Consider the following 68,002-nt stretch of genomic DNA (forward strand, 5'->3'; position numbering starts at 1 on the left):
AGCCCATGTACTTGCGAACCATGCTTTGCATTCGAGTGAGAGTCAAAGTTGGTTTACTATTGCTCCCCATTTTATAAGGGATGTCATTCTGAGTGATTGTAATCACTAGTTGTTTTAATGAAAAACACATTTTCAAAAAAAAAAAAAAGTTGGAGAAGAGAGAAAGAGAAACCAAGAGAGCTTTGTTACTTTTTCTGGGTTTTCAGATACTGAGTGAATGAGGTTTTGTGAAGGATTTGTACGCATGGCGTGTTTTTTCCTCTAAGACAAGGTGAATCGACTCTTTGTTTCCACCCTTAGGTTTTCTCTAGGCTTTCTGGGTATGGCTTCATTCCTTTTTGTCATGTTGTTTCGTTTTTATTCTTTGTTTTATTCTTATTGGAAGGCTTCTGACTTTTAACTCACAAGAATGAACAGGATAATCGAAATAGAAAGGGAGGGATTAAAAACAAGCTTGTTTATTGCATGTACCGTGTCGCCTTGTTCTTGATTTTCTGTTCGAGAATGATTTTCTGGTTGTATGTATGTCTAGGTTTTGTTTTTTTTTGTAGAGGGGGTGAGGGGGCTAGCTAATCGTTTTTCTGAGGGAATCATCTCCCTAACGAGTTTCCCTTCTTTACTTTTAGGGAAGAGAGCTCGGAGATGGAAGGTTCTACAGATGGAGAGAAAAGCTATAGTGAAGGAAGTGTGTCGTCTACTAGTTCAGGCAAGTCATCATCAGAGTCTTTGTCTAGTATTAAAGAGGGGAACGTATCTGCAGTGTCTTCTGATGGCTCAGGTCATCAGAGGTCTCCCTCCACTTGTTCCGAGTCTAGCAGCGGGTCTTCACTCTTGACTCTATCGGGTCCGATGGATTGAGACGCCGAGCTTTGGCGACGCCGATGCAAGGAAGAGGAAGATAGTCATCATAGGGAACCTGTGTCGAGTAGGAAAACATTGACGAAGGCTAGGAGACAATTACTAGCTTATAGGGCTACCCGTTCCCCCTGGACGGCTGATCAGGAGATGACTGCGATTAGTGTGGATGCCTTAAGTGAGTTAAGGAGAAACTTTCAAATCCCCAACTCTGTGGAGTTACGGTTGATTCAGGAGGATGAACTACCTAGCCAACCTTCGGCTGAGTTTGTTACTTTGTACCCGGCCATGTTAAAGGTGGAGGTTAATTAGGCTGCCTTTCCAACCTTCTGTGTATGCATGGTTGAGTGAGTTTAGCGTCTCTCCGGCTCAAATTAACCCTAATGGTTACATGCTAATCATCGCTTTGATTATCCTATGGAGAGAACACTATGGCTGTGACTCGCCGGTTGAAGTTTTTTGTCACCATTTGAGGCTTATGAGAAATATATCAACGACGAGGGATCCTATCAAGGGTTTTTATTGTATCCTTTCTCAACATCCTACCCTTATTACCGATATCTCCCCCCCCCGGTAGTTAAGACTTGGAGGGGCACATGGTTTTATACCAAGGGGTGGTCGCCTACCACTTCACTTCGAGTGGTAGCGTCCTTGCCTCTAGAATCACCACTCATTTTAGAGATGCAGGTTGCATGAAACATCTGAACTTCTTTCTTTATATGTTGAACTCGAATGGTCTATTGTGTTAATTTTGTTTATAGCTTCAACTTGACCGTTGGCTTGTGGGTGGTATGGTGATGCATAACACATCTTGATTCCCAACTTGGAGCAGAATTCTCTGAATGAGTCGCAGTCGAATTGCTTCCCGTTATCCATTACCAATGCATAGGGGACTTTAAAGTGACAAATAATGTTCTTCCAAATGAAGTTTTGCGTTTGGAGGGGGACTTAGCCTCTGCCCATTTGGTGTTGTAGTCCACGTATACCACCACATGGGTAGCCTTGTTGCTGTCTTTAGGCATGGACCTGATGAAATCAATGCCCCAATTTTCTTGGTTGGTGTGGGACCATTGAGTTTTTCTGACATGGACTACAAGTATGAACCATCGTCTTTGAGTCTTCTTTCAGGGTTGGCCAAAAATACCCTTGCCTGAGAGTCTTAAGAGCTAAAGATCAAGTGCCGGAGTGGTTCCTGTAGATTCCTTCATGGATGTCCGATAACACATTTATTCCTTCACTAAGGGTCACACATCGTAGGTAGGGAGCGGAGTACCCTTGCTTATAAAGAGTTCCATTAACAATTAAGTAGCGACCTGCTCGATACCTGACCTTCCTTGCCTCAAGGGGATAGGAAGTCAAAAATATGATCCATCCAGTTCGGAATGTTGTCAATCTGGAGCGTCTCTTGCTCTTCCTCGATACTTGGCTTGTTTAGGTATTTGATTGGAGTATGCTTTCCCACGTTGCGATTGATGACTGATGCTAGCCGAGCTAAAGCGTCTGCCCGTTCGTTCTGTTCTCTTGGAATCTGAACGATGTTGTATAATATGAAGTAGGGCTGGGCACGGGACGGGAATGTGTTTTAAAAATCTGTCCCTTACATCCCGATCCCGACAAATATTTTTTTTTTTTTTCTTCAAGAACAAATTAATTGATTATCAAACACCACCACAGGTAGGAAAAAACCGGGGTTTGAAGGAAAACTTACCCAAAGCTATTACAAAATAGCTCCCACCAATTAAATTTGAATTTAGGTTGTTATAGTAAATTTTCGACTATTTTTATGTTTGTTTAGGAAACAAACAATTAATAGAAAATTAATAAGGAAAAAAAATATACCAAAAACACATAAAAACAAAAAAAAAGAAACATTAGATAGAAATTAAGAAGTAACTAAAAATCAACAAGAACATAGGTGCAATAGGTAGTTTAAAATTACACTACCCTAACTTTTAAAAAGTAACCTAAAACACTACCCACAATTAAAAACTTAACCCTACAAACAACAAACTAAAAATATACCAAAATCACACAAGCAAAAAAAAAAAGAACATGAATGAAATTAAAAGTATTATTTTAGACCAAATTAAGTGTGGTTGAGTGCATTGTAACACCATGCAACCTAAAAAATCAAGTATAAAATGAATAAAATCAAGTATTCTAATATTACGGGACGGGACGGGATTTTTCGGGATAGTCCCGTCCCGTCCTGTCCCGTTATGGTAATGTTAAAACGGGATGGGACGGGACGAGATTGCTATTTTCAAAACCTATCTCGTCCCGTCCCGCTAACTTTCTGGACGGGACCGGTACGGGATCGGGATTCCGGTACTAAGTGCCCAGCCCTAATATGAAGCATGATAAGAGGGATTTCACCTTACTCAAGTTGGGAATCGCTATGCACTCGAACTTTTGTTGCTTCTAGCTCTTTTGCAATGCGGAAGCCAACGATGAGTGCCTTGTATTCTGCTTCATTGTTGGAGGCCTTGAAATTAAATCGAAGGGCGTACTCGAGCTTGTCATTTTATGGAGTTGTAAGTACTAAGCCTGCCCCACTTCCACTTGGTTGGAGGATTCGTCAATGTGCAGTGTCCAAATTGGATCCTGATCACAAATTACTATTGTACCCGTCACTTTTTTTAGCAGTTGAACCCTATCTCTTGGTGGGTGAATTATGTTTTTTGTGTTTCCTCCATTGCATGGGAAAAGTGGGTGGGTGAATTCTGAAATAAAATCGGCTATAGCTTGACCATTGTCGGCCGTGCGAGGGCTATAGTGGATATCAAATTCCCCCAATTCAACTGCCCATTTGACCAGTCTTCCCGATGTCTCGGGCTTCCACAATACTTGCTTCAATGGTTGATTGATCATTACTTTGATGGTGTGAGCTTGCAAATAGGGTTTGAGCTTTCTTGCCGAAGTTATGAGGGTGAGGGCCAATTTTTCAATTTCTGGTAGCGAAACTCTGCATTAGCGAATCCCTTGCTGACATAATAGATTGCTTCTTCATGCTTCTCCTCCTCGCGGATGAGCACTAAACTGAATGCCCTTGTTGACATTGAAAGGTAGATTAAGAGCACCTCCCCCGACTTTGGCTTGGAAAGGACCGGCGCTTTTCCCATATGCTCTTTTAGACTGATAAAAGCTTTCTCGCATTTGTTGGTCTAATCTATGCTTTTTCTAACTTTTTTCAATGCTTTGAAGAATGGCAAGCATCGGTCGATGGACCTTGAGATGAAACGATTAAGGGCCTCTACTCTTTCGGTAAGGCTCTAGACCTCCTTCTTTGTTGTTGGCGACTTCATATCGAGCAATGCTTGTATTTTTTCCGGGTTGGCTTCGATTCCTCTCTCGCTGACCATGAATCCTAGAAATTTTCCTGAGTGGACGCCGAACACACATTCATCTGGATTAAGCTTCATCCCATATTCCTTCAATACTTGGAACGCCTTTTCAAGATTTTCAGCGTGGTTGGTGGTTTGGTGCTCTTTACTAGCATGTTGTCGACGTAGACCTCTATGATATTCCCAATGACGTTCGCAAACATGCGATTCACAAGACGTTGATACGTTGCCCTAACATTCTTTAGTCCGAATGACACCCTACAATAGCAGTACAAGCCCTTGTCGGTGACGAAAGAGGTATACTCTTGATCTTCCTTATGCAATAGGATTTGATTATACCCCGAGTAGGCGTCCATAAAACTCAAGAGTTTATGCCCAGCGGTGGAATCCACAAGTTGATCGATGCTTTGGTAGTGGAAAACTGTCTTTCAAACACGCATTGTTGAGATTTGTGTAATCTACACACATTCTCCACTTCCCGTTGGATTTTTGTACCATTACAACGTTTGACACCCATTGTGGGTAATCTACCTCCCTTATCGATCCATTCTCCAATAACCGGTCTACCTCTTCTTTGATAGATGTATATCTTTTAGAGTCGAATAGCCTTCGACGTTGCTTGACGGGCTTGACACATCAGTCAACGCTCAACTTGTGTGTGATGACTTTATGTCGGATTCCGGGTATATCATTGTGAGACCATGCAAAAACATCTATATTCCTCTTCAGACATTTGATTATGTCCTCTCTTGTCTCATCATCGAGCTCGGCTTCGATTTTTACCACTTTCTCGGGAAGGTGATCTGATAACGCAATCGCAATCAATTTCTCTACTGGTTCGGGTTTTAGCTTCCTCTTTTCCTCGCTGGCTTGTTGAGAAGGGATAACCTTGCTGCTTCGTTCGGCATGCTCGGATGATATCATCAAAAGGTCCATCATTTCTAGGCCTGCATTTTGGTTGGAATCAGATGCATAACAAGCCCTTGCCAATGCTTGATCTCCTCTAACTTTTCCCACACCGCTGTTTGTGGGGAACTTCAACGTCAAATGACAATAAGAGACTCTTGCCATAAGGTCCCCGAGCGCTGGATGTCCTAGAATGACGTTGTAAGCTGATAGGCAGTCGCTTACTACGAATAGGGTCGTGCAAGTTCCTACATCTGACCATGTTCCTAACGAGAGAGTTAGCGGCATGTGACCGACGGGCTGAATTTTTGACCCTTCATAAGAGGTCAGGGACGCGGTTCCTCTTGTCAACATTCTTATTTCCACACCTAATTTGGCAAACGTCGTGGCGGAAATGATATTCACCGTGCTACCACCGTCAACAAGGACGCGAGCTACCTCACAATCAGTGATCAAGGCTTTGATAATGATCGGGTCATTGTAGGGGTAGATCAACCCTTCGCCGTCCTCGTCCATGAAGGTGATGGGTTCCAAAACTAGTCATCTCATCTTGGCGGGTCTAGAATTGATTAGAAAAATGTCTGCGCTAGCCGCTCAAGCGTATGCTTTGCGGGCCCTGTTCGAGGTCCTGGCTAGGGTTGGACCTCCAGAGATAATATTGATGACCGCCCTTGGGTTGTTAGGCCGCGTTTCCTGCCTTATGGGCCTAGCATCGCCAGTCTGAACCTCGTCCCTTTTGATGAAACATTGTATGCTCAGGGCACCTTTATCAATCAATGCTTGGTATGTGTCCGCCAAGTGTACACATTTCTCTAGGGTGTGCCCATATTCCCTATGATACCGGCAGTAATGTGATTCATTGATTCTTCCTCTAGTTAGAGGTCTAATCTTCTTGGGCTTGGGTAGGTCCCGGGACACGACAGCGAAGATCTCCGTTTTTGAGCCAGCGAGCGGAGTGTATTTCCCATATCGCGATAACGGTACTTTCGGCTTTGTTCCAGCATTCCCGGGAGTTTGGATGGCTTAGGTTTCTTGTACTCGTTGGTCGGGGCTTTCACACCGAATGAAACCTCATTAGCCCTCTTTGTCCCCACGGTAGGTAAGGTGTCTGTGCTCATGTCTTTAACATAGTTGAGGTTTTCCGCCCTTGAGTAGTTTGTTACTTCGCGCATGAGTGCTTTGAACGATCCTGGGGGATTCTCAATCATTTTGAACTAGAATGGACGGGACCTAAATCCTCCCATTAGGGCAGCATATGCTGTCTTTTCGTTTGCCCCTTCGCATCGATGATACTCTCCTTGGAAGCGAATCACATAGTCCCGTAATCCCTCTTCCGAGAGTTGACGTATCTGGGTTAGGTCATTTGGGGTGTACACCCGGTTCGAGACTATCATGAATTCATCGAGAAAGGCTCTTCGCATGTCTCCAAAACTCTTGATTATTCCGGCAGGGATGCGACAGAACCAATTGAGCGCCGAACCTTTAAGTGTTTGGGGAAATGCTTTGCATCGGTCTGCCTCAGTCGCGTCCTTTCCATCTATGGCTGACCTGAAATTATCAAGATGATCGTATAGGTCAGTGGAGCCGTCGTAAAGATCAATCTTTTGGAACTTCGTGTTCTTAGAAGTCTTGCCGTGCATTATGGACTCTGTATACGGGAGCGGGAGTTCCTCCGACCCGAGATCAAGGATGTACGGTGATTTTCTTGAATCCATTTGATCCATTCTTCTGTATACGACTCCTAGCTCCCCTACTACCGCTTGCCTGACTAAGTCTGCCATGGATGAAGTTGTCATGGGCTCTTTTGAGGTGCCTAACGACTTGGCAGTCCTTTTGTGCTATTTTCTGGAAGCAGCACGGCGCTCTCGACTTCTCGGTCCTGCACGCCTTTGATCATCGTCGTAAGATGAACTTTCATGCTCCGAGATCTTATCTTCTAATCCGCTAGGTTGCTCGTCGTCAGCCTCTGACTCCAGGAGCTCTTCCAGGCCATCATTCTCATTGATGTGACGCTCGATGCGTTGAGTCATTTCCCGCTGCGTAAGAAGTTCCTCGTTAGCTTCATCCAACTGCTTTATCAGACGTTCATTGCTGATTGTCTGACTCTCACATTTTTGATTGATCAACGTCATATGTGTTTGAATGTTGTCTAAGACACAAGAGAAGGCTCCAAGCTGCCCTTTGAGAGTCTTCGAAATATTGACCTTTCTCCTAATCTTTCGGGATTAAGGGATGACCTTCTTGTGGGGGGTTTCGGGGGCGGTGTCCTTGACGTTGTCCTCCGAATTTGCTTGTTGCTCTGAGTCTAGCTCTTGCTCGGTTCGATCTTCTTGGTCAGACTCTTGGTCTGGCTCCAAGTCATAATCCACCATTCTCGGTATGACAAGGACACCCACAAGCGTAAGCACTCAAGTAAACTTTAAAGAGATGTGAGTGAGGATTTCAACCGTGTCAAGAAAAGCAAGTGAGACCACGGTGCTAAGTGGCTAGTGTTCCCACAGACGGCACCATTTTGTTGATGCGAAATTTCGTCGTCAACAAGTCAAAGAGGAATCCGTTGAAATCCGATGTAAAGCTTGGTGGGGTTGATGCTCAAGTGTTGATCTTCATCTCTTGACCATGGGGTCTGTCTACTCTGCAGGAAGGTGAGGACATGTACAATGAGATCGACGACGTGGAGCAATAGTGCGAGAGACCTATCACAATGAACAATTGGTTGTCTTGACACTGGCGTGATGCTTGCCTATTAACCTCCAATGATAAAGTCAGAATAACATAGATAAGAGTAAGAGAAGTTTTTCTAGAGAGAGCGAGTGTAAGTGTATTTGTGTGTATAATGAATGAAAGGAGCTTCCCTTTTATAGGCCTCAAGGAGGTAGTTTTGTACTTGAGGCATGTCCATGAGTTTACTTTCTGACACGGCAATGTGCCTCTTCTGACACACACACACATACTTCAGTCTTTCCTAGATATGGGTTCGTCAGGTTTGATAACACGTGTTAAGACTTTTGCTTCCCCTCACCTCTAGTTGAGCCATTCTCGTCCCTATTCATGATGAGACCAACCACGAGATCTTGACACCAGTATTGTTAAGTGAGATACGATCTTGATAAAGGATAGACTCATGTACTTGTTGATCGTTTTCGTGTATGATCTCTTCTCCATCGTCCTTGGTTGATCCATGGATGTCTGCCAAGGCGTCGTGGTACGGTGAGTCTTGGTGGTGACTAGGCTGCACCGTTATTCCTCCATCATTGGGTACTTGACATATGAGGAACACGAGTTGGAAGTCGAGGAAGTCGTGACTGAAACTTTGATCCCTCTATGCTTTGAAACTCCTACTTTACTCTTAAATGTGCATGTATTGCTCGATGTTGGGTGTTTAGCACCGTTGACGAGTCAAAGAGTCCCTCGCAGACATTTTGACCTTTCAATGTGTCCTACGAGGTTGAAAGGTCGTAAAGTTAGTGTGTCTAAATTCCGACATGAACAACTTTGTTGGAACCAAACTAATCAGAATACAATCATCCTCATATATAGTCAGATTTACGTAATAGCTCTCTTTGAAAAGAAAGCTTTCGATGAAACAAACATATCACATCACTCGTCTATCTCACTAAACCTATTGATTATGTGATTCGTCTAAACACTAATTATGAGATGACCGGAAAATTGAAAACATGAAAAACAGTAAAAAAGAAAAAACAAGGAGAAGCAAAATATAAAGATGTTCAGCTGCGGTACCGCAGCGCACAATAAAACACTGTGTGGGGTACACCGACTCCTGTTTGATCAACATCACACGGTAGAAAGCATCTCAGGGTTTTACTATCTCTCACTCCCTCTCTTTGGGGTTTTAGACAGAAAAAGAAAACCAGATATCGGAGCCTCACCGGAGCTCAGATCGCCATGGACGTCATCAAGACGCAGCAAATTTCGGCGAGGTCGATCGAGAAGGTGATAGTTCACCCGCTGGTGCTACTCAGCATCGTCGACAACTACAACCGAGTCGCCAAGGACACTCACAAACGCGTCGTCGGAGTTCTTCTCGGAAGCACTTACAAAGGCGTCGTCGACATCTCCAACAGCTACGCAGGTACGGCAATCTCCCAATTCCGTTTGATATTTACTTTCTTGTTAGTCTTGGATCCGAAAATTTTATTGATTCAGTTAAAGCATTTGAATTTTTTGGAATTGTAGGGTTTGTTGAATCTAAAATTACTGTAATTAATTTCATGAGTCGAATTAGAGTTGTCGTTTTCCAGATGAGTGATTTGGTGGCTAGGGTTTGCACTAGTAGGGTGCAATTGTAGTTGGAAATGAGCTTGAAGTTGCTAAATTCTTAGTCTTTAGTCTTTAGATTTTTGTAAATCCTAAATACCTTGGCGTTGTTGTAATGTTCAGTGCCCTTTGAAGAAGATGACAAAGACCCTAGCATTTGGTTTCTTGACCACAACTATCATGAGGCAATGTTCTCCATGTTCAAGAGAATCAATGGTAATCACTCTTCAATATCTTGTGTAAATTTGGATGCTTTCTGTATTTGTTCAGCCCGGTACTCTGTTCTGTGAGTTGTTACTTGTTGGTAATCTTCGCATATACATGTATGTTGAATTTCAGCAAAGGAGCACGTCATAGGTTGGTACAGTACGGGGCCGAAACTGCGAGAGAATGATCTTGATGTTCACAGCTTGTTCCACAAGTAAGTTTACGGTATCTGGTATATTGTGGCATTGTGCATTGTCCTACATATTCTTTTTGTTTCTGTGAGTACTTTTTTTTTTTTGTAGAGGAATTTCTATGAGACTCGTAAGGTTTGCACAGCGTAATTTTTTTTTTGGAAAGTATGCATCACATTTTTTATACATGTAGTTATTCCCCAAATCGGTATCTCTGTGCATGTAGCTGCATTGTGCATTTGTCCAGCATCTGCATTTGTTTTCCTCTCTTTACTGATTGCATTCCTTATGTGATTCTATTCAATGCTTGGCTGGTGAGTTTTGCACATTTTTAACAATCTTTGACCATCACGGTTTGTCTTTTATACCGATTGATGAATGATATGCATATTTTTGGAAGCTTGTAATACATTATTGTGGTGTTTACTTTTTCTTAAATTGGGATCTTTATGATATGTAGCTATTGCCCAAATCCTGTGTTGGTCATTATTGATGTAAAGCCAAAGGAGCTGGGAATACCCACCAAAGCATACTATGATGTTGAAGAAGTTAAAGAGGTAACCTAAGACCGTTGGCTCACATGTTCTTCTTTGGCTACTATTCTGATTAAATGTTGAGGGAAAAAGTTATTATCACAAGTCTATTCTATAGAGCCTCCAGTTTAGCTAAGTTGAACATGATAATGATTACAGAATGCAACTCAAAAGAGCCAGAAAGTTTTTGTTCATGTGAGCTCTGAAATTGCTGCTCATGAGGTTGAGGAAATCGGTATGTGATACGATGAACTTGCAAGATGATAATAGTTTTTGCCCTTTTAAGTGTTTGTTTGAACATGAGACTACCAAGTGTGTTAACTTTATATATAATCAACAGGAGTGGAACACTTATTAAGGGATGTGAAGGATACAACCATCAGCACACTTGCAAATGAGGTAATTCTTTATGCTTTATATTTTGCCATTTGATTGTTTATTCTTTTTTTTTTTTATTTCTTTATTTCAGAGGTGGATATCAATTTAACTTTCAGAGAAAGAGAAAACTTTAGGACCGAATCTATATTGATGCTAAAAGCATATTCTGGATTTCATGAATTTGAAGAAAGCATTTACCATTGTTTTATCTGCAGGTTACTGGAAAAATTACTGCTCTGAAGGGCTTGGATGCACGGTTACGAGAAATACGCAGTTACCTAGATCTGGTGATTGATGAAAAGCTTCCACTAAATCATGAGATACTTTACCATTTGCAGGTACACTTCCTTTCATGACTTATTTGTAGGTTACCTCTCTTATTATAGCTACTGCATGTAGTTTATTGTCCTCACTAGTACTTTTGGCTATTATTTGGTTTATTCATTATAAATAATCATAAGATAGCGAATTTATGTGTCCATGGATAACCTGTGTTGCAGGACGTGTTCAATCTGCTTCCGAATCTTAATGTGGCTGAGTTAGTCAAGGGATTTGCAGGTACACAACTGAAAATATCTTGATGTAGGGGGCTCTTCGGATTAAATTTGGCTTTCTGATGCATATTCCTTTCTCTTTTGCAGTAAAAACAAATGACATGATGTTGGTTATATATCTTTCATCTCTCATTCGTAGTGTCATTGCCCTCCACAACTTGATCAATAACAAGGTAACCCTTTTTCTCCGACATACTTCAGACATGCACTGTTGGGGATCGATCACTTTATGCATGTCTGTGCCTCTTAACCTAGTAAAATTTGCCACTTCCGATTGGATTTTAAAAGGCTGTACAACAATATGTTGTATTTTAAACTCTTGTAACCCCAGATTGTAGGATTAAAGCACGAGTATTGAATGTGATACTTTAAGACTGGATTGATACTCTGGCCCTGTGGTAGATATAATGACATTTATCTATGGTTTCTGGTTTTTCAGATGCTAAACAAAGAACATGAAAAAGCTGAGGATGCGAAGCCAGCAACAGCCCCGTCTACTGCTGCAAGCTGAAAATCATGATTTAGAGGTGATTTGGGTGTCAGCTGTGATCTATTACAACAGAGATGATCCGTTACTGACAGTTTCTAGAGAAAATTTTGTATTCCCGGTATAGACAGAGCTTGCAGGTTGAAGTATTTTTGTCATCGGCAGTGTTAGCATTTAGTACCATGCTCTGTAATTCACTGCATTAAGTGTAGACTCCCATTTATCGACTGACCAATGTTTGCAACTTTGCATATATGCGTTAGTACACTGTAACCTTTTCATCTTGTTGTGGATATTCACATGGAAGTTTATGAAAATATCATCCATCACAAACAACTATCAGATACGCTTTGGCATTGGCTTTTGACAGAAGCAAGGTCTTCAATGGCCTCGAGTCCTCCATCGCTGTACATTAAACCGACTTCCATCCGGAGCTATCTTCAAACCTAAATCCTAAATAACTCAAGCGCTAGAGACCGAGGCTATGTGAATGTCCAAGTGGAAGGCGACTCGAAGCTCGTGATTGATGCCATCAATGGGAAATTATCCCCTCCATGGAGATTGCAGAAGATTGTCCAAGATATTTGGACTATTGCTACCTCTTTCTCCTCAGTTTCCTTTAACAATGTATACAGAGAGGCAAACTTTGTGACAAATGCTTTTGCAAATGAAGATCACCAACTCCCTAATGGTCGTGAGTGGCAAGATGGATACCCAACAACTGTTACTAGAGCGCTGCTATTTGTACTGTTAGCTTGTGTTTCTGAGAGATTTTTATTTGTAATGTTTTTAGTTTCGTATTAAAAAATAATAATAATAATAATAACTCAAACTAATCTTTTGATGACGTGTGAACACAAAATTTGACCGAGAATGTACTACATGCATCATAGAGCCACGCCCAAAATTGATGCTTGAGAAAAACGGCATGTCGTTCGGTTGATAAAGTTTCGAAAATGAAACGGCACACCGTTATTTTGTATATCTCCACCAGTAACCGAAGTCCGAAGCTCGTGGTGGCGGCAAGCACAAATCAGAGGGTTTAGGGTTTTCCGGCAGGGCGCGTCGGAACAAATCCTCAATCCAAAGTTGAGAAAAGGAGAAGAGATGGGGAAAGCTTCAAGGGATAAGAGGGATATCTACTACCGAAAAGCCAAAGAAGAAGGGTGGCGTGCTCGGAGTGCCTTCAAGCTTCTTCAGATTGATGAGGAGTTCAACATCTTCGACGGAGTCAAGCGCGTCGTCGATCTCTGTGCTGCTCCTGGTAGCTGGAGTCAGGTATCTTCTTCTTCCTATTCTCTTCTCCCTGTTCTCACTCTAATCCAAATTCCAAGCTCCTGACTGTGATGCCAATTGTGTAGGTTTTGAGTAGGAAATTGTATCTCCCGGCAAAGCTTTCGTCTGATTCTAAGTAAGTTAATCAACTACTTGTAGAACTCTTACTCAATGCTCTTTTAAGAACATTGAGAGTCTAACTTTGACCATCGTTATTTTTAGGAACGGCGATGTGCCTCTTATTGTAGCTATTGATTTACAGCCAATGGCTCCGATTGAAGGTGTTATTCAAGTGCAGGGTGATATAACTAATGCACGAACCGCCGAAGTAGTAAGTATCAGCTGCATTTCTACATTCTGTGTTGTAAATTGTTGTGTGTATTGCCATGAATTATTCAGCTGAGTTGGTGTTAACCCTTTTAGGTCATCAGACATTTTGATGGTTGCAAGGCGGATCTGGTTGTGTGTGATGGTGCTCCAGACGGTACGCAATACTTATGGATTTATTGTCCACCTTCCGACTTTCTTTGTGATTACTGTCTGTTTAAGGTTGCCTTGTGTTATGCTCTGACTTGCAGTTACTGGCCTTCATGACATGGATGAATTTGTGCAGTCCCAGCTGATACTAGCAGTAAGTGTCTGCAACTTTTTCAAACCCAATCTACAACCATAAGTTAGCATGATAAGTACCTGTTTAAGAGTAAGATAAAGTCACATGCTTTTTATGCTTGTTAGCCTAACATGTATTATGTGTTTGCTTCTGAACATTGCATTATATTGACAGCTGCTGGATCTTCCTTTCAGGGTTTAACAATTGTTACTCATGTACTCAAAGAAGGTGGTAAATTTATTGCAAAGATATTCCGTGGAAAAGATACAAGTCTTCTCTATTGTCAGGTACCTTGAAGCTTTTGCATGCCTATAGACTAGCTACAAAGTTATATTTCTGCATATATGATTTTAAGAACTACATATTGATGCAATTCCCTTGTTTTCTTTTCCTTTTTTTCCTCTTTCTTGGCAGCTGAAGGTATTTTTCCCGATTGTGACTTTTGCAAAACCAAAAAGCAGCCGCAATTCCAGCATAGGTAACATAATGGTCTTCAATTTTGCCCTTAGCAGTGTGCTTTCTCTTTCTTATCCATCTGTATTTGCTCCTACCTTATTGTGTTTGCCATGGAATAGAAAGAGTCTTACTCTCAACTTCTTGAGATAAACTTGTTTAAGTGAGCCAAGAATTTCACCCATGTTTTAGGGTCTTATGGACTCTCTTCTGAAGAACTGATTTTCACCTCTTTGTTTGGCTAAAATGTTTGTGGTACGACTAATTCCCAATCCCTGGTATGTGTAAACCCTTTATTTTGCTTGTATTGGAGAATAATAGAATAAATCACTGTGGTAGCCACCCAAGGACTTGTGGGAGGCTGGAGCTGAGGACACAATGTAAAAGCTGTTCATCAAAAGCTTGAAATATCTAAGCACATATCATTTATGGTAATTGAGGCAACAGTCTCAAGTGGCAGCATTCTGTCTTTCTTTTCCAACCTGCTATGCGATTCAAGAAATAAACTTCTGGCTCTAATATTAGCATACAGAAAAATAAAAAATAAAAAGGGATTGAGAGAAGTACCAGGGTTGGTTTTTTGGTTTTTGTATTATGTGAATTCAGGTGCAGTTCTGTTCTAGATATATATATGCTGCATGAAATGAATTGGGTTGATCTGCAATGCATGTGTTACAAAATCCCACTCCCTCAGGAACAAAATACTGTGTATTTTAACGATGATCTGGTGGTATCCTTCTTTTGTGTTAAAACTAACAAATGTTGTTTGTCATACAGAGGCATTTGCAGTTTGTGAGAATTATTCTCCTCCGGAGGGATTCGACCCTAAGGATCTGCATCGCCTCCTAGAAAAGGTGGGAACTCCCTCAGGAGCACATGATCTAGGTATGTTAGTTCTTCCAAAAATTGAGATATTCTGACTCGTATTCACATACAACAATCTCAATGGTCATCCTTAGAAATTTTTATGATGCTTAATGAACTCTTACAAACAGTTGAAGTTCAAATGAAAATTAACAGCTTCATCTTGCTTTGGATTTTGATGGACTTGGTTAACATGGCATCAATTAATGTTATTTCCTCCTCCAACATGGCAGATTGCAGTAGTGGGTGGTTGGAAGGACCAAATAAGGTGTATATCCCATTTTTAGCTTGTGGTGACCTCAGTGGGTATGATTCTGACCGTTCATATCCGCTGCCAAAAGATGCCAATGGAGCTTACCGGAGCTTGGATCCTGTACAGCCCCCAATTGCTCCTCCTTATAAGAGAGCTCTTGAACTGAAGAAAGCTTCCAGCCAGGGAATCACCGAGCTTGAGAACCACTCCCTGGAATCCTGACCACATTAGTCATCGTATTCTTAATACACTGCATCAAATCAATAGTTATTGTTCGAATTGCAAACGGGCTATGTCCCAATTATTTTGACAATCATTGATCTTCTTTTCCTTTTGCCGTTGTAACAATATGACTCGTGGATATAATTGATCTTTAATTATTCATTCTAATCTGGAGTATGCTCTTAACAATACCTAATCGATATTTCTTTTAGTTGTTGAATCTCTGTTTGATTGTATTTCGGAACCAACACAATCATAAGGTGGCTTTTGATTGTTGGCTTTGTGCTTCTACTGTCCCCTTGAATATGCAGGGTAACTTGAGCTGCTCTGCTTTCTTGGGTCAAAAGATTCAAACAAATTAGATATAAAAAGTCGGGATATTCACCGAGGTTGAACATCGGTGGTCCTGACATCGACTTCTGAATTCTGATAAGGCAAAGGAGGCACAGGACTCAAGGTCATAAGTTAGTATCATGTCTGGTACCAGTAAAATATTCGAAAGGTAAGTTTCAACTTGGAGAATTACCAGAGTAGTTGGTGAAAAAGAAAATTAGCAGAGTAGCTAAACATCTGCTTTTCTTCATCAACATCCATGCACAGTAATTCCACTACGTTACTTGCATTGTTAGACAATTCTAACCGGACTCATTTTCCGTATGTACTATGTAGTTTCTGTATTAGCTTCAATAGTATTAACATGGTATCTGCTTAGCATACCATGCTTCAGGATTAACACAGCATATATATAGCTAATTGCATACATAGATATATGGAATTATGGATTCAGTTTCATGAAGAAAATTCACACCAGAAGGTGTGATTTGAACTCATTATGTATCTCGCTTCCTACATGTTACAGAAGAATTGTCATGCAACAACCATGAAGGCATAAACTCTCTCTTTTTTCTTTTTCTCCTTATATAAACATAAACATCCTTTACAAAATCTAGCAACAATTTGAAGTAACTGAACTCGTTCTCTGTAGAGAGGAAGCAGAATTCAAGAACTCGATGCAATCCTCTAGCGCTTCAGCTCGATGAGACTCGATGGGATCTGACACAGACCTTGACCTTGTAAGGTTAGATGAAGACACCTTACGTGAACTCCTCTTCCTTGCTGACATAACTCTAGACACCTTAGCCCTGAGTCCACGTAGAAATCTCACCGGAGCAGAGAGTGAATTTGTATCATTGAGCTGCCTGAAAGCCCAAATTCCAGTTGCCATGTTTCTGTTTCCACCAACTCTGGTGCCACCACTCTCTTTCAGATACATGATTGGCTTATGATCATAGACATGATCATACACATCAGGACTAAAACTCACACGCCTGCTCGATTGCCTTGACATAATATTAGAGAGAGAAGAACACCAAATGATGATGGAGGAGAGGAGAGAGGTTGAGTTTTTGAGCAGAGGAGAGGCAGTTGGATTTGGTAGAGGGGAGTATTATATATATTCGTGATGGGATTGGTCTTGAGGAAATTAAAAGAAGCAAAGGAAAAGGAGGGTGAGTAAAAAAGATAAAGAGAGGAATCAATAGGATTGGTTTTCTGGCTGGAACGAAAATGATAAGTAGTGGTCTGTTTGTGTTAAAGCATTATGCTGGTATTGACTGCAAGACCAAGCAATCGTTTGGTTCAAGCAGTGACTAAAGTCGTATATATGCATGAGCCATGCACATGGCGTCTGTGATGTAAGAATCTACTTAGCTCACATTCTCTGCAGGCCTTTGGAATTGGTATAACTATTTTAAATTGGAGGGGGCACTTACTAGTTATAACCAATCTTGAATTGATTCTATGATATAGTAATAGGTAGTGTGATGTGGGGGGCCTGGTATGAACAGCAGGAAAATTGAATCATAGTAGAGTTGGGATGATGATTATGATTGAGATCAATAAAATGGGAAGTGGGGTCTGGTCAAAAGTGAAGATTAAAGTGGTGGAGCCATTGGAGGTAGAGTGAGGTTTTGGAGGGGAGCAAGAGAGACAAGCACTCGATACAGTTGTCTCCATCTCCCATTGATTCAGTTTGAATCAAATTCTGGCTAGAAATCAAGGCCTATTCTTTCATTCTTTGTGTGTGTTTACTGTGAAACTTAGTAAGAGGAAGAGAATCTGTTGAACTATGCAGGTTTGGATTTGCTTTTGTATTTTCTCTTCTTTTTAATCTCTTTGGCAGGGAAAAAGAAATTCCTGTCTCAGAATATGTTTGCTGGTGTAGTTCTTTTGACTGGGCTGATAAAAAAGGCTCTTCCCAGTTCCCAATAGATGTGTATTGCATATTCAGTCAAGAACAAAATCCATAGTTTAAAGAACAAGGGAGCAGATATTTCATTGGATTCATATGGTGAATGTGATGCCCTTTCCTCTAATGACCCTTAATCAAACCCTTAATCAATTGCTCATTACTTTGTGGCTAGTTTAGCTCCTTCATGTTTGAATTCCAAGTCCAACTCTTCTGCTTAGGTGACCCTGCAATCAGTGCATTTAGATGGAAGAAGTCAATACTAGTTTATATGGATGCTGATGCTGCAGATAATGCAGATGCTGTAGTTGACATGACCAAGATGACTTCATACATGCCTAATTTACATTGACAGAGATACCTATCTATACTGCAGGCTGCTTCCAAGTTCTAACAGAAGGTGCATGGGCCTAAAGCCAGCATTGCAGTGTAATTTAGGGCCGACTTAATTCTTGGTTTGGCTATTCTTTAACAGGCAAAACCCAGTCACATATCTAGAGGACTGGGATTTTATGGGCTCCAACGTCAACTTTTTCTTAATTAACATTGTTATATATTCTCACCATTGGTGGAATATGATTTTTGGAACGTATCTACAAATTTGACCCGTTTGTGTTTTGCAGGCTCCAACAGCTTACTCATCCTTCATGTATGGAAACCCTATTTTATTTTATGCCCAATTTTATCCCAACAGCTTCTTCCTTCTACACCCTATATGATCCTAACTCCATTTTATTATCCGATATTCGTTCTCGCCTTAGGTTCAACATCTGGATTAACGTTTTAGATTTGATTGTATGTGAAGTTTTTGTCGTTAAACGACAGTAATCAAACAAAGAATTTACGTTAAACATAGACAATTACCGTTTCTCTGTTGAGATATAACGTTCGTTCACAACTTGATCTTCATTGTAACACCCAAGTGACCGACCATCATTTCTTTAGTTCATTTCTCATTTGAGACTGATAAACATAGGATGCTACTTCCACCTGAGTGACAGACCATCATCCTTACAGATGCTACTTATTCTCTAAAGTTTGATTCATTTATTGTCTAAAATTCCAAGCAGGCCTCTTGTATCAATGTTTGTTTTCTTCACCCATGCCAAGAGGAGAGCCAAATCAGAAAAATATCTACTTTAGTGTTGCTTTCTTGTTTTTAGTCTTTTTACCAGATCTGTAAGCATATGAACCTAGTTTTACCAGATCTGTAAGCATATGAACGTAATGTAAATCTTAATTCATATACACCAGCATATGCATCACACTATAACGTTACGTAATTAAACAAGTTTGCCATATTAATAAACTCTAATGATGACTAAGCTCACTTGATTAAGATATCAAAAGCTTAATTTTACAAATAATGTAATGACCACATGATAAATGGATATTCACAGGAATATATTATGATTCTAAGGATAAGTTGACGCTTCCTGATATCAACACCATTGACCAGTGCTTCAAGAAAATGGCTCAACCATCAATTGATAGAATTCCGATCAAATAGAAAGGTTGCGTGAATGATTTCTATACTCAAAAACCATATAAACGAAGGTCGATCAAGAGGGTTACTGATAACAATTGTTTTCCTTCTGGTGTTTGTGTCTATTAAGGTATGACAACTTTAGAGCCGCTTGATTAGTTCATTGTGTTAAACATACGATAAACAATAATTAACTTAGTTGCTTCTAACTTCCGAGTTTCCATATAGCTGCAAAAAGAAAGAAAAAGTCCTCATTCCCCAACTGATTCAGATTGCTCTTTGCTGGGAAACGCTACGCTAGTTAAAACGCATCTTTTATATCCTTGAAAAGAATTATTGAATCAAATGACCATCATGAGGAAGAAGGAATGATTTAATCAAACGTCTCCATCTGGCGAAAGAACAAACAGAAGAATCAAATCACCACACACGAAAACGCCAGTAGGAGCAGAACAACGCACGTTGGATAATCTGGGGAACCAATTATATGCATGCCACTATTTCCACCAAGTACATGACAAGTGCGGATTAAGTTTTTATCTCCAATCTTTCATCTATTGGTGGGATTTTTTGTTTGATATCACTGCTGAATAAAACCAAGGATTTGAATAGGACTGCAATAGGACAGTAAATTATGTTCTAACATACATTTTTAATAGATATGTCCTAATACATTTGTTGTTGGAATATAATATTGACTTGATATTACAATGAATATGGAGTATCAGCTTGTGCAAAGTATATAGAACTGATTGAATGTAATGACCGAAATTTGTATGTCAGAGTTTATCGCTCGCTCTATGTCTTATAGAAGAATTTATCGTATAAAGTATTTCTTTGTTTTATCTTCGGATATTCCTTCAATTAAAAAATTCTTATTATTCTTTTCCTAATGAATTCAATCACGCGATACACACACAAAGTTTATGTTGTTTCTCTTGTCGAATAGCGCAAGATAGGTATGCAAGTAACCCAGCCAATCGTGTAGGAAGGAAGAAGAGAAACTGACGCCATTGAAGGAGAGAAGCATATACTAGAAGAGCTTCCATTCGATACCTCCTCTGATAGAATATCCATTGTTAAAGGTCCTTCCTGCTCCTTTTGGATTCCTCCCAATAATTCATTTGTCCAAAACCCACATGCGCTTACTTTCAAATTTTACTTAATAAAATCAGCATCAAAAATTTCAATCAAAAGCGCACCTCCAACTTACACACACACTCAATCACCATGCGCTCCTCTCCTTGTCTCTCTATAAATCCCTCTCTCTCTCCTCCCTCAACCACTTCCTCTTCTTCATCCTCTTTTCCTCATTCTTCAGTTCCCAAATTCCCAAGCAACCAATATTCCTGGCCAAAACCCATCAGCCTTTTTGCTCATAAAGCTCGATTAAGCTACTCAGAAAGTAGGAAACTTGAGGTTAGAGCAAGCAACATGACTATTACTGAAGTTGGGCAAGAAGAAGAGGAAGAGGGTCCTCCTCCTTATGTTGAATCGGAGTCCAACTCGAGGCCTCGCCGCATTGCTCTGTTTGTTGAGCCTTCCCCTTTTGCGTGAGTACCTCAGTCTTTGCTTCATTGACTATTTTTCTTTATTGTAAAGAACTGATCTTGATGAATAGTTTGACTGCTTCTTCAATTTTTTGAGATGCCCATCTTTTGCAAAATGGTTCCTTTGTTGTTTTTAGTTATGGGGTTGTAGTGTTTTAAGCTTTAGTGAGTGAAGTTTGTGACTTTAGGTTCTGCTATTGGCATTGGGTTTGGAACTTAAGGATCTAGCCGGCTTTAGATATACTTACTTGAGCTTGATGAATTGAGTATGAGGGTGTGATATTATTCATTTTCCGGTTCATTTGAGTGTATTACATCTAGAGTCATTTAGTTGTAGCCACAATTTGTTTTTTATTTTTAGTTTGATTGATATCGAATATGTCCTGATGATGTCGAATGAAACTAGGTTCAGCTGGTGTTGATTTACGGCATGTCTAATAATTTAGTGATTCATGCCTTCTGAAAGGTAACGTAGTGTGCTATGCCAGCTGCTAATTGGTTGGCTGCATTGGCGTTTGGGATTACATCTTAATGAGTAATGAGCTAAGTTGGGCACTTAGCTATTAAGAATGGAACATATTTTGCTAAATATTTGTTAATTCATGTCCGGCAATATAATGTTTAATAGTTCAATTTAAGCCATATTACAGAGTGAAGTTAAGGCAAATGTAGCTGCCTTGACTATCAATGGTGTTCTGATACTGTTCTGGTATACTTGTACTAATGTGTTGAATGTAAGGGTGTTATAACTTAGCTTTGTTGCCAATCCTCTGGCAGTTCACTATTAATAGATTGCATTAATGATCCGCCATATGATAATTATCTCTTTTCTTTCAAAGTAATGAGTTGCTGGTTCATAGGAAATTCGTAGCTTAGGAAAAGAATCTCTGTAAGGTTGATTCAACTCAAGTATTGTTTAAAAATGCAGATGTACTGTAGTTCAGTAAATCACAGCTTTGGTTGTTCTTCATTTATTGCCGAAAAGCCATAACACAGATAGAAACACATTTCTCTCTTTAGGCTGATGATTCATCATTCCTACTCTGATAAATATGCAGTTGACATGAAATACAAAGTATTAAATACATTGTGTTTCTTGCAGATATGTGTCAGGGTATAAGAATCGATTCCAGAATTTCATTAGGTACTTGCGTGAAATGGGAGATGAGGTAAATTGTTTATATCGCTTGTCTTGTATTATATCACTATGTATATCCTAAATCTTATAGACTATGAAAGTATAACCTGTACCCCTTGTAAACTTATGAAGTGTGTGCAAACTTGAGCTCAGTCTTGCATTAGTGCTTTTTGCTCATTTCCAATCCCATCATTATTATTTTAAAGGTCTTCTTGTAAAAATTGATATATGATATAGGTGATGGTTGTGACAACACATGAAGGAGTGCCCGAGGAATTTTATGGAGCAAAATGTATTGGATCACGAAGGTAGCTATCTTTGTTCCAATGGTTTAATGCATAAACTAAAAGTCTGGCTAACTTATGCAAGACTTTTATTTTGCTTTTTGCTATTCACTTTTCCATCTTTCTCTGTTTGGTATTTATTTATTTATTTTTGTTCATTTTTTCTCTCAGCTTCCCCTGCCCTTGGTATCAGAATGTGCCTCTTTCCCTTGCACTCAGTCCTAGAATAATTTCAGAGGTTGCCAATTTCAAGCCTGACATCATACATGCATCCTCACCTGGAATCATGGTGTGCTTTTGTTCTTGTTCTCTCTGTTTTTATTTATTCTTCTTGTTTTGGGTACCTTATGCTTTCTTTTTGCTGAGACATGAATATCAAAAGGTAGATGACAATTACCAAAACTGTTATGTAGGTATTCGGTGCTCTCATCATAGCTAAACTATTGTCTGTCCCCATTGTGATGTCTTACCATACTCACGTGCCGGTGTAAGTGATCTATTCCAAGTTTTCAGTATATACTATGTCAGATTAAAATAGAACATGATTGCTGAGGGCTGAACATTGTTTTATTTTGGTCTGCAGATATATTCCAAGATACACCTTCAGTTGGTTGGTGAAACCCATGTGGATGGTTATAAGTATGTAACATTACTATGCTTTTACTTCTATATGATGCCAGAGCTTATTATTAATTTGTAATTTGTTCTTCTCAGAATTCTTACACACAGCTGCTGATCTTACACTAGTACCATCAGCAGCAATAGCTAAAGATCTCCAAGTTGCTAGAGTCGCAGCAGGTGAATATGTAACCATAGTGCAATTGGACCTTTAATATTGGTTCTCTATTTCCCCGTCTCATATAGTAATCTCATTTAATGTCTTGAATCCAAGATTCCTCATCTGCTGAATGCATAGACCGGGAAAAATACATCTCTCACTACAACTATTTTTAGACTAATTTCTTTTTTTATTGCTTATTTTCAGCTAATACAATTCGTCTTTGGAATAAGGGTGTTGATTCAGAAAGCTTCCATCCTCGCTTCCGTTCTGATGAAATGCGTTCAAGACTAAGGTAGCACCTCTATTCTTCCATTCCTGTCTCTGTTTCCATGGTGTGGAAGTTATCTTAAGACATATTTGTTGTTGTGAACAGCAATGGTGAACCCGAAAAACCTTTAATAGTCCATGTTGGAAGACTTGGAGTGGAGAAGAGCTTGGATTTTCTAAAAAGGTATCATATATTCATATATCACTGTTAGAAATACTCAATGTGAGTAACTTCTTTCATTATAAAAATATAGAATTTTAAATGCTTTCACCCAACCCAAGATTAGCAAACCCCTTGGATTTGTTTTTCATTGTGGTACCTTTCTACTTATTTCCTCTCTGTTTTCATGTGTTGACAGTGTTGTATATAGTATTCTGAACTGACTGGATAACTCATTGAATCTTAATTCAGTTTATATACCAATTAGACTGTTGACATATTTGTCTTGCCATGTGTTGCAACTTGAATGTTATGAGATATCATAGCATTCTCGTCTGTAACAAGTATGAAAATTTATTGCTTTTCCGAGTAACTTATCTGGGATAAACCATTTGTCTGTTAACAGTGTCATGGATAGGCTTCCAGAAGCACGAATTGCTTTTATTGGAGATGGACCATACAGGTATTGTTCTCTTGCTGTTCTGGCAGATACCAAACTTCTGTAGTTCTTAACCAGTCGGTACACACGAACAAAAGAACTGATACAAAATCACAGAGCATGTTATTGGAATTAGAAGCTTGTGGGATATAAACATGGAAAACATGGAAACTACCTGCACTCGTTTGTTAATTGTCTGGCCTGTACTTTGGCAGGGCGGAGCTGGAAGAATTATTCTCTGGCATGCCTGCAGTATTTACAGGAATGTTAGGAGGTGAGGAGCTCTCTCAGGCATATGCTAGTGGTGATGTCTTCTTGATGCCCTCGGAATCTGAGACACTTGGACTTGTGGTATTGGAGGCTATGGCTTCAGGCATTCCTGTAGTAGCAGCTCGCGCAGGTGGAATCCCAGATATTATTCCGGACGATCAGGAGGGGAAAACGGGATTTCTCTATAATTACAATGATCTGGATGACTGCTTAAGCAAATTGCAGCCTCTGTTGGAGAACAAGGAATTAAGGGAAACAATTGGCAAAGCAGCACGCAAAGAGACAGAGAAGTTTGACTGGAAAGCAGCCACTCGAGTGATACGAAACGAACAATACAATGCTGCCATATGGTTCTGGAGGAGGAGAAGAGCACAATTCTTGAGACCTCTGCAATGGCTGATGAAACGTATCTTCCCACAAACCCCACCGGAAATCAAGTACAGATGATTCAGATCCTACTAGTACTGGTTGCTCGTAGACTAGCTTGAAAGGTCTTGTGGATTGTACTTTGCAATAGTCATTTGAATTTGTATATATTGTGGAATTGGACCCTGTATTTTTAGCCAGTTGTTCTATTTCTTGTGGAGCAACAAACCCTTGCACACATGTACATGTAAAACACACAGAAAACTGCATACTATGGTTGTCACCTCAACAAGTGTTTACAATATCCATGGCCAACAACAGAATATTTAAAAGCAAAGAAGTATGATATAAAATGTATATAAATTATATGTAAAATGGAAATGGAGGGAAAAAAATTATATTAAACCAGTTTGTGATGTGCTTCAGCTGCCAGGAGTCGAATCCAGAGAAGTACATTGAACCAGTGTATGATGTGCTACAGCGGATTTGTTGATAGAAATATGATATAAAATGTATATAAACTATATGTAAAATGGAGGAAAAAAAATTTCCGCTGCCGGGAGTCGAACCCAAAGAAGTATATTGAACCAGTCTGTGATGTGCTACAACAGATTTGTTGATAAAAGTATGATATAAAATGTATATAAACTATATGTAAAATGGAAATGGAGGAAAAAAAAAATTATTCCGCTGCCGGGAGTCGAACCCGGAAAAGTACATTGAACCAGTTTGTGATGTGCTACAGCAGATTTGTTGATAAAAGTATGATATAAAATGTATATAAACTATATGTAAAATGGAAATGGAGGAAAAAAAATTAATTCCGCTGCCGGGAGTCAAACCCAGAAAAGTACATTGAACCAGTTTGTGATGTGCTACAGCGGATTTGTTGATAAAAATATGATATAAAATGTATATCATCTATATTTCCGTTTTTTCGTATAACTTTTATGTTTTTTCACAATCCTAGCCTCCTGTGTTGTGTAGTTCATTACCATTCTCTAAAGTATGATTCTGGGTTCCAAACATCCAATCCCGGCACCGTATACTTTTTTCTGTATGCAATCCTCTTTCGTTTTATTATTTGCCAAACAAATTGCCACAATCAATTGTACGTTTACAATCGTGAGTTTGTGACCCAGGATGTGAACAAAGATTGCAGTAGAGTTTCCCAACAATCTGGTGTAGTTAGCTCATCATAAATCTCAAGGCAGTTTTGGTATTAGCTTCCAGTTCAGGTCCAACTCTTGGAACCGGAATATTAATTTTAGTAGTATTAGCTTCCAGTTCAGTTCTCTCTTGGAGACTAACAGATCCTCATTGCTTTTTATCATCGATCTAATTCAGCAGCTAGCTCCTGTAGTACGTATGAATAGCTGCACCACCAATTGGTGTCATGTCTGTGTTCACATGTTTATTTGAGAAAGGTGAAGTACCAAGTGCCATGGACCACGCTATCCCAGACTCATCAGTGCACTCCCTTGCACCAATAATTCATATGACAATGAATTTGGATGATTCAGGTCCTTCTCACTAGCTAGGTCGACATTGCATTTGCTAATTGCCAAGATCTTAATTTTCGATTCAGCTGGTTTCTGGCATTCCATCTGTGGATTTAGCTCTAAAGAATTAGGATCGCATCAAGGAAAGGGTTGGTATTCTCTTTCAAAATCCACCAGAGTATGCATAGAATAGGACTATGAAGATCACTCGATAGATCAGCAATAATTTTCATCACTAAAATGGCAGAAACTACTTAAAATCAACCCTTTTATTGTGTATATCGTATATAGTTAATCCTTAACTTTGAACCATCATTCGTGAAAGAAAGAAGACGGTAAAAAATGAACTTGTCAAAGGTACAAGATGATGAAACACGAACTTGAAAGGTGAGGAGTATTTCTGAAACATGTACAACTGAGTCGTGAATCTCCTCTTCTCAAAGCTATTAGAAGAGTGCTATGTGCAATGCATTGCTGACACGGTACTCACGCACAGTCAATCACTAGTGAGTACTCGATCACATGAGAAAGTTTTGGCATTTGGGATTGAATGGTTGAGGTTGAGATCATATTGATTCACGGAGATATGCGGGGGCCATTGTGAGATAAGATGATGTTTCTGCATCACTAGCTCTTGTTCTACCCAGTATTGCAGATCGATCAAATCGATCAGTGAAATTAAAGTCGGTGGCATGAGTCAAGACCCTTGCACTTCCACAATTGTGAGAATACAATTACTTCTTGTCCTGTTTATTGAAAGTAAGGCATCGCTGCACGCATTTTACGAGTTTGGTTCAATTCCTCCCACTTAAATCGTTTCAAAAAAAAGTCACGATTCTTGAGTTTGTATCAGGCATTTGCACGGTGGTAAAATACTAGGTAAACCCTAAGTAAAAAAATAACTAACGGATCAGCTACACAATGCCGATGAGAGATTACTGACCTTATTACTCCATGAAGTACTCAATCACAACGAAATGATGTTCAGGCATACACTTAATTTCGACCGGAGCAATGCATTGTTCATACTTTTGCAACCCTTAAACTTGATCTCAAAGCTTGACAAACTTCGGAACACATATATGTTGTGGACGACATTTACATTAATTTTACACTCCACAGTGCATCGTTGCCGGGAAGTAATCACATACCAACAGAATGTATTAGTGTATGATAATATTATCATAGTTATTCCATGCCATGATGCATGAAGTAATAACAACTCAACTAGTAGTTTACCAACATCATTGCTCTTAATATTTTCATAATGGTGTAATCATTATACACGAAGTACTTTGTTAGAGGCTACGTTTGTTAGGTATTTATTCTAGTTGTCTTTCTCTCCATTCCATTTTTAATGATTTATTGCTACCAGTGAAGCGACTTAACTCAAAAATTTTATAAAAAACGCGATATTCTAACTTTACAATACTCGATCCGATTCACGTATCTTCAAATCTAACTATTAAAAAATTTAAAAAACATACATATTCCGAAACCTGAAAAACACTTGCATGATTAATCAATTACTAATACAAATTAGGAAGACTCTCAAGGAATCCCCAGAGACAGCTAATGATCGATCAGTCCATTTCGTTCCTACTCCCTACTACAGTGGTAGCTGAACCACATATTTGGTACAAACACATAATTAGACACAGAAATTAGGAATCCATAAGTACATTGGATTCTTCGCAAATTTCATCACGTGGAAACTTAAACTAGATTAACACCAGGGATTAATTATACATAAACCTAATTATATATAGTACACATCACCACCCTACTTGCTAAAACGTCGCTGTCTGGCGGCTCATCACAACCGTCCAATGCCATCAACCAGTTTTGACCTCATTTCAACTCCCAAACACTAACGGTAATTTGAACATTAACAACCTCCGCCGCCCCAACTAAACCACCGTCACGTACTGCATGAACTCCTCATCCAACTCCAGCCCCGCCATCGTCTCCGGCGCCAAAACCACCTCCAGATCAACGCTTCCATTCCCCTCACGTCCCGGAAAGGCTGATATCTTACCGTCGAACTTATTAGCCCTACCGCTCCTTACAGCTAACGGCAGCCCCCAGCCGAAGTCATTGTTATACATCGGAAATCTCGGCGAGCTTCCCATCGTCATTGAAGCGCCGTCAAAGTTCCCAAGAGGGAAAAGCCTCGGCGCGCTCTCCCAATCCTCTACGCCGCGGCGCACGGTGTCGCTGTCGTGCGCCACCACGTTGTTATGCAGCAGATCAGCCCCCCAGCGCAGGTCATGGGAGAGAAGATCGCCGACTGTGGCGATCGTCGGGATGCTTTGGATCGCGTTCCCGAAGTAGTGTGAGTCCAGCTTCGGCTCCAGCCTGTGACGGCAGTTCACGGCCATTCGTAACGTCGTTGGTTTGGACGGGTCTAAGTTCCTGACACGTGTCACCGAGCGCCAGAGTTGCGCGCTCAGCGACTGGAAGGAGGAGATTTCAAATCGTGATCGGGGAGTAAGGTTCCGATTGTCGTTGAGTGACTTCCCGTAAATCTCAGCGATTTGGGAGAAGGAGCTGTTGTTGTTGGCTCTGGATTTCAGCTTCAGAATTGATTCTCTAGTGAAGTGGAAGATTCTCTCTCGTAACGGCTCGTTGCCGGAGAAAGTGATCTTAGGGCCGCCTTCGGGAACTTTAAGCACCGCCGAGGAGTTGAAGACGGTGTCGCGGGAGAAGTCCGGGGATTTGGTGATTTTCATGGCGCCTTTGTTTATCTCGGCAAAGGTGTTGAAGAAATGCCACAAGGAGGTCCCGTCGGTGACGGCGTGGTTGACAGTGCAGCCGATGAAGACTCCGTCAGCGAGCTCCGTGACCTGTACGGCCGCCAAGGGCTTGTCATGTCCGGAATAGCTGATGGTTTGATCAAAGGTGAAGAACTCTTTGAAGCAATGAGGGACATCGCAATTGGGAGGCAGGACGCCGTCGACGCTTAGGTGTTTAGCCTTGGCCTGGATGAAATCAGCACCGGCGTCGTTGCAAACGATGTGGACGTACCCGTCGGAGTCAGTCTCGAAACGGCCGGCGAGAGCCGGGAAGTGAGTCAAGGCAACCGAGAGTGACTGCTTGAGAGAATTGACAAGGTCGTTGATAGAATAAGGTGGGGAATTGAAGAGAACTCCCTTCTGAATGTAGTGGCAGGAGAGCATGGGAAGATCGGAGACCGAAAGCTTGAGGGATTTGATCGTGGACTTCTGGTTTGGATAGACTGTGCATTTTGAAGTCACAGTCACAGATGATGAAGAAGGCATTTTGGATTAGTTGTGTATGATTGGGATTGAGATTTTGTGTGAGTGTGACTGAGCTGGTTGAGTAGCGAGGGCTTTATATAGGAGAGGATATGGGGTTGGATTCATGCACTTGCTTTCTACCTTCGTTTTTTTTTTTTGGTATCTTCTCGTTTACTCTATAATTCAATTACGAATAGTATGGATGATGAGTTTTACAGTATTCTACTACAAACAATGTATGCGACAGGATAATCATGACGTGCCAAGAAAGTATGCAAAGCTACTGTTACAGAAGGACACGGGGATGATGGAGTAGGGGTTTAGTCACACAAAAATCAACATAGGAGTTTGGGGTGCTCCATAATTTTGTAGGCATGGCCGCATGGTTATACTGCATATCTGAAAAAGATCAATTTTGTAGGTATTGGATCACATATTTAGTGACTAGCTGCATGGGGTTTTCTGTTTTCATATCGTAATCTTCAGTGACTCATGTCTCATGTGAAGGCCAAGATCTTTGGGAATTGGGATTTGTACCTAGATTTATATTTATCAAATATACCGGTGTGCATTCTCATGCAGCTCTCTCCTACTTCATTGGGAAGAAAGAAAAGTTATGTACCTCAATTATTGGTATCTCTCTTGAGATATCACTGCAAGCCAATCTAAATTCTAAACACGAGTTTAAGTCCGTCGTATGTTCTGTTCGTACGTAACCGCTTCTTAAGAATAGGAACTATAGGGTCGTGCTTGTTCTCACAATTAACAACTACCTTGCCCTCTCTATGGTTTGAAAACTCATTAGGTGTTGTCAGGGCAAAAGGCAACTAATTTGAGCACTTAAGACATCATTTAAGCGGGTTGAACGGACTTGTTATATAACTTTGCATATAGTCAAAGTTTGAAAACTTACTAGACGCTACTAGGGTTGGGGTGATAACCTGTATCGCCTAAAAGCTGTCTAGACGGCACGGATTGGGCGGCCTTGTTTTAGAACACTGGCATTGACTAACAAACTCATCTATGTCATTAGTGGCTTATATACGCATGTTAATTGTGTGAAGATCGAGCTTAGATTTTTTTCACATAGGACATCACAAATGGAACAAAGTACACGTGCTACAAATGTTCACTTCGCTTTTCTCATTGCCATTGATATCGCAACATTCAATACTGCGCCCTATCCCTTTGACCCCAGATGATGAAGGTAACCATGCACCGTGTTAAACGTGGAGATAGTGTTTGGTTAAGTTTGCTTAATTTGCCATTTGTTTCACGTATTTCAACAATCTCTTTTGTTCTGTTTTGGAAAGTTAACAAACTTCTAACCCTAATAAACAGAAAGTGGATCGAACAAAACAAAGTACCAAGAACAGGTCTCTCTTAAGTAATTAACTATCAGGAAATATTCCTTGCACCAATACGAACATGTGGATATACATAACTAAGAGCTAGCTAAGTTGAAAATTTGTAATACATCTCTTCAATAATAATATGTTTTCGTTCTGTTTTGGAAAGTCATCAAGCATGTATCTAACCCCTAAATAGAAAGTGAGAAAGTAGCAATGTACACATAGTCTTAAGTAACTATCGGAAAAGATATCTTGAGCTACATTAGTTGAAATTTGAAAACGATTCCTCATATATATATTAAGCTTGTTTTCGAAATGAAAATACATCGGTGTGGTCTCGGTCAAAAACTCGATCTATAGCTTATGGTTGTCTGTGTAGGTATCTCTCTTATCAAATTGATAGAGGGAACACTAAAATACCCCGCATGTCCTAAGAAAAAAAACAGGTTTTACTTTAGTTTTCGAATTCCTTATATCCAAAACAAATTACTTCTTTCAAGATCGAGCTTGAAACTTATAGCTTGAGTTTGGTGAGCGACGTCGCGAGTGTGGCTATTGGGACCTCCAAATTTGCTTAATATATATCTCATTCTCTCTACACCTCCCTTTTACTTTTCAATATAATTAAGCATTTTCTCACTATACCTCATTTCAAATTCCTAACATAACCTTAGTTATTTATTAACATATATTTCAATTAGTTACTTACTTTAACTCTTATTCACTCAATAGACCTTTCATTCATTTTTTTTATTTTTTTTACCTTTTTGTTTTTGAACATCCATTATCCCTACCTTCATTTTTGATTTTTTTTTTCATGCAAGAAAATGTTTTATATATCATGAACTATCCTATATATCTTTTTTAACTTTTGTTTTTCTCTTTTGTATGTGTTATGTTTTCTCTATTTTTTTTTTATTTTGAATAATTTGATCTCTATTTTATACCTCATAATAAATTATTTTAATAAATATATATTTTCTATAAGCAATAGATATATATATATATATATTATTATTTTTTTGCAAAAATATTTATGCACATTGCAAGTATATGTGTTTAACATGTATGATAATACACAATTTTATGTCACATGATCGATATTTGATCATTGTTTTAGCTCTTATGAACTATATATATATGTATATACAGTCCGTCTCAGTTGCGGACGTCCGCACCAATGGTTTTGGTGCAGATTTTCATTTTTGCACCACTTTTCGATCTAATTTCCTCATCTCCACCGTCTAGTATCTAGATAATATTTTGTAAATCATCTTTGCAAAATTTTAGCTAATTTGGTAATCGTTAAGGCCCTCAAAATTGTGTTTTTCTGGTATAAACATGAATCGGACAATTCAGTCCGTCCATTTGTTTTTCGAGTTTGAGGGCCTTAACGATTACCAAATTGGCTGAAATTTTGCAGAGATTATCTACACAATATTATCTAGATACTATATGGTGGAGATGAGGAAATTCGATCGAAAAGTGGTGAAAAAATGAAAATCCGCACCAAACCATTGGTGTGAACGTCCGTAGCTGAGAAAAATCCTATGTATATTTATATAAATATTATATATATGCTTTAATAAAGAGAAATTAGAAAACAAAAATATATAAAGAAAATAATAAAGAATGTAATCAATTATTATTTAATTGAAAAGTCTAGAGAGAATAAATATAATATTTCTTTTTATATAATTATTGTCTTTAATAGTCATTATGTATGATGATATATATGTCATTTAATAATTCACAATAAAATGAGGTTTAGTGAGCAAATTTGGAAGTCTTAATAGCTGCACTCCGAAACAAAAGGTGATTATTTTTTAGAAAGCGATGTAAAGACTAATGCGGACATATCATTTTATCGATATTGATACAAGTTATATGATATATTGGAGTTTGAAATTTTGATATATTAAAATATCGGAAACAAATATCTAGGGTTCTACTTAAGATAAACATTGTTACTTGTCAAAAAGGGAACTTCTGGACGGTTACCTCATGGGTATATTTATGGTCCAGGTGCGTGGTTGATTATCAACATAGATTGTTCAATGAATGTTTTTAAGTAAGAAGATGATGTTTATCCTTCCAAAATGACAAATTACTGATAATGATGGTCCAAATGATTTTAATTATTTGCAGTGCACCTGACCATATCTAAGCAAAATCTAAATGAACTGACAAAACATGTCTACTTCGATGATTAAGACCTGTGGATGTACCAAAAACTGATCCAGTATGTAAAAGCTGCTACCAATTGATCTGGTTCAACTATATAACTTTTGTTTGATTAAGAAATAGGACGAACCTTTTTTCCACCATTGATGGGAAATCTCGAAGCAGGTTTCAGTGGCCAGCCAAATAATAGTACTTGAAATTACAGGACAAAGTCGCAAGGACATGGCCAAGTGCAATTTTTATATTTTTAGAGCTGGGATCAGACTTCAGTGACAGAAGTCAAGTATGGAGTCAAAACCACCTCCTAAAACCCTAATAAGACACCTGGGCATGATGTAAGTAACAGTTAATCAATATTTTTAGCTGATATTGGTCGTGAATTTGGGAGGTAGATTGTGTTTTTAACCTCACTTGAATAAACTAAAACCACTTAGATACGAGTTGATCTTAATTTTAGGACATATCACATATATGATCGTGTACTAAAGATTCTCTGCATATATAATCAGTAAATCCGATACATATAAAATAGACAACGTATGAATATGATGATGATCGATAGAGAAGAGTGTTGTATTCTGTGAATCAAGTTCTTTTCACAGCGCGCTCTATCTCTCATAAACGTGAGGCGGAGAGGAGAAGGATCTAAACCTTGTGCATCTTACTAGCTAGGAGAGGAGATAGAAGACGACAACAGCCAAAGAAAAAAGTTCATCCACTTTTTTCCACAAAAGAAATGAATAATGAAGTTTTGATATTGTCTGATTAAGCTTTTGACAAGATGCTAATCCCCCACTAAGCGTGGTCTTAATTTGGTGCTTACCACATACTTTGGTATATTCATTATAATTTACAAGATCGTCAATGATTAGTTGTACAATATCGGTGCATGAATGTAATGATAAGTACTGAGAATCATGGCATCTGGAGCTGTAGCAATCATACTAGCTAATTGAGGCTAGGGGTGCCTGATTAGTATTATCAGGGGAAAGTTCTATAGCACATGTTTTTGTCCTCAGTTAATCGTATAATTAACTGATCAAATTCATCATGTATGACCCCCCAAATGTACTTAGTAGCCGAGATACTCTTTAGTGCACTACTTGTAAATACACGATAATAAAAATGATTAAGATCTATGATTTAAGTAGAAATACATAATATGGTTTCAACACATGAATGACGGTTGAGATTGCATCGTCTACTTGCACAAATTGTGTCAGTATATACAAGAATTTCTTTTTCTTTTTAGTGTTCCACGGCTTGACGTATTTTGCCTACTTTTCGTTGTTCTTGAAGTGTGTGGATGTATGATGATTCATATACAATGGCCAAAGCCTAAAAGGTGACTTTGACAAGAACAGGGGCAGTTAAATGGAGTTGCATGTGATCGATGGAACACAAATAAGTCGATTGGAAAAAATGAAAATTGGACGTGTATACATTTCGATGTTACTTTTATGTTATTTTCAGAAGTCAAAAATTCATGAATCCGACACCTAATCCATTAAATAAAAGAAAGGTTGGAGGCATTTAGTGATATTCTTAAGTCTTAACACTAACAAAGAAAGAAAAAAAATCATTGGTTTTTAGTCACTGCCAAACTGACCAACCTTCCTAATTTCCACTTAGGTGAGCGACAAGCTGGCACAGCCAATCCAGTTCATGTTTTCTGATCTTTCTCCCCATCTCTAGCTCAGTGTGATCTTTGCGGTACTGCTATACATGACTCCAAAGTAGATATATATTTTAGAAATGTCGATCAGATGCAATGTTTCGGTTCATCAGAATGGGGACAACATATCACAGTTCATGAACAACCTACAGCCACAGTAGTTGGCATGGCAAAGCATTGCAAAGTTTAAGCACTACAATCCTTTGTGCCGCATCATCGATATATTGTTGGCAAAACGAAGTGAGAGCTACCAGTTATGTTTTGCCCTAAACGAACAGCAAAGGCCCCGAGCAAGTCTGGCACTTGTTTTGGCTTCGAACTACCAACAAGTTCATGTGGGGAGTTGTTGTTTCCCACTTGGCCAGTGGAGTCAATTAGTGAAGGCCAACTGTAGGAGAGAATAATCTCATGCCATGGCCATTATCCAGAAGCAAAAATCTCATGCCATATATGACCATTATCCATGCTCGAGAAGAAGACTTTCGGTACGGAATAGTGTTTGTTTGGAATTGTATTGGAGAGACTTTTCGTACTACTCCACTAGCTAGCTAGGAACATATGAGTTGAATAAGCTCTTGCAATGTCGTTTCGGATTTCGTTTCAAATTATTAAGCTAGAGTTGGAGAAGGTGACAAATTAAGGTACGGGTTCTCTTTCTGCTGCATGTTTTTGTTGCATATGTAATGTGGAGTAAGCAATTAGCTAGGAAATGAGTTAATTAGTGTCCTTAATAACAAAACTGAGTAGCAAATCGAAGCTTGAACTTCTACTTAAATACAACAGTGGAGAACAGCCTAATGGTTTGGATCTTGTCACCAAAACTACCCCAACTGACATGATTCCGGGTCAATCTCAAACGCTTGAGACTTAAAATGACAAACCAACAACTAGGAACTGGGAGGGTGACAGATGAAGGTGCGGGTTCTCTTGCTGGATGTTTCTTTTGAAGAAGTAATGTGGAACAGTACTGGAAGCACTGAGGAAATGAGATCATTAGGGATCGATCGAGTGGTCAATAAAGCAACGAGGAATTAAGGAGCTAAGTGCCACCATGCACATCTCTTTGGCTTTGACTAGTCGCTAATATATATTTGACTCACTATTCATGAACAAGATCAAAACTCTGAAACATCTTTCTATCCTCACAAAAACTATCTACTAACTTCCTAATACGAACTAGGTGGTTTAAAATCTTGAAACTATTCCATTCTTTTCCTTTTGGATTCTTGAAAATCAAGTAACCCATGCAAGCAAAATCTTGATGAGCTCTTCATTTTAGAGTCTTAAGTGATCTCAAAACTATGGGCTAGACTTGGAAGATGGGTCATATGTTCTGCTTTTAGACACAACTCAAGGCCCAACTAACATTTACAAGGAATAAGTGATTCTTTTTGTAGTTTGTTAAGGCACATTATTAGTCCAGTTAATGCCAAGTCTAATTAACATGGAGTCTCTAACTCTAAGATAATGAACATACTAGCATTCCTGCACTCGCGCGTGCGTTTACTTGTTTTTTAGAAAGTACATTGGTTTTTTTTTTTTTTTTGTCGATTTGTAGCGTCTGTATTGTTCAGTTCAAATACTCAGCACAACAAAACTACTAAAAAAAAAAAATGAAAGAATAAGAACTCTATTAGTTTAGAAGACGAATCAATAAAACATGTAAAGTCTACATAGAGTACAGGTACATATCATCAAATAAAATAAATAAATCTAAAATGATAAAGAACCCCTAAATAGAATTGGATTTGCACCCGCATGTAAAAGTCTAAAGCTAGTGTTGATGTAAACAACCTGAAAAGAACAATAAATATGATCAGCCATTTACAGCTATAAATATCTGCAAAAAACAATTGGTATTAACTAAACAGTGCCAAAAGATCAGTATGTATGCCAAAGTAATCAATTTTTCAAATAGCAACAAAGTTTTAATATTAGTTAAAGATGTGAAAATAAAGGCAAAAACAAAATATTGAAAATGATAGGAATAGTAGATTGAATCACCTGACTGATGAAACAATAATACGTCTTGTTCCCAGCTATAGTTGATAGAAGTCATAATCAGCAGCCTATACAGACTAACTATTTTACCGACCTTTATATAATGGCGTATTTTGGGAGACTAATTTAGAAGAGTACTGTACAAGTATTATGAAGTGTTGTCTCATGTTAATTTTCTCTTGATTAATTAGCAGTTTAGCATCATTAGCATAAGAATCCATGGGAAAGACAAAGAAACATGTCAAAAAAACAATAATATTAGAAGAAAAATAAGTTAATCATTTCATAATTTATCAATTTGTGTAATTCACAGAATACTAGTTTACTTCCTCAATGGCTGATTAGCGAATTCAAATTGTTTACTTTTATCTTTGAGTTATTTTTTTTTTTTGAGTTATTTTACTTTTATCTTTGAGTTATTAGTATGAGTTACATTCAACATATACACTAAAAATGACAAATATTCAAGCTATATTAATTAGCTAGCCAACGACCAAAAAAAATAGCTATGTTGCTAGCTTACCATGTTCATAGCTACATAATGTGATTATTCCATTACTAGTGGGTGGTCTCGATATGAAGCACTACTAGTGGGTGGTTAAAAGCATATACTAACCAACAAAGCATTTCTGTATCCAAAAGCTCATACAGAAATCTCTAAACCAGTTTAAGAATTTGGCCGCTCAAATAATTGAGTTGCGTCCTGCTCCCCTCTACAAGTGCCCGTATATACTTTCTTCACAGTTTCATGCAGTTGAAGCTAGCCTACATGCACTTCACAAAGAGGAGCCATCAAGGAGTTTGGTTTTGGGATTGAGGAACAAACAAGCTCCACAACCAGATCACCTCCACTGTAACCATCATCTCCACCACCATTCCAGCTTTCGAACCCCGCTAACTCGTGTGAAAGGCGAAGGCCTTAATCACAAAGCTGACGGAAAATGGAGTGGTCAAGGAGCTGCTTAATTGGTTTGCATGAAGAAATAGAAACCATGACAAGGAATTGCACCTACGCATGAGCTGAACCAGTAACCAGCTCATACTAACACTTCTGAGTTGTGGCTTTCTGTATTGCTATTTCCCAACAACCACTTTATTCCCAATAGAATGCAACAAGCCACTGTTTTAAGTTGTAATAATATATATTCTGATTCATTAGTGATTACCAAGTATATAAAAACATCTTTCCTTTGTTTGAATGCAGACGATAGCTACATTCATTTGTTCATTGGGTTTAAATAAACAAGAAATCTTGTCCTCTTTCTTCCTACTTATAATTCTTTACTGTTCTAAACTAGTGATATGAACATTTTGAAGGATTATATATTCTCAAACATCTGTGGACCCAACCACACACTGAATATCGCACCATCAAGTTTAAACTAAGAATTGCACTGAGCTTTCTTTCCTTTTCAATGCAGCCAGCGGCAGTGGTTTAGAAACTGTGACCGAATTTTAGTTCCAACTCTTTAACTATAATGTATGGGGAAAAAAAAATAAAAAAATCTCTTTAACTATTAATTATTAGGTGTCCACTTAAACTCTCGATCTCATGAGTTAAACATCTCCACAATGAACCCGAGATAGAGATAATCACTTGTGAATCGCATGTATGAGATGAAATCCAGTAATTTAATGATAATCGTTTTACAAAAAAAAAAAGCTTAAACTTCTGCTATGGTTGGTAAAGTTAGTAATTAGAAAATGTCGAAAAAAAGCTACTAACGAAGAATTCGTGTGGCCAGCGTGTGGAAGCCGTGGTTAACAAAATCTTATTTGCACATGACTAGGCATGGGCACTTGAAAGTATGAATGCCACTACTAGAGAAAAGAATCAGAACATTTTTTTTTATAACGAGACATTGAAGGAACACAAGAAAGCCAAAAAGGTGATGTGGGTTTGTGAAAAGACTAGCTATGTGGCCATAAATCAACATAAAAGTTAACAAATGAAAATTAGAATAAAGTGGCCAGAGTGCTTGCCTTAGGCAATTGGCAGGAAAGTTGCTTCTTCTCTTTTTTTAAAAAGGAAAAAAAAAATAAGTGGGCAGTTTTGTCTAATTGATCAAATAATTGTTTTATTCTGTTACAAAAAGTTTGAGTGATAGTTTCTTAAGCTACACCACCGTTGTTATTAGAGCAAATATGTAACATTATTAACCCCGAAGGATTTAGGGTGGACACATATATACTTGTCACAACCGACACCAGCCTCTAAGTATGGATTTTCATAAAAAAATTTATACATTTAAACGAGATGTGTTGTCAATAGGGATCACACTTAAATGAAGTCTCCACCACAAATTCGTCTTTAGCAATTGAGCCAAACCTCGTGGGCAATTGATTAAATTATTTTTGTTGGGATGCTTTACAATTATATTGGCTCCATATATGTTTGGTACCTCCAAGTATTTGTTTAGTGGTTAGTAGGACCAAAATAATGTGTGCGAGCAATATGGTGGGCACTGAGCTTTTCATGATCAATGAAAGGTTCGCTAAAAGCAACAAATAATAATGCTAGTGCCAGCAATATTTACATTCAGCAAACAATCGAGCCGACATGGAAGATGGTAATTGGGGTAGGGCGTACGTGACCCTTCTCCATTGTTAATAGCTAAAAATGATTAATCTAGGTAAACTTTGCCTCCAATTAGACAATGATACGTGTAGAAGATCATGATAATAGAAAAACAAAAAAAACAAAAAAGAGTTAGTTACTTGATCGATCTTAGATTCCTAGTCAGGATCCAAGTTTGGTGACAAGTCTCTACTTCCATGATGAGATCTTCGGCAATCATACCAAACTCAAATGAGTTACTAATAAAGTTTTCAGATCAGCGCAACCTCCGCTTGTATGTTATTTGTTTTCTATTTGAAATGTTAATCGAAACTGTATTATGACATTCAAGGTTGATTGCGGTCTTTTGGTTCGGTGAAATATTTCCTTACACCACAAATTACATTTCTCATTCTCAATGCTTAATTAGTTTACATCCCAAATTGATTCCTTTGATAGTATTGCATGCATCTAATAATGTCATTATAGTGTTCTTTCCATTGCAATGTTGTAGCTCGCAGTTTTGTTTCAAATGACTAGCTATTTGTTCAGGGATGGAATTAGGATTGAGAAATAAGGTAAGCTAAATTTCTTAGTGTTCTATTTATCGGCCTTTTTTTTTTGAGGTCTCCATAAATCATTAGAGGAATCCCTCCATATCCCACCAATCAATCTGTTGCCAATCATTTTGGTTCTCCATGAGGCATGTCAGAAAGGAGAATAGTTCTTCTAACTAGGATATAGTGAATGGCTAAATGAAAGTAGAATAAGAAAAATAAACCAAGCTTGTTGTCTTTCAAACACTTAACTATACTCATGGGATAGCTGTCGTGGGTTTCTCGAAAGCTTGAATGAAAATTGTTACAGTGTAACCTCTCTGCTCCGAACTCTATATCACTTCTCCGGTTGTTATCAAAGAAAGATTGCCAAACATCAATACAACCTTGAAACTCCACATATGTATAATAATTTTTTTGTCCCTAAAAACATGAGGTGCGCTGCAACACAGCCTAGCCCACCTTTAGGTCTGTGCCTATATTTGTTTTGCTAAATAAAAATAAGTAGTTAGAGAAATTCGATATATGATATGTTTACTATGTTAGTGGCTGATGTTTTAAGTTTTTTTTTTTAAATAAAAAAAGTGAGATTCGATATATGTATAGCTAGGTTTGCAATTGGATCATTCCATCCGCGGAGTGCATTTCACCGTGGCAACGAGATGCTTTTTGTCATGAAAATGCTTCAATATTACTTCGAAGAACCAAAAATATATAATGCCCTTGCCATAAAAGAGTGATTAGTAATTGACCATTATCCAAGTGATTACTTACTAGCATTTGACATATAAAATCATACATATACCGAATAAAAGTTAGATATCCCATAAAATTCCAGATTTCTTTAATTAGTAGATATTGGGGGTTAATTAATGGAACACCATAATAGCCTTTATCTAATTTGGTACAGTACTTAAGAATCATTAATCCATGATTATTCCTTTGGTGATTACAGTTAGTGTACGTAGTCAAAGCAAATCCAAGTCGATCTATGATTCCGCTGACAATTTTGGCTTTCCTCTTTCTTTGGGGTGGTGTGGTTGTACGGCTCTCTAAGCTCTTTAATCAGTTTTTATTGATAAAAAGTATTGAGTAATTACTGTTAATAATCCAAGATTATACATGATCAGCTAGGATCTTCTTCCACGTACCCTGAATAATATATAGAGAGTAGAGTCATCCTCATGAGGAAGAAGAGGGTAGAGAATGAAGAGAATCAAGAAATATAACAAAGAGGGTAGAGAATGAAGCATGAGATGCTTGAATCAGTGGCCTTTGGTCTTAGCTTTGAGTCAAGATTCGATTGTCAAAATTGTAATCCAATTATGTTAGAGATGCTTGATTATATATAATTATTAAACCCTGTTTTTCTCCTAATTCTGTACAGCATTTGTTTGTTAATTTATTTGAATGGTACAGTACTATTATTCTGCACTGAATCTTCACACTGTACACTGAAAACCTTGAAGTCAGATATTTCAGAACCTGCATGGAGAGTTGTCATTATTTTTGTGTACCTTCAAAGTTACTTCCTGCAGGAAACTACTATAAATAGCAATATTTGCAATCAAATCTATGCAAAACTCAATCTGAACCATCTTCTTACTATTCTCAACAATCCCATCTGAAACACATATTAAGCATACAACCAGAACATCACAAGTGATAGAAAGCTCAAGCTTTAGATACACAGCCTCAACACCTCAGAATTTGATTTATCTCAAATCACAAGAAGAAGTAATTAAGCGCTCTCTCTGTACTGTCTAACACTACGGACTAGCTCAATCAAAGTCCATAAGACAAAATGTAGCTGCGTAGATTGATCGACCAATCTGAAATCTCACTCAACCAAGACTGTGGCAATATGATACCCTCTAGCACTCCAACCTCCAATCTATGGATACATATTGGTGATATAGCTAGCTTCACTGATATTGCATCTCGAAACGCGCATTGTGATGATCAAACTGAGATCCATGAAAGGTACTGCCACTGAAGAAATCTTGCTCCTCAAGCTTAGGTACAGGTGAAGAAATGCCGATGAAAGGTCCAATGATCGCATTCCCATTCATCGAATTGAAGACCATCTGCGGTCCCTCATTCGACACTTTCCAGTCAAATTGCTGCTTATTACTCATCTTTGGATGTTGCTGTGACTGAACCACAACTGCAGACTCATGATCTTGTGACGTTGAGCTTCTAGTAGTACTCTGGCTACTCCCTACTGATCCAGATTTGGTATCTGACACATTAACGGTTGTGATGTCGTGGATGCTAGACCTTCTCTTGTCTTTGCCTCCTGTGAGTTGCCTGATATAGTACTTTTGAGCATGACTGGCTACTTGAGTTGGTGTCCTAGTGGTCACAAAATTTCTTGAGATATTTCTCCAGTCACCTTTACCATACTTTTTAAGTCCCATCAGAAATTGCCTGCAATACAGTTTGCCATATAACACACTACATTAAAAGCTGCAGAATGATCCCCTATTCCACTAGGACACAAAGCCAAAAAAGGCTTCATGGTAAATAACCCATTTCTAAACAATATAGTACTGTTCATCTGCTTATTAAATTGCAAGAACTAATTAGACCTAATTTGCTATCTAACAAGCCTTTTTAACTCTCTCAGTACCATTTCGGTTTGTTCAACATTGATTATACTCTAAGCTATATATATGAACAAACTAGAATAGAAGTTTGACACAATTTCAGTTCTAAGCGAACCTCAAAGCTCCAAGCCTTGAAGGGTTTCAACTTTCAAGTACTTTGCTTTCAAACATTTCGATCAAGTACTAAATTTGCTTTCAAACATTTGAAAAATGACCAACACAAACAAAGTTGATGCTCAAAGAAAGATATTCAGGTAAGTTACCTGTGCTCTTCTTCAGTCCATGGCACACCTTTCTTTCTTTCCTGCTCAGACGGCCGAGTCGACGAGCCTCTCTTGCCACCATTCCCACCAACACTATAATATTGCTTCAATCCATCGAAGCCTTGATCATCAACCCACTCCAATGTGAAAGAATTATTATTAGAATACCCAGGAATTGGGATAAGACCAGCCTCAATATCACTCACATCTTCCTCCAACTCCTTGTACTGCTTGATCACATCGCCAACGGTCTTTCCAGGGATCAAATAAGCCACCTTTTGCCATCGATCAGGGGTGTCCTTATCATAAAGAGCAAGAGCATTCTCAAATCGCTTGTTCTCCTCTGCGGTCCACTCGGCTCCTTTGCTTTCTTGGAATAACCAATTTGAGTTTTGAATATAAGAGGCTGGAGATAGAACTTCAATTCCCCTATACATGTTGGCTCTTACAGTAGTGTTGGATTGAAAAGCATAGGAAAGGAAAGTAATGGAGTAGCTTTGGTCTCTCTCTTTTCTCTTTGATAAGTAGCTCAAACAGAGAGAGAACCCAGATAGGAAATGCAGAGAAGTGGAGGTTTTTAATGAATTAATCAAGGAGTAGCATTTGAAAGGGAGAATCTCAGTGTGCTTTAAGTTGAGGAATCCAAAAAAGAGGAAAACTTTCCAAAACAAGAGGGAAGTGGAATAAGCAATTTGAAAAGATTAGATCTTGGATTGTCAAGCATAAACCCTAGAACCCCATATCAGATTCAAAGCCACAAAGATCACACAGAAAGGAAAAAGAAAAACCCAGATCAAGTTTCAGGAAAGTGAGATTTTTTTACACAGAAAAAATGAAAGTTGATGCAAAACCCAATACCCAATAGAGGAAACCAGATAAAAGCGGCGTTGCAGAGCTGAAGAAGATGAAAGAAAAGAAGAGGTGAGAGCGTGAAAGGAGTGAAGAGCAGAGGGTAGCTGTTTCTCTTTGTAGTGATTGAGTTGAAGGACAGGGATCTATGGAACAGGAACAAGTAGAGGGAAGAGAGTGAAAAGGAGAGGTCAAAGTTGTTGAGTTGTGATTGGTGGGTATGGTGTTTGGGGTTGGCGAGAGAGAAGAGAAAGAGAAAGAGAAATGCCCAACCAAAACCGAGTGTGGGACTTGAAATCGACAGCCTGGGATTCGCTGATTGGAGACCCTGTGTCGATGAAGTGGGGGTGTTTTTGTAAAATATAAAAGTTCAGTAGGGCTGGTTTCTACTTGAGGGATGGCCGACTACATTGGGCCTCGGTTGAAACCGAATCTAACCCATTAGCATAGCCCAATTCGGCAACTATGGGAATGATCGGTTAGTGGTCATTATACCACGACACACATTCATACAAATAATCATAGTTATGAGTCTCTCATCAGAACAACCATAAGTCAAAATGGCCTAATCTCTAACTAAAATTTACTCTCGAAATGAGCTGCCAGATCATGAGAGTATTGATACAACTGTTGGAACTTGTGTGGGATTTATCCCACATGGAAGAAGAACCAAAGGTGGTGGTCCTTATAAGGTACTTTCCTTGAAACTAAGTAGTTGATGTAAAACCTTGATTGGGCTTGGTGGGTTTATATAGTCAAAAGATGGGCCTTAAGCCTTGGGGCTCTTGGGCCCTAGTTGGTTAAAATCTGTTTTTAATTTCTGGAATATTTTTGGAAGTTAAAAATCGGATAAGACCAACATAACTATTGGAGAACAGTTACAATTGCATGGACAAATGCAACTGTTCGATTTTGGCTTTATATATAGAACGACATTGTTGTCGTTGTTCCCATCGGAAAAATACATCGCTTTTCTTCTTCCTCCCCTATTCTTATTTCAGAAAGCATACTGTAAATTCGCCAGGGACAAGTTCTTGTGCAAGAACTTGTACCAGATAGTTGTATCCTCAGGATAGTCGTCCGGAACTGCAGCACAAGTGAGGGCGAATTTTTGTCTTAGGTCACTGCATTGCAGGCCTCTATCTAATCAAGTTAGTGAATTTCAATTGTGTTTATTGTTGCTTGTACGTTCAATTTGATTATTGTGATATATATATATATATATATATATATTGTTTGGAATTGAAGATATTGGATTGGAATAACAACAACATTGCCACCAACAATAAACCGAGCTAAATACCTTTATTCAACACCATGTCCAAACCAGATCACATGCAAAAGCAATTCACCCTCATGTTGATAACTAGACAATACTGAAATGGAAACACATAATCCCCAGGAGTGACACCATATAAATAGCATACCGACCAGAACAAGACACCCAAACTCTCACTCGATAGAGGAGAGACTTATTAGACCTAACCATAAAAACCTACAAATGAAAATAAATTTCAAGTCATGTTGAAAAGGAGGACACAAACCCAAAGGAGAACAAAGCCCGCTAGGAAACTCATGATTGGGTCCAAAATCACCCTAGCCTACCTTGGCAGTTTGCTTATAGAGCCGCCTCATGTTCTTTGTCGGACCGCCGTCACCAATCGTCCAACTTCTAATCATTCTCTTCCCCAAATTGTACCCTTGCAAAGCAACCATATCAGGATCGACTTGAGCATAACAAAGCCACCACGATCTCTCTATCTCTGGTCCACTCCCATCCATATGCTACCACTCCATGTCGTCGTTGCCTAAGCAAAGATGGTATAGCCGCATCTTCAATCTGATTTACACTCAAAATCGATCAGCAGGTATTCGATCTCTGAACCCCCCACAGTCATGATCTCTACATCAATCTCATGAAACTTCCAACCGCACCGTACCATCAATCCTAACCAATACTAGAGAATCCATCTGATGACGGCGTCACAGGTTGCACAATCGAACGGAGAAGAAAACCTTAGTTTTGTCCAAGTTTTATGGAGTGACTTTTGACTCGGATGTGTTGAGATCTGAATCCTATATGGGAAATATATATGCTCCTTGCCTGTGGGTTTATAAGGGTTTGGATCTTTTCATCCATTGCCAATTAGTTTTGGGTGTGAACCCTATACTACTTCATCACGGTATCATAGTGGGTTACCAAGTCCACGTGTAAGGTGTAACAGTCACACTGACTCCACGTCACCCAAATGTTCTCCACGTGTATGGCTTAAAAAGTTGCCACACTTGTGGAGGCATGTTAAGATATGAATCCCACATGAGAAATATGAGACATTACATATGAGTTTATAAGGGTTTTCACATTTCTAACCATTATCAATTGATTTTGGATGTGAACCGCAGACTGCTTCATCATGATGATCACATGGTTAAAAATGCTCCCAATAGAATCTAAAAGCTTTTTAAAATACCAATATGTAGTAAGACGCAAGTCATGATCGAAATAAAAAAAAATCCTTTTTGCAAATATAATTGTATTTCCAAATGCATGTCTCGATCTTCTAAACAGAATCTCATTATTGTATTCGAGTAATGCTAGGTGTACCAGCTGCATTCTGCCTTATGTGATGACAACTAATGTTGCAGAAAGTCCAACCGATCATACAATTTCATCAAATAATGCACTACTACTACAAAACAAATAAAAAATTCTATGACAACTACTTTATGACGTTTGCCCAAAAATGTCATTGTAAACTTTTTCTATGACGTTTTTGGAAGTAAACGTCATGTATCTAAACGTCATAGAGTTTTTTTTGTAGTGTTAGTTTCAAATGGGATACCTGAAGCTTGCCACCACTGTTGCCAAAGCTCATTTGTGCATCGATAACCTTCTCCAATCTTTAAATCCTGAATAATTTTGGTAACCAAGGCGGGCACTTAAGAGCAAGTCCAGCCCAAAAGGTTTTAAAGGCCTAGGCCTTTCGCCACTTAGGATTAAAGACTCAACTTCAAAATACCAACTTCCACCCACAAAAAAAGTTTAACCCAATGATCATTAGGCCTTCGCCTGGGTCAGACCCATGACCCAGGTCACCACTTTTGATCACCCGGGCCTTCCCAAGCTAGCTCAGCTCAATCCCAGGTCCACAACGACGTCAGCCACGTTACAGAGACAGATGCCATCTGCAAGACGCGAAAAGTATATGCGTCCACTACACGGACCAATGGAAGACGTCCAGGTGCCATGTACATGCAAGATTTTGTCTCGTTGTGGAAGCCAAGAGTGGGTCTTGAGCAGGTTGTTTGATCTGGACCGTTTGTCTTAATTATTAAAGTGAATCAATGGCCATCAATTATACACTGGGTTACAATTGTATAATTCAACGGCTTGAATTTTTTATATATATTACAACGGTAACTTGAGTTACCCTGGGCTTGAAAAATTCTTATAAATACCAAACATTTTTTTTTCTAGGCTTAGCCTGTCAATTTAAGTCATGTAATAAATAAATAAATAATTTTTTTTAAAAATTATTTATTACCTTTTGTATAATTTCAATACGTTATTTATAATTTTATTAACACATAAAATCATTATTCACATTCAAAATACCTAATATAAAATTCAATAAACAATCAATGCCACGTGACGACCCAGAAACAAAAATCGTGGGTGAAAACTTGAGTTAAATTTCACTGCCACGTGACGACCCAGGTCACACCCGTGACCTAGGCCTTCCCAAACAAAGACCTATGGGTGGACTTGCATGCTCTAAGGGAGGTGGTTCCTCGGCCTTGCCATTCATGCAATGTGATAGCGGCTTCAGGAGCGTCACTTGTACGAGCTTCTTTTGGACTAGAAAATGAATTTTGGAGGGTTTTGGGTTTGGAGTCCATTCATTTTTTTGAAGAAAAAAAATGCAAGAGAGGGTGAGCATTTGAATGCGATGGCCTTAGAGGGGGAGGCCAAGGCGAATTGTTGCATGTGCCTAGTATCCAAACAGGAGATAAAATCATGTTGTGCAGGTTGAAGTGATTTTAGATCTGCTTCATGTCCTAGACCTAAAACATCCCCCTCAATCGAAGCAAAAGAGAAAGGAGGAGGGCGGAAATTGGCATCGAGAGGCGGAACCGGAGAAAGGAAAAGGCGCGGTTGGGGTCGGAGAGGACGTTAGGGTCGGTGTCCGGTAGAGGCCGAGATAGTTAGGGTTAGGGTCGGGCTGGTCGAGAATGAAAATTTGGGGTTTGAGGCTCTAAGCTTAATTTGGGTTCGGGGAAGTTGTGTGAGATTTTGTGGAAATGTTTCTAGCATTAGGTCAAAAGTGGAAAAATGAACGTCATAACGAAAGTTTTATGACATTTCCGAACGTCATGGTCTATTCTATGTTTATCAAACGTCATTAAAATAAATCTTTTATGACATTTTCTAATAGTCACGGCTAAATAATCATTGATGACATTAATTTACCGAACGTTATAAAGATATTTTTCTTGACATCTAAAAATTATCATAAGAATGATGGCAGTGATTAAACATCATTAGAAAGATCATTTAATGACATTTTCGGCCTAACATCATAAAATTACTGTCCTTAAAAGACAATATTAGTAGTATAGTGTGTAGGTATACGTGCATCCTACTTTAGTAACAATCATCGAAAGAGAGGTTAGACAAAGAAACTTGAAATTCATCACAACTTTATAATATTACACACAATGCAGAAGGCTTGCACATCCAAAACCAATAGATACAACTTTTGAAAAAAATTTGTACCACAATGAAATATTCCAACAACCAACAAAATTAGTCATGAATGTTTCTTGAGCAGGTTCTTTTCCACTTACTCGAGCAACAATTTGAATACATGAAATACATAAATCAGCATCTGTTTATTCATCCTCTGTTTTGTTCTTCTTCTTGATCATTTGTGCCTCGATCTGACAGTTCGAGTCCGCACAGTTTCTTTTTGGTTAGAGATCTCTACTTGCAACGCTAGATGTTTTTGGCGAGAGATTTAACAGGTCGGAAGATCCTTTGGAGGAGGTAGAAGTGATTGATTAGGTCCTTTCCCATTGTCCACCAAAAATGCCATCTTAAGCCCCCATGATGTGTGCACTTCCAAATGACAATGCATAAACCAAACACCTGAAAAATGATGCACATAATGAAAGGGGTAAGACACCAAAATGAAGAAATCAAAAGTTATAAGCAGCTACAAGTTATTCCGAAATGGGTGAGGAATTTCTGTATGAGGTCGTTATGTCTAAAAGGAGATGACAGCTTACCAGGATTATCTGCGATAAATCGGATTGCTACCCAACCACCAGATGGAACACCAATTGTGTTCCTTTCAACAGGATCAACAAGATTGAAGTTCTTAGGATCGGTCTTGGGGTTGTAATTGCCAAGTCCCCTGCCAATCGCAAAGAAATTGAAGCCATGCAGATGTACTGGGTGGTTCTCAGGGGCTATAATTCCAGTGTCTTGCAGCACAAGTTGAACAGTAGAGTTATAAGCCAACCTATAAACCTTTGTCCCATTTGTAGTCGCCAGACTAGAATTTGCTGGGAGGCCTCCAGAAAAGTTGAAAGCATTTGGTGGGTTAGCTGGAAAATCAGTGGTGAAAACCCCTTTGGTTTTGAAGAAATGTGCTTGAAGCAGAGCTGTGGTTGGCATAACAAATGTGACATTGTTAATACTGGCCACCACACGGCTTCCATTACCAGCTTTGCAACTAGGGCATGGGTTAATCCCTAACCCAATTGTGAACAGAAGGTTGTGATCAATCTTTAAGGGGACTTTGGCAGGAAACTTCATTGTGTTCAGGCTTCTGAGAGAGTCGGTAAAACTGTTGGCGACTTGGGTAGCATTTTGAGGAGGTGGGCTCGTGAGAGTTGTGGGTGAGTTAGAAAGTGTGCCTGAATAGTGCACAGTGGCAGTGGACGTCAGGTTGTCTACGGCGATACCGGGAGTGTCTAAGAATGGGGAGGCGGTAACCAAGTACTTGCCGGACTTTTGGTTTGCAGTGATGAGAGCATTCGTGGTTTGTCCAGGGGCGATCACTATGGTGTCAGTTTTGAAGGGTTTTACATAGGTGGCGTCGACTTCCACTATCGTCAACTTATGTCCGGCGATTTTGAAGAAGAGCTCTTCATTGAGCGCAGCATTGATGATGCGGAGCAAGTAGGTCTTGCCGCTTTCCACAGACAACTTGAAGCCGCCTGCATTTCATTAGCATTGCATATATTAGCTACTAGTGTGTTTAATAACATAACATGTTAGACTGTTTTCTGTTTTTTGTTTTGAATGAATGTTATATTAGGCAGAATCTGAGTACCATCTGTGGTACAATTTGGAGAGACCAAGCCAGGATGACCGTTAATAGTGTGAGCATCTGACACGTTAGGTGCTAAACCACCTTTGAGAGCTTCATTGATCACTGCTTCAGTATCTGATTTCCACCATTCAGCTGAAATTTGTACACATATTTCGACGATATTAAGCCCAGCATAACCTGGAATCAGTATGCTACTAGTTTGATATTGAATTAGTAAAGATAAATCTTACCTAACACAACTGGAACTTCCTTGTGGGGTGTTGGGAAAGGATAAGGCACACCACGCTTGGGCAGAATGACAAGAGCACCATGGACTGTGGCTCTTAGCCAGAGAATATGTGCATGCCAAAGAAGTGTGCCTCTCTGGCCTGTGATGGTGAAGTTGTATGTAAAGCTTTGGCCTTGAGGAATAGGGCACTGTGTGATGTATGCTGGTCCATCTGACCAACCGGTCCGGATTTGCCGGATACCATGCCTGCCGGATAGAAAGGTAAGTCGGAAATTAACTAGAAGTTAGCTTCAATTACAAGTGATTATATAGGTATGGATGCTAATGATTCTCACCAGTGAATGGAAACGTTGTACGTGACATGGTTGGTGACTTTCACAAGAACGGTGTCGTCTTCCCTGGCATAGAGAGTTGGCCCTGGAAAACGACCGTTGATGGTTACAATTGGCTTGGTGGAGCATAGTCTGGTAGTGTTTCTCAGCACCACCTGCGTACGTTAACAAAAGATGGCAAGGTTAGGTTTTAGGTTTTGCAGTCTACATCGATCACAGAGTATGAAATACTGTCATTTGGTAGAAAAATGATCGAAGGTGTAGTTTTTAGGTTTTGAGGGTGTACCTTCCATGCACTTTTAACTTTTACACTACTATTTTTTCAATTTAGCTAAATAAAATCTATATATATTTCAGCTTTGAAATAATTAGGCACACCATCCTCTTAGGTCTTATTAGCTAGCTTTTAGTTTAAGAAATCCATCATATGTCTGTGACCACTGATCAGAGACTCTGTGGTTTCATCGATCTCCAATCTGTATGGCAAACATTCATGCTACATTGTACACCTCTTCCATGAGTGTTTCCGAATAATATGCATGTAAACATTTGATATTAACTAAAGAAATGAAACAAACTCTAATGAAATGAAACAAAAGTTAAATTACTTACATTAAACTTGTAGTTACGAACCCTGCTCTCAACCAAAGCCGGAAGAAGGCAAGCCAGAAGAAGTAGAAGAACTCGAATCCACGAAGCCATTTTAATAGAGGAATTCGAATCGTTCTGCTTCTCTGTGCAGTAGTACCAGTAGTAGTAGTACTACAGATAAAATATTCCAGGTCTTCGTTTTGTTTGTGTTGTTGATAAATTTTCATGGTGACTGGCCAGCACAATTGTTATATAGGGTGACGAGAGGCATTGCTGCCAAGTCGTTTTTCTTAGGTTAGGTGGACATAGTGGCATTCTTTAAAAACAAGACTTCTTAAGCCTAACCAAGGTGTTTTTCCTCACATTTCTTACATATTACTTAAAGTTCGTAATCCATCACTGTAGCTGTCTATATTTTTCTGGTAAACAACAATTTATATGTAATTAGCTTTATCATTCAATTCCCTCTTATCAGGTTCCAATAAGTTTTTACAAATTTGGTTATTTGTTTGTTTCCGAGTTGAGACAATCAATTAATTGTGTCGTCCATCTAGTCATAAATTTAAGCAACTATTATTACAGAAAGGCCTTATCGATCTGTGTCTCTTCTTCTGTTTCTGTATTAAGTATTCCTCGAATTCTTGATCGAACCTTGTACTAGTGCAAATTTATAGCACTCTAGCTTCGGGTGCTGTTTTAAAGCTTAATCTTTTTCTCTCAGAGCTAATTTTGAGAAACAGCTAGGGCACATATTTCAATTTACTAGTTTTAATCTAATTTTTGTAAATGATGCTGCAGTTACGTACTAATCACTAACCATCCAAAGTATAAAGACATAAACAGTAAATTAACTAGCTAGGTTAAATTTTGTTACGGACTTTCTTTTCGATTATGTTCCGAGTTTATATGTGTCTTTTAATTCAAATTTACTAAATATATTGAGAGATTAGGTCCTCAATAGAAGTTGAATTGGATTGAACAAACACCCCACATGCACCCCTCCTTTCCCATCATATTTTAAAGGAAAGAGAGACATCAGCTGGTCCTTTTTGCGTAGGAGTGTATAGTGTATATAACTCGATCATCAGTTCATGCTCATTTTCCTAGTACGTGATGTAGATTTGTGGACAGTTTTGAGTTCTTGCAGAAAAGTTCGATCGAGTATGAGTGTGTACCTTATTTATAACTAGCGTACGCAAGGTAATTTCCCTCAAAAGTTAACGTAATTAGTAATTAACTCCAACAGTTTGGAATTACCTATCTGTGGTAAGTATGTATATAGCAAGACAGTGAGAGTATTGATTAAAAAGCCATATACATATGATGAATATGAGCTGCTGGTGCATGCAGCCGTGCAGGTGAGTGGTTTGTGGGTGTCTGATACGTAGAGAGTTGGAAAATTAGTACGTGTATGAATCCAAGGAGGATGCTTAGGAACCAAAATAGTTGGAAGGTTGGGAAATGGCTTTCAGGTCACAAATCAGATAGGAACTCCCAACAGCATAGCCATTATAGTTTTGTTTCAAAGTCAGACGAATTAAACCGACGGTGGGTAAGTCCATTTCTCATCACCGTGAGTCCTAATCAACTCTGAACTTTCTCTAGCTCCAACTAGCTAGTGACTTTGATCTGGTCCTATATATTTATTTTTCACTTCAATTAGTTTTAATTTGTTCTATTTTTCTCCACTCTCAACAATCTCTATCAGTCTATATCTCAAATCACGTACAAACACGAAGATTCGTTCAGGCAACAATAATGGTCAACTTCGATGGAAGCTAGCAAGGTAGTCTTCATCATGAAGTGCTAGCTCATTGCCAGCAGAAAGCTTGGCTTCAGCTGCTTCACGACTAAGGCTAATTGCTAGTTAGTCTTCAAATAATCTTCTTCATCATATAGTTCTTGTTTCCACTAAATAACATCAAGAAAATCGATCCCTTTGCCCTTTTCTTGTCTTTTATTCAGTTGTGACCTATTGTTGGTGTTGTACGCAGCTCTATTATGGCAATGAGTTTCATACATGGTAGGTAGAATTTGTCTTTCCTACACATACGTGCATTGAGCTCAACCCTTCAAAGGCTTCACGTACTTTTCTTTTGCATAAAATATGACTTCATTGTATCATAAACTAGGTAAATTGTAGCGTTGGAGTAGCCTCATTTAGTCGCATGATCTGATTTTATATACAGATATGTGAGGTAACGAGTCGTATTTCCTAGGGCAAGAAAAAGAAAGGAAGTGTGTTGAGTAACATGAATCAAATTTTCAAAACCATGCCATTAATATATAAGAATTTAGAACAGATTACAACTAATTGTATGAATTGATATCTAGTCTCACATTGATTAGTGAGGCAACGAAAGTGCGTAATTAAGAAGAGAATTACTATCCTTTCATTGAAACTGAAAGCACTATTTCATCTGAAAATGTTGTAGCTAAGTTTTCATACTTCAAGAGAGAGAGAAAATTGCTTTCGTTTCTATAGTTAGGAATGTTTCATGATCATTTTCGATAATTTAAACTTTAAAGTAAAAATTACATAAACATGTGACAATAGTCCCCGATCTGTAAAATCTATATGAGGGGGAGTGAAGGAACGCACCCACCTGCATTCTAGAAGCCGAGTTGTGTCAATATGTTCAGTAACAGCGGGGAGAGATAAAATACATCAAAACGGCTGAGTCCGGCAAGGATAAACAAAGAAAGTTTCGTCGACATGCATCATATATGATACATATTCTTACCTTTGTTAAGAGAAAATTTGACATTATTAATGTGAGGGCAAAAAGTTACCATCGAAAGTTTTTTAAAATTTTTTTTTATTAGGAATTTTTTTTTATGACTTACCCTAAAAAAGTCACGTAAGAATCAAGTCATGAGGTTACCCTAGAACAAACATATTGCAATCACCATATGATTAAGCACAAGAGAATAGAGAACAAGAGAACCATAAGATTGCTAGAGAACCCTAACTTTACTAGTAAAACGAGATTATTCAAACGCAACCTAGGACCACCCTAACGGATTAAAAAACCTAAAAGACTAAATCTCAAAACAAAATTAAAACTAGGCCCAAACAACATCAGGGCTCAGCCTTTTGTGCAGCACATGGAAGCCCAACTAAGGCCCAACACATACACCACCGTCAGCCACCTGCCTTGCCGTATTGGTCTGAATCCTCGTCGTTGTCTTCACCACTAGCGCGATCTAGCATAGAAATTGAAAGGAGACTCCTTCCAACAAGTATCCAAATCGAACACCATTAGCACTAAACACCATTATTAGCCGCCGCTTCGAATCAGAGATCTAAAACCAATGCCTCACACGGTTTACGGTGTAGCCCAGCCGCGCATGACAACCGCCTCCTCCGTCGTTGGATCCAAACATGCCAAGCCTCACCAACCCTCACACATGCCGCAAAACTAGAACGAATCAAAGATCCAGCCACACTCCTAACCCAGAAGGGTGGATGAAATCCTGTCTGACGACGGCGCAGGGCACGCCGCCGAATAGGGAGGTAAGAATCTTGGGGGTTGCTCTCTAGGGTGAGAGAGAGAGAGAGAGAGATGCATGGAAAGTTTTTCTTGTCAGTATTTGAGTTTTAAAGGTCATAAATGTTGCGGGAGAAATAAACTAAGAGAGAGAAATTGGGGAGAATATCGTTCTTATTTTATTCATAGAATAAGCCTATATATATAGAGGATACAATACAAAAGGAAAATACATATATTCCTATTACAACATTGATATCGAATCCTATTCTGATTTTACTTTGACTAAGGCACATACAATAAATCATATTTCCTTAAACACTCCCCCTTGTGCCGTGTCAAAGTAATATGATACATTCAGATGCATTTCATGTTGCCTCATTAAAAACCTTGCCAAGTAACAATAAAACCTCATGGGCAAAAATAATCTTGGTTGAAAGAACAAAAAGAGTACAACGCATCATTCACATTTGAAACTGACATGTATGTGTCAGACTCCCCTGATGTCTGCACCTCCCCCTGATTCTTACAATTATGGGAGCTTAGATAACTTAAAGCATACCAATGCTTTTGACATGTTTTTCAAATGAGACCTTAGGCAGTGATCTAGTAAAAAGATATGACATATTATCCTCATATCTAACTTGTTTCACTTTGATCATGAGGAAAACTCATTATTTGCTGATCACGTACATGATATATACTTGGTGTTGTCACCTTTGGTAAAACATTGCTTCATATGTCGAATGCAAGCATCATTAACCTCATAAAAGTATGTAGGTTTATCTATTGGAAACTTTAAACCATTTGCTTTTAGAATATGTGTAATTATAGGCTTCAGCCATATACACTCACGAACAATTTCGTGTAGAGCAATCATATAGACATCATTCAAAGATGTAGCGACAAAACTCTGTTTAGTTCACCAAAATATTACGTTGTTTCCCAATACATAGTTCACATGGAAACAACTTTATGTGGGTTAAAGAGATACCCAATATCAGCAAATCACAAGTATTTGGTAGAATGAGTAGAAGGCTGCCCAAGAACTCAAAATAAGAGTTTGCGTCGAAATCAGATTCACGCGTAGCATGACCTTCGTGTACTAAATCAGTCATAACTTCCTGCTCAAAATAGATATGGACGAACCGTAAAACTTTCTGGAAACTACACATCCGTATCTTTCCAACCATATATTACTCATAATCAGATTCGTCATGAGCTGATCACAGAGCTCTGTCGAAGTTGACTGATCTGTAAAAACAGATTTTCTGATTTCGCCTTTAATGCGTTTTTCTTCACGCATGGCTTGCAGCGATGGCTATGTGATGCAATACATCATGCCATATACTCTTCTCTTTATAGGGATAGAATAAGCCCAAAAATATCATGACTATCCGAAGATTATTTTTATGTCAATCCAATGACAATGTGTGGGCGCGTAGCTAAATCTAGCTAACAAGTTCACAATATGAATGAGATCTCAAGTCTTGTATATTTTGCTTAGTACAATAATGCGCTTATTGTACTTATATTAGACATTCAGCCTCTAAAACGTGTTCGCCATCATCCCTTGGACGAAACGTATCCCTGTAAGGGTCAAGACTACGAACGATCATGGGAATAGTTATAGGCCTCACTTTATCATCATTAGAGTGCCTTAATATCTCATAATATAAGCCGATTGATGGACAATACCATCATTATGGTGCTCGAGTTCCAGTTCGAGACAAAACCATATATTCCTAAGATCTTTTATCTCAATTCGGATTTCAAATCCATAGCGGTATCTCTTAGTTCATCAAGAGTCCATTAAAACTTATGTCATCAACATAAACCGCAATAACTGTAAATCCGGAACTTGTCCTTATAATAAACACGCATTGGGCACAATTCATCATATCCCTTCCCAATCAAGTAGTCACTTAATGAGCGTTACAACTTTATTGTAAACGTGCTCCGTGGTCTAGAGCCACTTGTATTGGGTAAATGAAGTCAACCTGGGACATTCATGTATATCTCGTAAATTAGATCCCCATAGAGATATTGTGACCACATTCATAAGCTACATGTCAAGTTTTTCGGAAACTACCAAACTGACAAGGTAGTGGAGTGCAATGACATCCATTACGAGAGAATACATCTCCTTGTAGTCGATCCCAGGGCAATATGACAAGCCATGCGCCATGAGGCGAGTCTACTAAGCATGCTTTATAACAAAGACTTATTAAATTGATAGGTTTTACACTTGGGCGTGTCGGCATCACCAACCCAAATACCTTTCTTTCAACTTAGCCTGGATCGCTTCTTTCCTTTTAGGCCAATATTAACTACGTTTGCATTTTAGCAACGAAGTAAGGTTCGATATCTCAATATCCCACGTCTGCATGTACACTAGTGTAATATATAGTTGTAGAGATCTCTATATTTCAAGAATTGGTTTTAACATTGAGGCGTCCCCCAATGATAACCATAATTCATAAATATTCACATGAGACGGATTTGAGTATCAATGATCAATAGATCAAGTTGTGCCAAACTCGCTCACTCCTTTAGGTGAGTATTGATCGAACCTATAGTGCCTCCCTCTTTTCCTTAGGGAGCCACGGCCTGTGACACCATTATGCAACATTATGGTGTCACTATGCTACCAACCATGGCGGCGGCGTTGACACCAATTTCATTAGGTGGCGCCATGTCCTCTTAATAGGGCATCAATCCTTACAGGCATGTTTGCAGCATTTATATTATGATCTCGTCGCTTTAATATTACAAAACGCATCAGGCATCGAATCTGCTACGTTATGAAGATCAATTGTTCTACGCACTTCAATATTGTGCGGTTTTGGGGATCATGATGAGACAAAGTGGGGATAAATCACGACAATTTTCTGTTGTTATCTTTGAACATTCTTGTTTTTATCTCCCCCTAACGACGGGAAGATTGTCTCATCAAAGTGACATTCCGCAAATATGGCGGTAAAGAGATCGCCTGTCAAGATTTCAACAAAGCGGACTATAGTTGGAGACTTATATCCAACATACATACTTATTCATGTCTAAGAACCCATCATAGTGCGTTGTGGCTGCGCAATTTTGACACATAAATGCGTAAGTCGCTAGCTTTAACGCATAAAAAGGTTAAGTGGTGATGGTTCGTAGATGAATTAGTATAGCTGCATGCAATCGCATAACCCAAGCGGAAAAATTGGTGCGCATTACCAAAATTTAGGCTACTATCGTAGTCATTTACTTGTAACTTTCCGCGAGACTATTTGGGCATGTACATGGGAACATGATATCAAACATCATTCCATCAAAATGTACAATAGTCATCGAAAATTGTCGATGTGAACTCTCTAGCATTATCAAGTCGAATTGACTGAATGAGATGATATGGGTAGTGAGCCCAATATATAATTTGTGCTAGAAGTTATATGATAAGCAGCATATATAACTAGTAGACGATAGTGTGACACGTGACCAGCGTGTATGCACGTCAACCAACACCATAAAATATCAAAGATGCCCGCAAGTTGGTTGAATTTGTCTACAGAATCCCCTTGGATTCAATGTAATTTAGAACATTATATATGAGAATACATGTGTCCTTTGCATAGGATGAATCTCAATCCTAATTTTCCAAAGAAATAGGCTTTACAAAATGAGTGATTAATTGGCTTTCAGAAGTAACCAATGAAGATTTTGGTTTAGCCATAAAGTCATAATTGACTTGAGAATATGGAACGATTGCACCAACATGTGCATCAAAAATGTCCCAAAGCTGCTTAGGGGAAGCGACGGCATTTTTATACAAGTAGCAATATGCCTCTTGAACCATATTCTTTTGGTTCTTGCTTCTTCTCACTCAAAATAATGGATGTCCATGTGATATTTTTATTTTCAATATACGGATCATCATACCATGACCATGATATCTTAATCTGTCATGTCAAAACCTATATGTGTCATAATCCCAATGTCATCTCATATGATGTTGTTAGATTCAACAATTATAATAGTGGTTACAAATTAACCCACTAATGACGCATAATCTTCTCTAATACTCGTGTACATCCGTAGTCATTAGAGGTAATGCAAAGGAACTCATGTCCATTCTCTTTTATGCGTTTCCACATGATAATTGTTGGCAATATATCTTTTAGTGCTGATAAGGGTTCGATTAGCTTTTGGAGCATAAAAAGCTTCAATGATAATAATCATAGTGCCATAAAGACAAGAATTTGAGCCATCTATCGCTCGTTTTTTATTAGTTGTGATGATTCAATCATCTGAGTCACAAAAGGATTATAAGACATTATTCCACAAATAATTACCTGCTATTAGGTATTATGTGGGTAGTCATACTATCGACTTTAAATATTTGATCTCCCCAAGTAACATACTGGCAAATTATAGGAGATCAGTCAACATATGTTCAAGACATACAGTGAATGTAAATATACTCAAATAAACAATTTTTTTGCTGTTACTGTTCACGATGAACAGTACCTTTTGTTGACTTTTTTTTGGTTCAGCTGACTTTTCGTCAAAGAGACCTTTTTCGTCATAGTTGACTTTTTCGTCACAGTTGATCTTTCGTCACAGTTGACTTTTTCGTCAGAGTTGACTATTTCACTTTTTTCAATTCTTTGTCGAAAATATTTTGTCACCCTTTTAATTCATATTACCACACCATGTGCATTTATGGTGGAATTATTTATTTCTTTTGAACCATATATCAGAATAAGGCATGATCACAACTTTGAATATGACATTGTAATAACAAATCAAATAAAGCTCAAATCTCATAAAAATATATTTGAGACTTTATTAATATGCCAACGTACACATCGAGGTTTTGTAATCAAAATCTAATCCAAATAATAAGAATCATGACCAAACGTCATTTATGAATTGAGGCATAGAAGCATGTACAAGTATTCTTGGAAAATAAATGCTCCAATCAAAATCTGTAACATCAATGTGTTCTTTGCCAAATTTGAAATATGTAATAGTGAGATTGATGTCATTGCCATCTCCATCTTCTTCTTCAGCTGCATGATGAGCATTTGCTCTCTTATATATTTATATACTTTATATTGTGCAGCTAATTTAGCACTTGCCTTGCAATGCTCAAAATTAATGCTTATTAGATTCATGTCTATAGCATATATACCTCATCTTCAAATACCAAGCCATGTCATGGCATTGAGGTGGTTCTCGATGTCAGTCACCCATTGGTGATATTCAATATCATTGCAGTACAATTTTGCAAATTCCGGGCATTTTTTTCTTTTATTTTCTTTGCCCTCTTTTTTTTTGACATCTTGAGAAACAAGAAGAAGAATTAGTGTTGTAGTCCCAAAGACTTCCTCGACCACTAATATTTCCAAGAAATTTGGATTAGACCAAAACCATGATGTTTAAATGGTCGTTTTGAGGCTCATGAATTTTTCTCATAGCCATAATTTTCTTTTCGATGCTCATAGCATATGAATCCCCACGATTCAATTAATTCTCAAAAGTCCCACGCCATATGAGGGGTCGGGATGAAGAAGAAGGGAACTTGGAAAATCCCTGATGAAAAACACAATTCTCAGAAAACATGAACTTTTTTTTTTTTTTTGACTACATCAAAACCAAGCCTTGAAAAGAACTTATACAAAGCTTAGAGACTTGCTACAAAACATTGAAAACTAGAACAGTAGAAAACCGAGAGAGAAAGTACATGATAAAAATACATTGGCACCAACATCATCATCGCCTCGTTCATGTACATGATCCCCTGTTGTATTATTCTCAACCTTATACCTCTGCAGTCGAAACTCCTTAATCACATTAACCATAAAGATCAAACACCACAAATTAAGACTTGAAAGTTCCGTCCTAGGCAACATGACGCCACATCGAAGAAAAGTAGACCAACAATTAACCATGACGAATGTAAGGAAATCCCAGGAAATCCATACGAAGGAAAGGAATAATTTCAGCAGGAGGAGAAGCATGCCAAATCCAAGATGAAGAGGACATACCTAAATTGGCGAGTCTATCGGCAACAGTGTTCCCTTCACGAAGGACATGAGAACAAAAGAAAGACATTGAACGAATTCTAGCAGCACAGTTATACCACAATGTGCGTAATTGCCACGGAGGGACAAATGACGACTTAGAGAAGCATTCAACCACACTCGTAGAGTCACACTCAAGCCAAACATGTTGCCAGCCGAGCTGAAATGTCAATTCTATCCCAATAATAACAGCCAAAAGCTCAGAGAAAAAAGCGTTATGGTGTCCTATAGGAGTGCTAAATCCGCCAATGAAATGACCTTGATAGTCTCGAAAAACACCCCCACAAGCTGCCGGCCCAGAATTCCCTTTAGCAAGACCATCAGTATTAAGCTTAATCCATGGAGACAAAGGAGGATGCCACAAAACTAACCGGATTCCTTTTTGGGCTCTTGAGGTTGGTGTCACCCCCATTTTAACAAGCAATTGGGCATCTAAGATACCACTACAGGAGCATGAGGAGCAAGAAACTGAAGCCAAGCTTTAATGGATCGAAAAACACGCATAAGAGATGGTTTTTTGTTCTCAAACCGTAACTTATTGCGAGACTTCCAAATAGCCATCAGAACATATAAGCCTCCTGCAAGCCAAAGATTTCTCAACTGAGCAGAGAAGGCCTTGTGCTTGAAGGAGTCCCAAAGGTCAAATAAAGAACCGGTGGATGAAAGAGAAGTACCAAAGCAGCAAGCAAGCCATTGCCAAATATGTTGTGCAAAAGAGCAATTGAAAAAGAGATGAGTCTGATCCTCTAGAAAACCAAAATTACAAAGCTGACATACAGACACCATAGGAATACCTCTATTTTGAAGTTGATCATCCGTAGGCAACTTATGATGAAACAACCGCCACGCTAGCAAAGAAAAACGCGGAGGGATAAAGTTACGCCACACCGTGAAAGCCCAAGGCGGTGAAGAGAAATTTGGGCGGAGCTGATCGTAAGCAGAGGAAAAAGATAGAACCCCATCACTTGAATGTTCCCAAATAAGCGTATCATTGGTAGACTCCGTAGGCAAAAGAACAAGCATAATATCTTTGACCAAATCAGGAAAAGCTTGACGAAATCGAGCTGACAGAACCCAATTTTGATCAGATATAAAGGCTGCAACGGTAGATGACAAGTGAGCAGAAGAAATAGTAATATGTAGCTTGTCAACAATGGGTACATCAAGCCATTTATCACTCCAAAATTTAACTGAATTTCCATCCCCGATAAGCCATTTTGAATTCTGGAACAATATAGGAAGTGAAACCCTTAATCCATGCCATAGTGAAGAGCGCAAATATCGAGATTTCATATGATGAAAGATTGAGAACCGGCTGCGAGCAAAAACACCCCATGCTGAATTAGAAGTCAGAACACGCCATCTCATTGTAAGAAGTGCTGCCGAGTTAAGAGATTTCAGATGTCAAAGACCAAGCCCACCTTCATCCTTGGGGGCACAAATTTGACTCCAGGAAACAGTGACAATCTTCTTAATGCCAACATCACCGGACCAAATGAAATTACGTGCAATTACGGCAAGGAGATCCTTTATCCCCACTCTTATTTTGTCTTGTCGAGGAAGCGTTACGCCGGGGTCTTACAGCTCTTTTTTCTTCTAGGCGTGTGAAACCGATATCCCTTCCACGAGGTTGCTCTCTCACTCATGTCTTATATGCAGATGACTTATTTATATTTTGTAGGGGAGATGATGCTTCTCTTACTCGCTTGCAGTCTTTTTTAGAGAGATATGGCCAGGCTTCTGGGCAGCTAGTGAACAAAGAAAAGAGTACTTTCTATTTGGGAGATTCATATGCTCACCGACGTAAGGCAATACGTCGTATATTGGGTTTTAAATTTGGTACTACTCCTTTCACGTATTTGGGTGTCCCAATTTTCAAAGGTATGTCTCGCCGGTTCCATCTCCAAGCTCTTGCAGATAAAGCAAAAGCTCGCCTGCTGGGTTGGGCAGGAAAGCTTATATCTATGGTCGGGCGTGTTCAATTAGTTCATGAACTTTAATATAAAGCTTACTTGAATAAATTTTAAGCTTGAAATTCTTATCACGCTTGTGTTGATGTAGACGTGTAAAAGTCTCTAAAATTGATGCGTGTCATCGATCCGACTACGGGATTGCTTAGACTGCCTCAATCTTTGGCATATTAGACGTCACAATACCATCATTTGGATTTCCCTTAAAATAAAACAGAAGGTGAGCTATGGGGCCTCAATACGTATACGACCATGGAATTCAAGCATAATATATATAACCAGAGGTGTATCAAGCAGAGGTGTATGTAATATATAAAGTATAATCACAAAACTTAGCTTTGTTCTTGAAGCGGTGATTGCTTGGTGATCAATAAGTGCCTCGTGTCTTCTCCAAACTTAGGGTTTAGCATGCATAAACTCATCTGCTCATATACTTTGTTTATAGTTGCAATTATCTTAATCTTGTTCTCCTGTGAGTCCTCTCAATTAATCATAATCTTCCACTCCCCCGATTTATCTATGTATGCAACTGTACGCACTCCAATTCCAAAAGCCATTCATCTTGACATGGTGGTTAGAGTAAAGTGTCTGATAACGTGTTGCGGGAGAAATAAACTAAGAGAGAGAAATTAGGGAGAATATCGTTCTTATTTCATTCATAGAATAATAGAATAAGCCTCTATATATAGAGGATACAATACATAAGAAAAGTACATATATTCCTATTACAACATTGATATCGAATCCTATTCTGATTCTACTTTGACTAAGACACACACAATAAATCATATTTCCTTAAACAATAAATACATAGATAACATATGAATTTCTTTTTTGGGATCCCTAATTCTAGTTAATAAAAGCATTTACCCTGATAGGAAAGACCAGTCAGTTCCTCCGGGCACTAGCTGACTAAGAGATTCATGCTCAATCATCCTTAGATTATGTCTAAGGATGATTGAGCATGAAGTTTTTGTTAGTTAATAATCGGGTGAACACTATTGGGACATACCACGATTGAATTCATTTTAACAAAAAAAAAAAATACGATTGAATTCATGTTCTTGGGCTAAAAACTTGCCACCGACCAACATTTACGAGTCATATTCTAAACAAAAAAACATTTACGGGCCATATGAAAGTAAAGTTAAAGTTCAACCTAAACATGGGCCAGAACGTGCTCATTATTCTGAATTCTGATTACAGATAGCAACAAGTAAGCACATACTCTACCCAAGTCCTAAGAAGGTGTGCCATGGAAGCAAAAGCTAAAGATTTGGTTGTTAGAATGGCCATTGATGAAACGCTGTGGTGCATCTTAAATTGACATTTAGCAGATCCTACTAGTCGAAAATGACACAACTATACCTACATTTATGAGTTACATTCAGCAATGCAGTTGAAGTTTGATCCATTTGAACCGTGTGCCATGCACAGATTTATGCACATGATGGTTACCATATATATATATATATACAGTAGCTGCCTGTACGCAAATTTTTGTTGCATTGAAGTTGAAGATGAGCTTGTCTCTCACAGCAATGGCAGAAATCGATAATGTTTACACGAAAGATGGAACAACTGATTATCGTAACCAGCCTGCCATGAAGAACAAAACAGGAACATGGAAAGCTTGCCCTTACATTCTAGGTAAGTAAATGATTTGATGGCATTGAAATATGATGAACGACGTACAACTGCTTAGTACTTACATTCCTTGGCTTTTTTTTATTATATCAGGAAATGAATGCTGTGAACGATTGGCTTACTATGGGATTAATACCAATCTTGTAAATTACCTCAAGTTCCAAATGAACCAGAGGAATGTTGAGGCTGTTAATAATGTCACAAATTGGTCAGGCACATGCTATGTGACACCATTGCTTGGAGCATTTCTAGCTGATGCATACCTCGGAAGATATTACACGATTGTTGCGTTCTCTATAGTTTATGTTTTGGTAAGTTATTCGTATATTCATCGAAATAAGGATAATACTTCTTTAATTAGATGTCTAACATGTTAGGTTGCCAAACTGTAAATCTGGTCAAATATTAAACAATATACTGAATATATTTCAAATCCTTGAATATGACATGTAAAGCCATTCATTTGTTGCAGGGGATGACACTATTGACATTATCAGCATCAGTTCAAGGGCTAAAACCACCATGTGACAAAAACAATGTGTGCAGTCCAACACAATTCCAAGCAGGAGCGTTCTTTACTGGATTGTACCTCATAGCTCTTGGAACAGGAGGCATAAAACCTTGTGTCTCCTCCTTTGGGGCAGACCAATTTGATGACACTGATGAGGCTGAGAAGAAGAACAAGGGTTCTTTCTTCAACTGGTTCTACTTCTCAATTAACATTGGCGCACTTGTGGCTTCCTCTGTGCTTGTTTGGATACAAACAAACGTTGGATGGGGCTGGGGATTTGGGATTCCTGCTGTGGCTATGGCGCTTGCTGTTGTGAGCTTCTTTTCGGGTACTCGCTTGTATCGGAACCTGAGGCCCAGTGGAAGTCCCCTGACTCGCATTTGCCAGGTGATGGTTGCATCCTTCAGAAAATACAAAGAACAAGTTCCTAGAGATAAGTCTCTATTGTTTGAGACAGCAGAAGACGAGTCCGCTGTTAAAGGAAGCCGCAAGCTTGATCACACAGAACAGCTAAGGTAAATAACCGTAAATTTGTGAGTTTGTAACATCATATGACATGCATTGTTAGTTTGAAATGCGTTGTTAATTTATTTTATGAGAGTTCTAAAAGAGCTTAGAATACACTAATTGTCTATGTTTATGTTTCCAATTCCCTTAGTTTCTTAGACAAGGCAGCAGTTGTGACTCAATCAGACAGAACCAAAGGCTCAGTGATGGCATGGAGACTCTGCACTGTGACCCAAGTTGAGGAGCTCAAGTCCATCATAAGGCTACTGCCAATTTGGGCCACTGGCATTATATTCTCAGCTGTATACAGCCAAATGGGAACCTTGTTTGTGCTACAAGGCAACACAATGGACCTTCACCTAGGCAACACCTCCTTTGAAATCCCCTCCGCCTCGCTCTCCCTCTTCGACACCATCAGCGTCATCTTCTGGGTTCCGGTCTATGATCGTATCATTGTCCCATTTGTTAGGAAATTCACAGGACACAAAAATGGGTTCACCCAACTTCAAAGAATAGGAATTGGGTTTGTGATCTCAGTCTTTGCAATGTTGGCTGCTGCGACTTTGGAGCTCCTGAGACTCAATGAGGTGAAAAAGCACAATTACTATGACCTCAAGCACATTCCCATGTCAATCTTTTGGCAAGTGCCTCAGTACTTCATAATTGGGTGTGGTGAGGTTTTCACCTTTATTGGGCAATCGGAATTCTTCTATGAGCAAGCTCCTGATGCCATGAGGAGTTTATGTTCTGCTCTGGCTCTCATAACGACTGCACTAGGGAACTACTTGAGTACATTTCTTGTGAATGTTGTGACTGATGTGAGCACAAGAAATGGCAAAGCTGGTTGGATACCAGATAACTTGAATTATGGGCGCCTTGACTACTTCTTCTGGCTTTTGGCTGTGTTGAGTGTGTTGAATTTGGGGTTCTACCTTATGGTTGCTAGATGGTATACTTACAAGAGGGCTGTGGTTCCTAGTCATTGATCGAGCTAAAGCAAAGAGAGTTTGATGCTTCATTTATTTATCAACTATCAAGCAAAGGGTCCATTTTGATATATATGTTCTATTTTTCTTATAAAATGTCATAGTTGGATTGGCATGCTCACCAAATGTGACATTCTGATTCAATAACACTTGGATCGAGTTTTTCAATAGTCAAGGCCAATTGATCACAGGCTAGAAAACTTTCTTGTTATGTGATAATGATTTTGACCTTCAAGAAATCAAGAAGCTGATTCTCAAGTGCTTGAGTAGAAGTACTAGCATTTTGACCTTCAAGCTTCTCATATTAATGATTGACTTTGGAGGATAATTCTTGCAAGGCTGCAACATCAACTTCAGGTTCACATCAAAAACCAATTGGCAATGGATAGAGTGGCCCAAACCCTTATTAACCCACAGGCAAGGTCTCATATTCCCGATGTGGGATTGATATCTCAACACGGCCCCGCACGTATGGCGAATTTTCAAGCCTAACACGTGGACAACATTTGGGGTTGACGTGGAGTTCGTGTGGCCATTGGGCTTCACACGTGGACGTGGGTAACCCGCTCTGATACCACGATAAAGTAGTCTAGGGTTCACATCCAAAACCAATTGACAATGGATGAAGTGGCCCAAACTCTTATTAACCCACAGGCAAGGTCCCATATTCCCGATGTGGGATTGATATCTCAACAATAACCACATTATCAAAACATAATTTCTTATTGTTTTATATTTACATTTTCTCTTAATTACTTATTTTATATTTTCATTTTCTCTTAATAACAAAAGTTCCATTTTTTTTTTGTTCTTTGACTCAATCACGTCTGTGTTTATCTGTTTTCTTCCTCTCCGGTTAGTATATTTTTTCCAGCACTTATTGTTATTTCATCAGCTTTTCAACAAGAGAGTACAACCTGACTCCTAATTTGTGTTCAAATTTCCGTTCCAGATGATACCCCTAAACAAGATCACACGTACATAAATTTCTTCAATACTTTCTTGATTTCATTTGTTAAACCTGTTTCATCAATTGCTATAAGAAAGCGGCGCCTTCCAGCAAAATTAAGAAACATGTGTATCAGACTTGGTGATATGCATAAAGATGTCCTAATATGAAATTGAAGGCCTTCATGAGTCCCAATCTCGCCACAATAACAATGATATACTGTGTTCTAACCAAGACCAGGAGGCTAGGAAAAAAAATTATTCTCACTGTCAATCCAACTCCATGAACTCAGATGAACAATTCTCTACCTGGTCATGGTAATCGAATTCAACACCAAATTCAAATTCACATGAGGGATTCCCCATTTGAGAATTCATATTCACATAGATATCCATTAAAAATGCTAGTCGACCCCATGAAACACAACAATGATCCTGAAAGCCCAATCATAAACGGCATGTGATAGACTAATCAATATGAGTTGATCAATTAAAGAGTTGGTGTGATGCTTGAGAGGAGGGGTGAGAGAGGAGGAGAGAACACATGTGGTCATATTAGATCAATAGGAAGATGGAGGTGAAGAGGAAAACGACGCATATTAGATCAAGGGGAAGAAGAGAAAATAGGGTTTAAAGAGATACAATTAAAAAAGTGAAAAAAGGAAAACCAAAAGAAAAGAGAATTTTTGTAATAAAGAAAAATGAAAATATAAAATAATAAAAAAATTATGTTTTGATGATGTGGATGTGCCACATAAGTTGTCACATAAGGTGGGTTTTAGGTAGTTTCCTAAAAGGTGGTTCACCTAGCATTACTCCATCCCGAATACCATATGACATGGTAGTATTTCAATATAAGGGGCCTTCGGGCAAGTTTGAGGGGTTTGAGCATTACTGCATTTAAGCAGAGATTAGTCTGACTTTGTTAGGAAACTCTTGTATATTTTTGTCTGAGTACTAACTGGGTGGGTATGTCACTGACTTGTTAACATTACCGAGGTGGCTTACTACTTCACTCCCAATAAAAAAAATTAAAAAAAAACAAAAATTTACTTTCGATGAGCAACAAAATGGATTACCTGGATTTGGTTGTCAAGTCGGATCTCTATGTTTTCCATTTTTGCCAAGGAAATAGAGTTTTTGTGACACGACCCACCCCGAATTTCA

At 38.7% G+C, this 68,002-nt stretch overlaps 8 protein-coding genes across 8 annotated transcripts in view; 4 read left to right on the forward strand and 4 right to left on the reverse strand.

The window, feature by feature from the left end:
- Positions 1 to 8,910: 8,910 nt before the first annotated feature.
- LOC101314478 (probable 26S proteasome non-ATPase regulatory subunit 7-like) lies at positions 8,911 to 12,309 on the forward strand. The gene is made up of 10 exons (XM_004302604.1): positions 8,911 to 9,201; positions 9,510 to 9,602; positions 9,726 to 9,807; positions 10,245 to 10,341; positions 10,477 to 10,552; positions 10,658 to 10,716; positions 10,911 to 11,033; positions 11,196 to 11,253; positions 11,337 to 11,422; positions 11,689 to 12,309. Exons 1-10 carry the CDS (start codon positions 9,015 to 9,017, stop codon positions 11,758 to 11,760), a joined length of 933 nt encoding a protein of 310 aa, XP_004302652.1. The 5' UTR covers positions 8,911 to 9,014; the 3' UTR covers positions 11,761 to 12,309.
- Positions 12,310 to 12,688: 379 nt separating this feature from the next.
- Positions 12,689 to 15,613, forward strand: LOC101313905 (putative ribosomal RNA methyltransferase 1-like). The gene is made up of 9 exons (XM_004302602.1): positions 12,689 to 13,014; positions 13,098 to 13,147; positions 13,234 to 13,342; positions 13,435 to 13,495; positions 13,590 to 13,642; positions 13,816 to 13,908; positions 14,036 to 14,099; positions 14,852 to 14,959; positions 15,172 to 15,613. The coding sequence occupies exons 1-9, from the start codon at positions 12,844 to 12,846 to the stop codon at positions 15,411 to 15,413; spliced, it is 951 nt and encodes a 316-aa protein (XP_004302650.1). The 5' UTR covers positions 12,689 to 12,843; the 3' UTR covers positions 15,414 to 15,613.
- A 4,544-nt stretch (positions 15,614 to 20,157) lies between these two features.
- LOC101312167 (GDP-mannose-dependent alpha-mannosyltransferase-like) lies at positions 20,158 to 24,694 on the forward strand. Its single transcript, XM_004302596.1, has 11 exons — positions 20,158 to 20,700; positions 21,800 to 21,866; positions 22,073 to 22,143; positions 22,291 to 22,408; positions 22,533 to 22,606; positions 22,703 to 22,758; positions 22,834 to 22,917; positions 23,105 to 23,192; positions 23,274 to 23,351; positions 23,734 to 23,790; positions 23,982 to 24,694. The coding sequence occupies exons 1-11, from the start codon at positions 20,378 to 20,380 to the stop codon at positions 24,481 to 24,483; spliced, it is 1,518 nt and encodes a 505-aa protein (XP_004302644.1). The 5' UTR covers positions 20,158 to 20,377; the 3' UTR covers positions 24,484 to 24,694.
- A 2,703-nt stretch (positions 24,695 to 27,397) lies between these two features.
- Positions 27,398 to 29,185, reverse strand: LOC101291444 (BAHD acyltransferase DCR-like). Its single transcript, XM_004302610.1, has one exon. It carries the CDS (start codon positions 29,183 to 29,185, stop codon positions 27,815 to 27,817), a length of 1,371 nt encoding a protein of 456 aa, XP_004302658.1. The 3' UTR covers positions 27,398 to 27,814.
- An 11,881-nt stretch (positions 29,186 to 41,066) lies between these two features.
- Positions 41,067 to 43,546, reverse strand: LOC101294380 (transcription factor DIVARICATA-like). The gene is made up of 2 exons (XM_004302620.1): positions 42,363 to 43,546; positions 41,067 to 41,920 (listed from the first exon to the last, which is right to left on the reverse strand). Exons 1-2 carry the CDS (start codon positions 42,797 to 42,799, stop codon positions 41,416 to 41,418), a joined length of 942 nt encoding a protein of 313 aa, XP_004302668.1. The 5' UTR covers positions 42,800 to 43,546; the 3' UTR covers positions 41,067 to 41,415.
- A 4,346-nt stretch (positions 43,547 to 47,892) lies between these two features.
- On the reverse strand, positions 47,893 to 50,921 carry LOC101311877 (laccase-4-like). Its single transcript, XM_004302595.1, has 6 exons — positions 50,726 to 50,921; positions 50,117 to 50,268; positions 49,783 to 50,027; positions 49,553 to 49,684; positions 48,501 to 49,436; positions 47,893 to 48,360 (listed from the first exon to the last, which is right to left on the reverse strand). The coding sequence occupies exons 1-6, from the start codon at positions 50,813 to 50,815 to the stop codon at positions 48,230 to 48,232; spliced, it is 1,686 nt and encodes a 561-aa protein (XP_004302643.1). The 5' UTR covers positions 50,816 to 50,921; the 3' UTR covers positions 47,893 to 48,229.
- A 9,205-nt stretch (positions 50,922 to 60,126) lies between these two features.
- Positions 60,127 to 60,678, reverse strand: LOC101293806 (putative ribonuclease H protein At1g65750-like). Its single transcript, XM_004305096.1, has one exon. The coding sequence runs from the start codon at positions 60,676 to 60,678 to the stop codon at positions 60,127 to 60,129; it is 552 nt and encodes a 183-aa protein (XP_004305144.1).
- Positions 60,679 to 63,777: 3,099 nt separating this feature from the next.
- LOC101294097 (peptide transporter PTR5-like) overlaps positions 63,778 to 68,002 on the forward strand; it is a 9,649-nt gene continuing 5,424 nt past the window's right edge. The window contains exons 1-4 of the mRNA XM_004305097.1: positions 63,778 to 63,886; positions 63,977 to 64,194; positions 64,356 to 64,909; positions 65,053 to 65,812. Coding sequence (XP_004305145.1) covers positions 63,778 to 63,886; positions 63,977 to 64,194; positions 64,356 to 64,909; positions 65,053 to 65,812 — 1,641 coding nt within the window. The remainder of the gene's footprint in view (positions 63,887 to 63,976; positions 64,195 to 64,355; positions 64,910 to 65,052; positions 65,813 to 68,002) is intronic.

Source organism: Fragaria vesca, linkage group LG6 (genome assembly GCF_000184155.1).
Source record: "Fragaria vesca subsp. vesca linkage group LG6, FraVesHawaii_1.0, whole genome shotgun sequence".
In the NCBI taxonomy this organism is placed as follows: domain Eukaryota; kingdom Viridiplantae; phylum Streptophyta; class Magnoliopsida; order Rosales; family Rosaceae; genus Fragaria; species Fragaria vesca.

Excerpts from the sequence above, each read along its gene's own strand:
- LOC101314478 (XM_004302604.1), top strand. The coding sequence starts at position 9,015 with ATGGACGTCATCAAGACGCAGCAAATTTCGGCGAGGTCGATCGAGAAG. Across the intron at positions 9,808-10,244 it reads GTTCACAGCTTGTTCCACAA|CTATTGCCCAAATCCTGTGT; the intron begins GTAAGTTTACGG and ends TATGATATGTAG. Across the intron at positions 11,034-11,195 it reads AGATACTTTACCATTTGCAG|GACGTGTTCAATCTGCTTCC; the intron begins GTACACTTCCTT and ends CCTGTGTTGCAG.
- LOC101313905 (XM_004302602.1), top strand. The coding sequence starts at position 12,844 with ATGGGGAAAGCTTCAAGGGATAAGAGGGATATCTACTACCGAAAAGCC. Across the intron at positions 13,148-13,233 it reads AAGCTTTCGTCTGATTCTAA|GAACGGCGATGTGCCTCTTA; the intron begins GTAAGTTAATCA and ends CGTTATTTTTAG. Across the intron at positions 13,343-13,434 it reads ATGCACGAACCGCCGAAGTA|GTCATCAGACATTTTGATGG; the intron begins GTAAGTATCAGC and ends TAACCCTTTTAG.
- LOC101312167 (XM_004302596.1), top strand. The coding sequence starts at position 20,378 with ATGCGCTCCTCTCCTTGTCTCTCTATAAATCCCTCTCTCTCTCCTCCC. Across the intron at positions 22,409-22,532 it reads CATCCTCACCTGGAATCATG|GTATTCGGTGCTCTCATCAT; the intron begins GTGTGCTTTTGT and ends ACTGTTATGTAG. Across the intron at positions 22,759-22,833 it reads ACCCATGTGGATGGTTATAA|AATTCTTACACACAGCTGCT; the intron begins GTATGTAACATT and ends TGTTCTTCTCAG.
- LOC101291444 (XM_004302610.1), bottom strand. The coding sequence starts at position 29,185 with ATGCCTTCTTCATCATCTGTGACTGTGACTTCAAAATGCACAGTCTAT.
- LOC101294380 (XM_004302620.1), bottom strand. The coding sequence starts at position 42,799 with ATGTATAGGGGAATTGAAGTTCTATCTCCAGCCTCTTATATTCAAAAC. Across the intron at positions 41,921-42,362 it reads TGGACTGAAGAAGAGCACAG|GCAATTTCTGATGGGACTTA; the intron begins GTAACTTACCTG and ends ACTGTATTGCAG.
- LOC101311877 (XM_004302595.1), bottom strand. The coding sequence starts at position 50,815 with ATGGCTTCGTGGATTCGAGTTCTTCTACTTCTTCTGGCTTGCCTTCTT. Across the intron at positions 50,269-50,725 it reads TTCGTAACTACAAGTTTAAT|GTGGTGCTGAGAAACACTAC; the intron begins GTAAGTAATTTA and ends TAACGTACGCAG. Across the intron at positions 49,437-49,552 it reads TCCAAATTGTACCACAGATG|GCGGCTTCAAGTTGTCTGTG; the intron begins GTACTCAGATTC and ends AATGAAATGCAG.
- LOC101293806 (XM_004305096.1), bottom strand. The coding sequence starts at position 60,678 with ATGGGGGTGACACCAACCTCAAGAGCCCAAAAAGGAATCCGGTTAGTT.